General features: G+C 41.5%; 1 protein-coding gene across 3 annotated transcripts; it reads right to left on the reverse strand.

Moving 5' to 3' along the window:
- Window positions 1–10,000: 10,000 nt before the first annotated feature.
- LOC147633329 (U-box domain-containing protein 44-like) lies at window positions 10,001–31,472 on the reverse strand. 3 transcript variants are annotated; one of them, XM_086806384.1, is made up of 4 exons: window positions 31,155–31,358; window positions 29,519–30,705; window positions 29,142–29,445; window positions 10,001–12,405 (listed from the first exon to the last, which is right to left on the reverse strand). In XM_086806384.1, exons 2-4 carry the CDS (start codon window positions 30,689–30,691, stop codon window positions 10,907–10,909), a joined length of 2,976 nt encoding a protein of 991 aa, XP_086662510.1. In that variant the 5' UTR covers window positions 30,692–30,705; window positions 31,155–31,358; the 3' UTR covers window positions 10,001–10,906. The 3 variants fall into 3 exon arrangements, with proteins under 3 accessions (XP_086662510.1, XP_086662509.1, XP_086662507.1); XM_086806383.1 differs by having other exon boundaries at window positions 29,519–30,967; window positions 31,155–31,356; XM_086806381.1 differs by having other exon boundaries at window positions 29,519–31,472.
- Between the last annotated feature and the right edge of the window lie 40,617 nt (window positions 31,473–72,089).

Below are 72,089 nucleotides of genomic sequence, written 5' to 3' on the forward strand. Positions count from 1 at the left end.
TTAAATAATTGTTTGAGTTGTTTTATTATAATTACTTAGAAAACCAATGTCTTATCTCCATGAGATAATTGTTTTGCCTATTGAGTGCATCGTTGGAGTAGTTGGTGCGTTTCCATTGCTATAGATTTGAATTGAACTACATGTACTACTACTGTTACTTTGCTGGTGAAAGTGCTCGATCCTTGGATTTTGTACTCATGGATTTTATGATCTTTTTAATATAGTTCACACCTTTATAAAAAAAGAAAAGAAAGTGCTCGATCCTTGGAGATAGATTTGCTACATGCAGGCCGTGTGGATTGCCACCACCACTTTCAGAGCGAGAGGCTGGTGTGCAGATAGTTGAGGAGAAGACTACGAGCGAGGAATGATACAGAGGAGATAAACTAAAATCAAAGATGCTACAATTGTATGACAAGTTCTCTCTAAATGATGGCTGCTCTGCTAGGTGTTTGTTGCTACTAAAATATGATGTTGATGGTGGATAGTCAATAGGAGGTGTGCTCTAGAGGTGTTCTCTCTGAACCAATCCTAGGGGGCTCCGATACCAAGTTGAAATATATGCTCCCTACTCAGAGTCATATAATAAGAGAAAAACTCCATGATTAAGAAGCTAAACTAATTATGCAAGGATAAGTATAATACCTAAGCAATAATGTCACACTTAATCAAGATAATCTCATTAATCATTCTCTTAATCATTCTCTTAATGTCACACTTAATCAAGATAATCTCATTAATCATTCTCTTAAAATGAGCCAAGGATTATATAATTTTATAGCCCTCATCCATAAGATACAAGCACCCTTGCACCATGCCCATACTCCATGTGCCTCCTTGTGCTTTCCATGTGCTACCTTTTTGACCATTGAGGCTTCACCTTTTACAAGTAAGCATACAAGTTAACCTTTGAGAGTTAGGATCCTTAGTCTTTCTTCCTTTCTAATACGCAACCTCTTCCCCCTTGCTCTAGTTATTTTTTACCCTCACATATTTCTATTTCAACACCACAAACATAGCACCTAGAGGCATAGATTTGGGCAAAACCAACCCAATCCACATCTCAACCAACCCAATCCCTTGCTCTAGTTATTTTTTACCCTCACATATTTCTATTTCAACACCACAAACATAGCACCTAGGGGCATAGATTTGGGCAAAACCAACCCAATCCACATCTCAACAAGGTTGATGACCAAATTTGATAGAAATAAAGATCCCATGCAGTACCTAGAGAAGTCCAATCAGTTTGTGAGGCTATAGAGAAGGATTAATTATCACACCAGGATATGTTCATTCGGATTTTACCTTGAAGGCAAAGCAAGCAAGTGGTTTAGGTCTCTAAACCCTCTTAAAAAGGCTAGTTTTGAGGTCTTAAGACACACTTTCATTACAAGAGGCGCACTTTCATTCGGGATTCTCGCCCAATGGTGGATCAAGATGGAGCCCTAGAGGCTCATTGCAAATATCTATGACCTAAAACAAGAGGTCATAGTAGAGAGACAATGTGGGATTACATTGCTAGGACCAACAAGTATCTCCACATGAGATACAACCCTTGCCAGAGTGGATTATTTATCGTTCATTGATTGATTTATGATTGGCCTTAAGAATAAGAAGCTTCACAACCAGCTCTACAAGTCTAGACACTACATCTTTGATGAGTGTTACCAAGAGGCAATGCAATAGACCTAGTACGATCTTCAGGATATGGATGTAGAAGTCATCCAGCCCAACGAAGAGATAGGGGATGCTTCACCTTAGTCTCAGCACCTAAAGGAACCCAACCAACAACCATCAAGAGTCATAGTCAAGGATATGAGCATGGATGAGTTTGTAAAAAATCTACTTATCTAAATAGGCTAGTAGTGGGTAGGGAAAGCCCCAAGGGTAGCTTCAAGGCTAGCCCCAATATGTCATTCCTTATAGAGGCATAGATTACAAGTGTGGATTTGAACATGCCTTCAAGTTTGTCCTAACAAAGTGACAATCAACCCAGTGGTGGTTGGCCAGAGCATCAACCACTTTGACGAGTTGACTTAACCTATTAAGGAGGACTTATTCAATACAACTTATGTATACATTTCTTCCCCTTAAAACCATAATAAAGCTTCAAAACAAAACAAAGGTAGTAGCATAGGAAACATCCAAGGCAACAAAGAAGTAGAAAGCTCAAGCTTCAACCTTAACGCTAGCATCGTGAGGTGCAAGCCCCAAAAAGGATGAAATAGTCCCAAAAAAGGCTAAGGTTCCAGAGCCAAAGGTCTAAAAGAAGAAGACCTCAAAGATCACGTGAAAATGTAACACATGATCAACTGTCAAGGAAAATAGCATTGTGACTATCAAAAGTGGTTTAGATGAGAGCTCGAAGGCTGCCTCCCTTAGCAAGCGAAGATAGAAAGATAACTACCACTCAAATGAGCTCTTCCCAAAGAGAAGAAGGCCATTGACTACACAAACCTTCCGAATAAACTCAAGGAACATCCCAAAATTGTATTAGAGAAAGAGAAAATGAAACACACCCAAGAGCTTGGAGGAAGGTACATGATGAATTAGAGCTTGTCCTTGAGCAAGTGGCCTAATACAAATAATTAACCCCACTTGTGCATATCCCTAACCCCGTATACTAGAACCAATCATAAAATAACCCATTCACTGGGATGCCGCAATGCTAGGTGTAACAAAGGACGGGGAGATGAAAGTTGGCCTTCCATGGGTTATCATAGTCACCCACCACCCATAACATTTTCTCCATAGTGATTGGTGATGACTTTATTTCAACCCCGTCCAAAAAATGACACAGCTCCAAGGGAGAATTTAGTACACATCCCTTACATGTTAGTAGGTACAAGCCCACCACCTCCGAGTGAGTATAAACCAAGTAAGTGTGAATATCGATCGTGGGGCATAGCAGGCCTCAAAGCCTTCTTGTCCTTAGAAGTTTGAGTCCCGATAAGCTCTTTTACAAGGAAAATATCGGTTTTGGAGAGATTTATCCAACTTGATGACTAGGAACGTGAACCACACACCTATGCTTGAAGAGGAGGATGATGAGTCGTGCCACATTGTGTGCTCTCCTTCCATATCCAAGACATAAAGGATAGCTTGAAAGGTCCCATGAACATGTTGGGACACTACGTTGTTGAAAGCAATGAAATGAATGCCATGTTACCTGTGGTGTACAAAGGGACAATGGTCTCCATAATCTGGATAGTGGTGTACAAAGGGACAATGTTCTTAGTAATCTTGGGTAGTGGTGCTGATGTCAACGAATCATCAAGGATTGGGTGTCCTTCAAGGTGTAAAGATAAAGACCTTGTGGCAAAGCATTATGGTGCTATATTTCTAGAGAAGAGGGTTATACTCTATGATCCTTGGAGGGCCTTATATGAGAAATGCAAGGTTGGTTATGATTGATGCAAGGGTAACCAGTCCTTGCAAAATATATTAAAAACTAGGAGAGAATCATCCCATGGATTGAGGATTCTTGCCAATGAGTTTACACAACCGTTTGGATCGCTTCAATTTAATATCTATAGAGCATGTAACACAAAATCTCAAATCTCAATTTGATTGACATCTGTAGAGCTTGTAATAAGATGTTGGATGGTGAAGATGACGACCCAGAATATGAGGCCCTCAAAGAGCTATATGACTTTGAGGATTGGATTCATGTTCTCGCAAACCATGCACACTATCCACCATAGAAGCCTGAGATAAGGTTTGCATGATTGGATGGTGCCAAAATCACATCCCTATTCATGCTAGATGCATTTGAAATAGAACCAAAAGTGCAGCCTGCTCACATTGAGCTAGAGTTTCTCGAGAAAGACCACCTAGCTGCATGGTTGAGCTTGGTTGGCACTGTGCTAGTCGTAACATTTTTTATTGGGAGACATGGGCCTCACTAGACCACTCATCCATAGCTACCATCAATGGTGTAAACAATTCCCAATCCATGAATGTCGATTGTTTTGAAGCTGAATTTTACATTGGGACTAAACTTGTACTTGCAAGTTTTATGTGACCCCTCTGTAGAGAGAGCATCATTCTTGGGAGGACGAGATGATTACTACCACTTATTATCTGTAGAGTAAGTTGGTAGAAAAGAATTGTAACACTTGAGCTCCCCCCCATGAGATGGTTACTATACCCTCGGTGACGACCAAGGACACCCCAAACCTGTCAACATCCCAAGCCTCATCTTCCAAATTTAGGTCATCACCCTAGGGGTAAACCCTAGCACCCAACACTCTTCTTGCCTTGCAACATGAACCACCCCCTCAAGCCATACGGAGATCCAAAACCTCACCAGCAGAGATGAAGACCACCCATAAATGTCAACCTCAATAACCTTTTATGGCATCGCTAAGGAGTGGGTACCCAAGGATACCTTGTTAGCTAAGGAAACTATGACACCCAAGCAAAAAGACATCATTTGGCTAACCAAGGTACCCTTGACACCCAAGCAAAAAGACATCATTTGGCTAGGGTACCTTGGTTAGCCAAGGAAACTATGACACCCAAGCAAAAAGATTTGGGAGCCACCGTCATTTGGCCAAAAGCCTACCCATTAGAGGAAATTGACCAAGAGGGATTCCATAGCAAAAGAGCTTTTATCCAAACCCGAGCCACATTGGATTTGGATTCCCCTTAAAATGTTAGAAGCTCAAGGCTTCTACGATGGAAACCCCTTTGTTTGGGTCCGAAAAACCTTATGATTTGCACCCCAATATCCAAAGTCACATAGAGAGTTAGGCAATAGCCTTAAACCCCAATTTGAGTCCAACATTCCATCAGGTCCAAACCAAGTTGTTAGAAGCGCAATAAGGCTTCTACAAAGGAACCCCAATTTGAGTTCAACATTCCATTAGGCCCCAACCAAGCTGTCACAAGTGCAAGAAGGCTTCTACAAAGGAACCCCTCCATTTGGGTCTCAACCATGTTGTTTGAAGTGTAAGAAGGCTTCTATGGAGGGAAGCCATACATTTAGGTTCTTAAGTTAAGAAAATCTATGCCACAAGACTCAATGACCATTCCATCAAATGTAAACTAGAGATGGAGTGGAGACCTAAATCCATGCCCCTGATGCCAGCCCTAAAAGTTTAAGAAAGAATGGAGACCTAAATCCATGCCCCTGATGCCAGCCCTAAAAGTTTAAGAAAGAATGGAGAGGCACCACATGTAATGGGGAAGGTAGAAGACCACCAAAAAAGAATTGGGCAATGCAAACAAAGCCAAAAAAATCCCAAGAACTAACCGATAGTCCCAACATCAATCCCCTCCAACCGTCTAGGACCGTAACCCATTCATAATCCAAAACAATCAGGAAGATAAGCCATCAAACACTACCTTAGGTGAACCATTAACCGGTAATAAATAATCTATTAGAACAACTCACATCGACAATCAAGTTTGTGCGGTAAATCTCTAAACCCTCATTTTACTACTTATTTTGGCTCCGCACTGAGTGGGTAGCGCAATCCCCATGGAGGGTAGAGCTGGTATATAGTTGGGATTGTTTGTAGGTACATCGCCAAGATAGTCCAAATGCTAAACAACTTGCAAGTCCAAAAACAAATCCAAACCACTTTACCAATAGACCCTTTCAAGTTTCCCATTTGCATTGAACCCTCTTCACGCATACCATTTTGCCACCAGTGCTTATGTACATAGTCCTGAATAGTCCATCCTACCCCGTGGTCCATCCAAAGCCAATCCACGCACCCATGCCTCTCATTGGTTCCATCTAATAGTCTCATCTACACCATGATTTAGACACTGTGACACATCAGATCCATTCTTGCAAGTCACACATTAATGCCAACACTTGCATACCTTCAATCTACTTGTCTCATGATGCCAACACTTTGACATCATCGATCTGCTTTCCCCATGCCAACACTTTAACATCAGATCCCATTCTTCAAGCCACACAGTAATGCCCCATGCCAACACTTGCATACCTTCGATGTGCTTGTCTTGTTTTGTCTTGTTCATTGAGTCTTGTTCTTGCTAAGTCCAACCCTCTTTCCAACTATAAATCATAATTCTAGTGTATGTGGGCTCATTGAGTCTTGTTCTCGATAAGTCCAACCCTCTTTCCATCTATAACTCGTAATTCTAGTGTCTGTGCACTCATTGAGTCTTGTTTTTGGCTAATTCCAGCCCTCTTTCCATCTATAAATCATAATTCTAGTGTCTGCACACTTGTTGAGTCTTGTTCTTGGCTAAGTCCAGCCCTCTTTGCAGCTATAATAGTAACTCGTGTATGTGCACACTTAAGGGCTACTAGCCTTCCATCTGCACCACACGACATTATTAGAGAATCTTTCATCTTTCAGTAATTAAACGAGCATCGAAATTGCGATCTATGGAGCCTTCAAATCCATGCACCAAAATAGAGAGCTTCACACAAAGAGATTATTCAATCAACTGGGCTCCGCATCTCCCTCTAAGGCATAAAACTTACCTACAACCATGCTAGTCAAGCAAGGTGGAGATGCCCAAGAGGTCAAAGGAAAGCTGCATGCCCAAGTTCGGCATTGTCTTGCAATCCGTATTTCCATCCCCAAACTGCACAAGCTCTTCAATGCTTCACTTCTTTCTATGGACATGGGAAGATTAGCCCCACCAACACTTCAAGAAATAGGCTCAAGAATTGCCAGGATCCATTCGGCCATGTATAGTAAGCCAAGTAAGCCACCCAGAGTTGCTTGTAACCGAACCCAATTCGCCAAGAACCACTTGTTGATACAACCCATCACCTGTACTCCCATTCAAGTGCTTGTCATACAAGTTGCCCTAGATTTTTCCACCATCATCATGGATAACCAAATCTCATTCTCTCGCCACAACCACCTTATTAGCTAGCTTTGTTACACATCAACACTCAATCTCCTATCCCAAACCATGTGTAAGAGTCAAAGAAAGCAACAAAATAAAGGTCAAAGAAAGCATTATGTTGGCACTTTCACCGGAAGGAGATTCTACACAAGCACACCTTTAGCCCAATTCCCATGCACCAATGGCACTTGTAATATACACATGGACTCTGCATTTAATAGACACATCTAGTAGGAATAGACACCAAAAATCTCAAGCACTTGCACAAAGCGTCATTGTCGATAACAAATATACTTAATGCTTTACAAAGGATAATAATTTTCCTTGAAAATTGTAGATGATAGTATAGATTGTATAACACAAAAAAGGACATAAGTAAGTATGCCCATATAAGTCTTCAAGGTAATTTTAAGTAAGGACGTAAGTAAGTATGCACATATAAGCCTTCAAGGAAATTTTAATTAGTTGGCAACATTAGATATACCTAACTCTAAACTTACATCTCTAGGCTTGCTCTATTAAGTAAGGATGTAAGTAAGTATGCACATATAAGCCTTCAAGGAAATTTTAATTAGTTGGCAACATTAGATATACCTAACTCTAAACTTACATCTCTAGGCTTGCTCTATAGACTCACACCTTTAGACTCTATAGACTCATGCCTCTAGACTCACGATTCATGTCTCCACACTTATGTTTGGCTCGACTCACGTCTCCACGCTCCAAACTCACGGGTCACTAGACTCATGGTTAATGTCTCCACGCTTACATCTGGCAAGACTTACATCTCCAAACTCACAAGTGTCACACATCTAGACTCACGATATATATCTCCAAGATTACGTCTAGCTAGACTCATATCTACTTTTTGTGAGACTATGGGCTCACGTTTGCTTTTCCTGGGACTATGGGCTCACATCTCCCAACCTGAGATGGTTTGGCCTAGTTTTGAGAGTTTTTAAAGATTTTTTGGACTTGATAAGGGTGTGATAAAAGTTCCTAATCTTGTTTTAAGGTGTTTATGCAAGTGACTAAGTGTTTGTGGGTTTATTTTTGTTGATTTTGCATGCTTCTAAGCTACTAACAATGTATGAAAAAGTATAAATGCATGAATAAAAGAAAACCACTCTAATTCACACCTAATGGAGCTCAAAGTTTATGCTTTCAAAGTGGATTCCACTCATAAATACAATTGTTAAGCTAATTTAATACAATGAAATCTAAGCCTTTTGGGCTTCAAAATCATGCAAATCACCACAAAACAAGGGTTTTTCTCTTCTAAGATATAAAAATAAAATTCACGAATACAAACAAGCTTCAAAACAAATAATAAATAATAATACTAACACATCCAAAGCTCCAAAACCATACGTTTTTTGGAGTGTGACCTCCTAATAACACTAGGCAATATTGAGTGATCCTAATAGCTTGGAATGGACAAAAGAACAGAGCTAAACCCTAGGCTACTCCCCATTAACGGTGCCAAATTTACTCAAGTTAAGAGCTTACCTTAGCCTTTGCTGAATCAAATGTCATTGGGTCTTGCCTTCAAGCTACAAATGCAACTCTAAGATGTGGATGTGCTAGTTCGTCCATGCATTCTCACTCCATTATCACCACCATAATAATAATAATAATCCATGGTTATGGAGTAAAGGAAGCTCGTAAGTATTCTATTACAGGGAATGAATGTGTATTGCTTATTGTTAAAATTGACTTATATACAAGTGACTAGATTTCACAAATGGGCCGGCCAGAACTTGAAAATGCTATGGCCACTCTTACTAGTCTTAAGCAAGCATGTACATGAGGTTCTTATTATAATTTCTTTATTTGACATTTTACTTATGTTGTTTTACTAGTCTTGAATGGGCACCTTACGGTAGGACGGATGGTCAAAACGATGTTAATTAATTGAAGTGGTTGATAAAATGCAATTGGATTAAAGCATTCACAAAGCTTGGTTATGTTACCAAGAATGATGCATTCATTGAACCCCCTTCTGTTACTATTCAAAATGTGTTGGCTTGTTTCAAGAGTGCTGAATTTCATATAGCAAGCTAAGAGATGCTAAAACTGGATTAAGTAATGTGTTTTAACAATTGCTTCCATCAAGGATTGGATTTCTTTGCCAAAGGCTTTACATCTCTGATCAAACATTTACATGAATTGAACAAGATCAGTCGTTCCATCGTACTTGCCCTTACATTAACAAATACTGACAATGCTAACTTGGCTGTCAAGAAGCTCATTAGCCAAATTAGTGTCCTTGATAAACTAAGATTCATATTGCAAATTTTCACTATTCCTTCAATAGTTTAATAAGGTGCTTTCTATTACTAGCCTTCACGTTCTCCCCCTTCCCTTTTCTCAAGTAGAAGCCACTTGAATGTGGATGAATGCATTTTTTTCCCAAGTAAAAGAAAAGTTTTTGATGCATGCATTTTTTCCCAAGTACTACACGATTTCTTAATGGACTAACCTCCATAAAAGAAGCCATTTTAATTTATACCAATGACCTCCATCAAAAGATGAAAACCTTTTGCAATATCACAATCATCAATGCTTATTGGCTCATTGAGTGAATTAGTTTTACTTCTTACTTAATATTCCTAAAAGTGCTATTTCTCTTGTCACATATGATATCCCTAAAAGTGCTATGTATCTAGCCATCACCAAGGGGCGGAGAGCATCATAGAATTATTGCAAATATTGAATTTGATCTTTGATATAAATACTCTAACAAAATTTACACAATCTTTGGCATATAAGTACTTTGACAACCATGACTTTAGCAAACTCACTCTTTCTAAAAAGAGGAAAATGGATGTTCTAACCTTTCTCTACAATTGGAAAATGGATGTTCTAACCTTTCTCAACAATTGATGTTCTAACCTTTCTCAACAATTGGAAAATGGATGTTCTAACCTTTCTCTAGCAAACTCACTCTTTCTAAAAAGAGGAAAACGGATATTCTAACCTTTCTCAACAATTCCTTGACATAAACACCATCATGGAAGTTGTTACACTATAATTGGAAACACAATTAGAAAAGCAAACCAAAGAGATACCAATGGGGAGATATGCATGCTTATCTATATGGTGCAAATCTGCATTTCCTAGGATACCAAATCCAATTCATCAAAACACTAAGTAAACTCTAACCATAATGATTAACCTCGCGAGTCCAAATTATCATTTAGAGTTACTGATGATCTATGCTTTGTTAACAACTACTCTTTTTTTAGGCCAAATAGCAAAAGAGAGGAAGATAATCCACTATGGATATATCCATTGGACATTATAACACTTAGGCCCACGTGTATTGCTCATGGTAGCACTACATTTCTCACTACACACTTTACACTTCTATCATGGAGACTATATTTCTCACTACATTCCTCAATTGCATAGAAGAAGGAGAAATTGCCAATAAAGAATGCCTCATTTATTCAGTTGGATAGTAATCGTGTCCTCGCACAGATTCTCTCATTGGGGTCTCAATGGGATGTTTATTTCCTGCACATAATACAACAACAGAAGCATGTTATCATAAGGAAAGGAGAGCATACCCTTGACTGAGCTTGGCCTTCCACAAAATCAGTCCACTTCCATCTTTTCTTGCACACTCCTTGTCAAAAACTAAGCTTTAGCCACATGCTAACATCCCATACTAGATTTGCTCTTGATATATTTTGCATCGGTGCCGTAAGCATCAATCCGAACACGTGGCATGCTGTACCAAACTATAATGTACTTATGTTGCTCATGTCCAGTATTGTGAGCTTAGACATATAGACTTCACTCTGCAGGCTCTTGTAAGATTCAAGGAAAACTTTACACACCTACACCATTCTTCCTCCTGAGTGAGCATGCATGTCAAGTCCAGGAACCAGCTATCCAATTGACACTCAAGCAAAACAAGTGTATATTTTAGCTCCTCAAATTTGAACCAATAATATAAAAGAAGGTGCTAACAACAAGTCTTTGCCCCCATCCTGCATTCCTTGCTCTAAGTTGTTACATGTCCCACCCCAAGCACATCCCCTAGTTACAAGCCTCAAAAGTACGATGATTGCTCATGTAAAATGTTCAAATGAGCTAGAATCCTTGCTGCATAATGCCGAGTTGTATTCGTTCCGTCTTGCGTCAAGGATATGAGAGGCATTTGAGCTGTGTTCCCATACTTCATCCTGTATCTTTCTTTCCTGAAGAACCTTTCCAGGATCCATACAGCACACTCTTGAACTCTTGGAGTGCCGGTTGTGAGCAATCTGACTATAGGACCTATACCTCTTGCTTCTGCAATAGCATCTGCACCTCTCTCCCAAAACTCATCATAAAAAAGAGTGGCAAGGGCACCCAAAGCTGCTTCAATGGCGGACTGTTCCTGCTCTTCCAAGGTTTGGATAAGAATGGGAATGGCTTGTGCCTTCACTAGACAAAAGGATTTTTCAACAGAGCAGATGCCGCCATGGACTTTGCAAACATCCTCTACTTGTGGAACTGAACAACAAAAACGTGCCGCCTTCTTTACACGGCAAGTCTGCTTCACTGTACTCTCGGAGAGCTGCCCAAGTGATGTGGCTGCTCTGCTCTTTGTCAATGGCGTACCTGACTTCAGCAAGTGCAGAAGCATAGGAATGACACCATACTCCGCTACAAGCTGCTGAAGTGGCAAGTTGGAAGGAAGCGTAAAACGCAACAGTACACCTGTGGCATTCTCCAAAAGCTCCTTCTTTATGGGCACATTGCTGGTAGCTTTCTGAAGGATTGCCATAATGACAGGAAGCAATCCTGCTTCCACCATCATTTCTGTGGTGCTCTTGTTATCTATAGGGATATTATGAAGTATGCCCATGACGGTTACTTTGGCATCCTCTTGGGAAGACTCCATCAACAACTTGACAAGAGACACTATTGGTTTCATGCCCATCTCTCTTGCCAGTGCCTCCCCACCCCCATCTTGTGTTAGCAAGTGAAGGAGATTCAAAGCATAGAGACACACCTCATTATTGGCATTGGCCATATAGAACCCTACAAGCAGCTCAACTGCCCCGGCTTCCCTCATCGCCATCCTCAAGCCTTGCGCAGCAGGTGGGCATGAGATGCCGATGAGAGCCCTGAGAAGCTGGCTTTGGATTCCTGGTCCGGTAAGATTCAATAGCGAAAGAAGTTGGTAGATGGTCTCATTGGGTTCTGAAACCTTCCCCAGCAAGTCCATAGTGCAATCACGTGACATGGTGGTGGCCACCGCAAGGTTAGCAAATACAACTGCTGCCTGCTCTTTTATAGTCATTAGCACTGACCTAGTAGTAAAGAGGAGCTCCAATAACAGCTTAATTACCCCGGCTTTGACCATAGAATCTCTGTTCTCAGGAAGTTTTGACAGGTTTTGAAGAGCTCCAAGGGCTGCAGATTTAAACTCCAAGTTCCCTTCTGATACCATCTTTACGAGAGGGAGCAATACTCCCAGCTGAACCAATACCCCCCTGCTTTGATCTGTTAACTCCATTCGAGACAAGGCATTGGCCATAATGATCTGTGTCATATCTGAGCCTGCACCCCACATATAAAGCAGCATATAAGTAATCGATTCAAAGTTCAAATATCCTCAGAACAATGCCACATGAGGCATACAAACATTCAAGCATCAAAGAAGCGAGCATGCATCCATCATGCATCTGAAACAAAATAATTAAGGTAAGACTAATTAGCAATCTTAAAGTTGCTAAGGTCAATTAATGACCTTGGCAAGTATACTAACAAAATGCTGTGGATGCCTTCCAACACAATCAACACCGTCAGCATGCATGCAAATGAATGAGAGCAAACGCTTTATGAAGAGCTCTGTACTTCTTGTGATGGGTGGTCTGCTTTAAGAGATGAGACCTGCCATTAAACCCACCAGGGCAGCATGTCAGGACCCACTTCAACAGTTCACCTTCATGTTTGGTGGCAGCCAACAAAGCTCATGCATGCTGGTAACATGCATCAGGATGCCCATGTCGCACAGCAGAGTTAGGGTAAGGGTTAGGGTATAGCAGAGTCTTAACCTTTTGTGGCCCCTATACTGTCAAGGGAAAGAGGCATTGAGTGAAGGTGAGGTTAAAGACATACATAGGTAGATCAAAATTTAGGTACACATCAATCATGGGTTTCCAAGTTAGGGGGATTGGCCTATAAGAATAAGAGGTTGGGAACAAGAGAAACAAGATGTGCAGCAACAAGGTTAGTGAGCAGCCACTTTGAGTAGGCTTTTGCCACCCATAGGCAACCAAAAGCAGCCCCAGCCAGGATTCCAAGCCTTAGCAGGAACTGGGCATGTGAACAGCCCTTGAGTGTGGGGAAAAGGGGATCTTCTTCCATATATGCTGGCCAATCAGCAGACTGGGGGGTAAATGGGTTGTAAATAGTCCCTCCCAGTATGCTGGCCAATCAGCAGACTGGGCTGTAAATAGTCCCCCCAGTCCCCATGTGAACATTGATTCCTACAGCAGCCCACAGTAGCCCCTCTTGAGCACATTATCCATTCACTTTTTTCCTACAGCCAATCTAAATCATATTTGCCTTTGCACTCTATCAAGACGAGGGGTTTACAAGGTGGCTTACAATTACTTCATTCAAGAGTTCAAATATGTTATCCCCCGTCTTTTTGCCAAAGAGGTATGAGATTTGTGTCCATCCTGTTAGCACATTCATCCCCAGTTTCTGCCCATGTCTAGTGTCCTTTTGATCCCTTTTGCATGGCCCTTGATTGTGGGCTGGCCACCCTTATTTTATATATTTTTCTGGGATTTTTTCCCAGCCTGGATGCCTTTTTTCCAGTTGGCAAGCTTCAGATGCCCAGTCGGCCAGCTTCAGCATTTCCAGTCAGCCAGCTCTCCCCAAATAGGTGGGCTGGCCTCTCAGTTTTGTATCTTGCCTAGTCTATCTTTTGCTCCCTCACTTATGAGACTACTTCTGTCTCTTGCTTGGGACTGTATCACTTCAGTATATTCAGCATAGATGCTCCATATCTCTCTCTCTCTTGCACTCTCTACTCAGCACACTCTAGTGCTTATTTGCTTCCGCTCTGTGAACTCTTTCATGGTATCATCGCTCCCGGTTCAGCGATTCCCTATGCTGTCCCAGATTCAGCCCTATTTACAGCCCCTTCACCTCTGCGTTTTTCTCAGATTTGCAGCCCTCTGGTTGCTGCGTTTTCTGGACAGCCTCTTCTGATTGCTTTCCCTTCAGTTTGGCTTCATCACTTACAGCCAGAAGGTAATTTTCTCATCAGCATTTTACTTCTACTTGGAGTTTGGATCTAGGCGGCCTGTTTTTTTCAAGACAACAGCCCCTCTTTGGCTGCGTTTTCCTCTCCGGTGGACATTCCCTTTTGCAGAGGGGGTTTTGTAGTGGTTCGGGCTCTGGTGGCAACCTTGGTACCTATGGTGGACACTACTTCTTCTGAGATTGTGCGTTTTTTTTCTTGAGAGCCCAAGCTACAGTCCTTGTTGATGCCTTTCCCTCTTGCACCCTCTTACTGCATATTCCCAAGCCCTGTGTGGCTGCCTTTTCTCTCTATATCAAATCTGCATTTTTTGCTTCCCTCTTCTGGTGGCCTCAAGGTTGGAGGTACAGTGGACAGAAGCTTCTGCGTTTTTTGCTACAGGAGGATTTTCGGGTGCTGTCCAGCCTCTTAGGGCTGCATTTTTGGTGGGAGGAAGGGACCTACATCAGCGTTTTCTGATTTGGACAGCTTTTTCTCTTATGAGGTTTGGTCCTATTGGTTGGATCAATGATGACAGCTTCAGATTTGGCTCCCGTACCACTTTCTTGTTATTTCCTAGATGAGGCAGACAAGTTGGATGGTGGTAACTTTCAATCATGGAAGTTGCAGGTTACTTCTATTCTCAAGGAGTATGGTTTGATGGAGTTTCTCTCGTACAAGAATCGGTGCTTGCCGGACCTTGCCTCTGCAGAGGATGTGTGTTGGTGGAGAAAGACTGAAGGACAGATCTATGGCTTTCTTCTCCTAAATTGTCAGGATTCGGTTCTTCGACACTTCATCTATGCTCCTGATGATGCTTCTACTTTCTATGTGTGGCAGTTGCTTTGTGACCTGTATGGTGATGCCAATGATCGGCATATGGTTTCTACTTCTGGGTGCTATGCAACCAGTGATATTGTGGATACTTCTTTTGGGATGTTCCTGTAGCAAACGATAGTGGGCCAGTTTTGCTCACTGCATCTGAGGAGTTTTTTTCTCTTGTTGCCTTGCCTTCAGTTTCTGTGCATACTTCTCCTTGCCAAGATGATATATTTGGTAATGTTTCTGAGGAAGATAGTGGGCTATCTTTGCTCATAGCTTCTAAGGGAAATTTGTCTCCTATTGCTTCGCCTCCGATGCTTTCTTTGACAACCAGTGATGACTAGGATGTGTTGCTGGTCCCTTTGCCTTCTATGGAGGAGCCTGCTTCTACGCTGTGTGATGCTATTGAGGAGGCTACTACTACTTTAGTTACCACTACTATGAATGTTTTCCCTTACTCTGTGTGAGGATTCTGGATTGTGGTCAGGTGTGTCCGTGACCGTGCCTGGGACACAGTGGTACTTCCAAGGTTTGAAGGATTGGGATTTGGATTTGGTTGGGCTTGTGGAGTTCCAACATCAGTTTTCAAGAGGGGGCAGTTGAGTTCTTACATCTAGTGATGCCGACCTTCGAGGAGGATGCTATTGTACAGCATTTGGCTACTCTTGGTACAGAGTGGGAGCAGATGGACTCTATTTCTTTTGGGGATGTTATCTTCTTGGAGCTACAGGCTTCTAGGGATTTCTGTGGCACTGTGTTTACATTTGGATTTGGCACCGATATTTGGAGCAGCACGACGTAGCCTAAATGGTTGTTTTCTTCTAGAGGAGCAGTGTATCTGGCAGCTTGTTCTGTTGCTTTTGTAGCTGAGTTGCTATGGAGATTGCTTGTGGAGCTTTCCTGGTACCTGTTGTTGCTACATTCTTTTGTCTTTGACAAAGGATGACTTCTTCGGCTTCTCGGAGTATGTTGAGCATCTGGTGCTGAGAGGGGGTGTTAGCACATTCATCCCCAGTTTCTGCCCCGGTCTGGTGTCCTTTTGATCCCTTTTGCATGGCCCTTGATTGTGAGTTGGCCACCCTTATTTTACATATTTTTCTGGGATTTTTTCCCAGCCTGGATGCCTTTTTTCCAGTCGGCCAACTCTCCCCACCTATGAATAGGTGGGCTGGCCTCTCAGTTTTGTATCTTGCCTAGTCTATCTTTTGCTCCCTCATTTATGAGACTACTTCTGTCTCTTGCTTGGGACTGTATCACTTCAGTATGTTCAGCATAGTTGCTCCATCTCTCTCTCTCTCATAGTTGCTCCATCTCTCTCTCTTGCACTCTCTACTTAGCACACTCTAGTGCTATTTGCTTCCGCTCTGTGCACTCTTTCACATCCTAGTGGGCTTTGTATCTAAGGCTTTCTTACCCATGTCATGGGTGATGAATGAAAAACAATGCTACTCCATCTCCATGCTGCTGCAATTTTCAGAGATATCTTAAAATCGCTCGCATGTGGCACTACCCTAAGTTGTCAAATAGGTACTATGGTCCTTTCCAGGTGACAAAACAGATAAATGATGTTGCATTTATCAAACTGATCACTGATCACACTGGAAGATAGTGTGGAAAACAATGCCATGTGTCCCCTGACTTGGCCTAGGTGGGAAGAGCTGGCCGACTGGAAAAAAGGCATCCAGGCTGGGAAAAATCCCATAAAAATATATAAAATAAGGGTGGCCAGCCCACAATCAAGGGCCATGCAAAAGGGACCAAAAGGACACCAAACATGGGCAGAAACTAGGAATGAATCTACTAACACCCCCTCTCAGCACCAGATGCTCAACATACTCCAAGAAACCGAAGAAGTCATCCTCTATCAAAGCAAAAGAATGTAGCAACAACATGTACCAAGAAAGCTCCACAAGCAATCTCCACAGCAACTCAGCTACAAAAGCAACAAAACAAGCTGCCAGGTACACTGCTCCTCTAAAAGAAAACAACCATGTAGGCTGCATCATGCTGCTCCAAATATCGGTGCCAAACCCAAATGTAAACACATTGCCACAAAAATCCCTAGAAGCCTATAGCTCCAAGAAGATAATACCCTCAAAAGAATGAAGGGAGAGAGTTAGGGTTTCATGTGGGAGACATACACAGAGAAGAAGGGAGAGAGAGAGAGAGAGACATATGTGGGGATAAGTCAACTCAAGGTATGAGTGTGTGACTCCTCTATCACACATGTATATTTGCTCTAGTACACATAGTGCACTTAGTACATTAAAAGTACTAAGTGTACTATGTACTATAAAACTCATGGGCTAGTACACACTATAAGGGTGGGCATTATGCCTTTACCCCAACAACCTCCCACTTAAAGGCAAAGTGCCCTTAAATGAAGGAAAAGAAAAAATCAGCATGTACATGATAATATACAAGGCCATATCAAGGCTGAAACTGGCCTCATTCAATGCCCATCAAGTGTCTACAATGAGCAAACCGCTCTGGAGGCAAACTCTTTGTCAACAGATCAGCCGGGTTGTCATCCGTATGAATCTTGACAAGCTAAATTTGCTTGTTCTCTATCACCTCTCTAATAAAGTGATACTTCACATCCACATGCTTCGTCTTTGCATGAAAGACAGGGTTCTTTGCCATCTGGATGGCACTCTGGCTGTCACAATGCAACAATGGAATATCCCCTGTATAACCCAAATCAACCACTAACCGAGATAGCCATAATGCCTCCTTGCAAGCCTCTGTGGCTGCAATATACTCGGCCTTTGTAGTAGATAAGGCAGTGCACTTCTGCATCCTGGATATCCATGACACAGCACCTCCTGTGAATGTAAACACATAACCGGTAGTAGACTTCCGGTTATCTGGATGACCAGCATAATCCGAATCCGTGTAACCATGCACTAATGCATCCTGTTTGCCAAAGCATATGCACATATCCTGTATGCCCTTGAGGTATCTCATGACACCTTTCACTGCTTCCCAATGCTCTTGCCAGGTTTGGCCATGTATCTAGAAACCACTCCCACTGCAAATGCAATGTCCGGCCTCGTAGCAACCATGGCATACATGAGACTGCCACAAGCTGAAGCATACGGAATCTTGGCCATGTCAGCCCTGTCACTGTCCGACTGTGGGTTGTCCATAGCACTGAGTTTCACATATGGAGGCAAAGGAATACTAGTCTTCTTCCCCCCATCCATATTGAACCTCTCCAAAACTTTGCCAATGTATTCCTTCTGAGACAAATACAACACATGCTGATTTCTGTCCCGAAGTATCCGCATACCAAAAATGTGATTTGCATCACCCAAATCCTTCATATCAAAGGTTTGATGCAGCCTCTTCTTCAAGGCATCCATCTCTTTACGAGATTTCCCGGCAATCAACATATCATCAACATACAAGATGAGGATCAATAGACTGCCATCCAAAGCTTTCTTGGTGTATAAGCAGTGATCTATCTTCTCCTAAAATCCTGGGATTTCATGAATGTATCAAATTTATGATACCATTCCCTTGGTGCCTGTTTGAGCCCATAAAGACTCTTTTTCAGCTTGCATACAAGCTTCTCCTTTCCATTCACTGCATAACCCTCTGGCTATTGCATATATATCTCCTCATGGAGATCACCGTGAAGAAAAGCAGTCTTCACATCCATCTGAATCAAATCCAGATCATCATGAGCAACCAAAGCTAATACAGCTCTAAGTGTGGTCATTTTGACCACTGGAGAGAAGATCTCATCAAAGTCCACACCATATTCCTGCTTGAAGCCCTTAGCCACTAACCTGGCTTTGTATCTTGGCTTTGCATCAGCCTGTAAACCCACTTGCATGGCAAAACCTTCTTGCCTGTAGGCAAATGCACCAACTTCCATGTTCCATTTTTGTGTAGAGAATCCATCTCTGACTTCATAGCACGCTCCCAAAGAGCCTTGTCTGCCCTCTGTAAAGCCTCCTTATAACAAGAGGGCTCCCCACAGTCAGAGCATCAAGTAGTCAACCCCTGGAACAAACCTGTCAGGGGCTCTGGAGGGTCTTGTGGACCTCCGTACCCAATGACCATCATTTGCAGGTTGCTGTCCAGCCTGCATATCACCTATTGGTGGCTCCTGTTCCATGCCATAAGGTTGAAAAATCATGCCCGGTATCTCCTCTAACTGTGGGATATCCATAGGGATATCTTCTGCCATCTCTGGCTGTCCATTTGGACCATTTTCAGCACCATTTAAGGGCTGGTTTTGATGCTGTAATGGCTGATTTACAGCCCTTTGTTGTTGTCCATGATGTCCATCATCATCAAAGATGACTCTACCAGGCTCCTGTTGCCTTGCAGGCTCCTTATACATGCATGTTTCATCAAAAATGACATCATTGCTGCGTATAATCTTTCTATTCACTGGATCCCAAAGTCTATACCCCATTTCACCTCTGTCACCATATCCTAGGAATATGCATTTGTGAGACTTAGGATCAAGTTTGGTGTGCATTTCCCTGCGTATGTGCACGTACGCAACGCAACCAAACACTCTCAAGTGCTTGTAGGACGGAGGCTTCCCTGTCCATACTTCTTCGGGCACTTTCCCACCAAGCCTCGTGTTAGGTGACCTGTTTATAAGATGAACGGCTGTCATAACAGCTTCAGCCCAAAAACCATAAGGTAACGCAGCATGTGACAACATAGAACGGACCTTCTCCTGAATGGTCCTGTTCATCCTCTCTGCTGTCCCGTTTTGTGGAGGATCATAAGGAGTAGAGAGCTCCCTCTTGATGCCTTAAGCATCACAAAAGTCCTGAAACTGTTTGGACATATACTCTCCACCATTGTCGGAACGCAAAGCCTTCAGTGTTTTGCCAGTTTGATTCTCAACATGAGCAACAAACTTCTCAAACACTGAGAATGTATCACTCTTCAAACGAAGAGGATAAATCCACACCTTACGTGTGGCATCATCTATAAAAGACACAAAATATTTTGCCCCTCCCAAAGAAAGCTGAGGCATCTCACATACGTCTGTATGCACAAGCTCTAACTGAGCATCTTTCTGTCCAAGAGCTTTCTTGTGGGGGCACTGGAGTTGCCTGCCATATATACAATGCTCACAAAACTGAAAACTTGAAAACTTTAGAGAAGGCAAGTAACCAAAACGAGACAATTGCTCCATTCCTTTGACACTCATGTGTCCCAACCGGCTATGCCACATAGAAATTTCCGGCAGCTCGGTTGCATTTACATTAGCATGGTGACAAACACCAGCATGCATGAAGTAAAGAGTGTCCACCTTAGAGCCTCTGGCAACAACCAGTGAGCCCTTACTAATCTTCCACTTTCCACGACCAAATGTGGTAACATAATCAGCATCATCAAGCTGTCCAGTAGAAAGCAGGTTCTTCTTGATCTCAGGCACATGCCTGACATCATGGAGCATAAGCTGTGAGCCATCTGAAAACACAAGCCTCACATCACCTCTGCCAAGAATCTTGCATGCATGGTTGTCACCCAAATAAACTACTCCTTCATTGCCAGCAGTATACCTGACAAACAAGTCTCTGCAACCTGTGACATGAAAGGAGGCACCTGAATCAATGATCCATGAGTGCATACCATGACCATCTCCTGCAAGAAGTGAATGGGCATCAAGTGAAGACGTGAATAGGACTTCATCCTCACTGTCACCTGCATGTGACACATTGACTTCTTCAATCTTGACTCCACTTTTGCCCTTTGGCTTTGCATCTTTGGCTTCATCTTTGTCTTTGTCTTTTACTTTGCCCTTTTCCTTTTGATCATTCTTCCATTTGTAGCATTGCTTTTTGATATGTCCCTTCTTGCCACAATAATGACATTCCAAGTCCTTTTTGGAGCGGGACTTGCTCCTTCCCCGTTCTTGGCTTTTACCCCTTTGCTGGGATCTCCCATGTGCATTCATTGCATTGGACTTTCCAACAGAGTTGTTCTTCCTGTTCATCTCCTCTTGAAGGAGAGCACCCTCCACATCTGCATATGACAGCATAGCATTTGAATTGCTAGTGGCTGTCCTGAATGTGTCCCAACTCTCTGGCAAAGTGCATAAGAGAAAGGTGGCTTTGAACTCATCGTCCATTGCCAACTTTTGATTGATGACCTGGCTGACATACCATTAAACTCATTTAGATGGGCTGTCATAGACGCCCCTTCCTTCATTTGAAGACCTATGAGTTTCTTCAACCAATACACTTTGCTTGAGGCACTTTGCTGGGCATACAAGTCCTGCAATCTTTGCCACATTCCCCAAGCTGTCTTCTCTTCACGTATGCTGAAAAGTAAAGTGTCTGACACAGACAACATGATGGTGGATCTTGCTAGCTGACCATTCTTCAGCAGTAAGAGAAGCGGGCATTACACCCCTTTCTTTGATGGGCTTGTGCTGCTTCTTCTGGAGCAACACATTATAGCACTGGGTTTGCCAAATGTTATAATTATGTGAGCCTTCAAGCTTTTTGATGTGAAGCAATGAAGCGCTCTCACCTGTGGTTGCCATACCAATATGCAACCTTTGTCAATGCCTGACTCCCTGCAAGATGTGCAAACACTGCACCAAAGCACACAAAGTGCTCATAGTTGTTCTCCCAAAGTTTATCTCCTATTGCAGAAGCACAAATGCAACTCTCCTCTCACTGAATGTGATAAAATCACCAAAATCTGGTTGCTGCAGATTTAGGACAGCACCTTAGATGTGCTCTGTTCCCCTTCCAAAGTACTGTACAACAGTACTAAGTGCTCACCAATGATGTACCAAATCAGTACCGGCAAGTACAGCAGCTGAAAATGAGCCTTTTCCTCACTCAAATCAATGTATAGCCATGCCAAAACTTGTACAAAGTTGTACCAAATCTGTACCAGCAAGTACAACAGCGATAAATGCTCTCCTGGTTGTCCAAATGAGTGAAAATCAGACCTTGACAGTCCTCACTACTGCATACAACAGTCCCGGACAGAAATTGAGCAAAAGCTCCTTGATTGCAAGTGGATTTCTGAGGGTTCAAGGCATAAAAGTCTTCCCTGCTGCTTTGCCAAGCTCAACAAGCATAAAATCTTGAAAAGCCCCTTGATTCAAGATCAATTTTTGATCATACATGGTACATTAACGCACATGAAGGCATCCAGAGTCTTCACAATGCTTCCCCTGGCCACATATACATCCAATACATAAAAGCCCCTTGATTTACAGGCACATTGAGTGCTTGAAAGGCATCAACACATTGCCCAAAGCATCAAATGCCAGTGCCTGCATGCAAATCAACCCAATTGGCACAAAAGCCCTTTGATCTGCACTCCAATTTCCTGCAATTTTGCCCGAATGTGAGATTGCTCACATCATACAGCATGTATGAATGCCCAATGGCACAATTACATCAAAAGCCCCAAATTTTGACATCCAATTTCCTGCAAATTGATCCTGAATGTGACCAATGTCACCCAATGTTGCCAATTTTGCTAAAAAATTGAGCAATTTGGACCTGTACCTGCTCAATTGATGATTGTACCTGCTCAATTGCAAACCCCAAAAAAATTGAAGCAAATACCTCGTACAAATTTCTGATTTCTGTTGGGCAGCACTCAGGGAAACCGTTAGTCTGAAGCCTTGTTTCTCTCTCTGTTTGAAGCCTTGTTTCTCTCTCTGTTGGAGGGAGTGATTGTGACAAGCGATTAGCAGATGGCTATGGCCGACAGCTGATGAACACTGCTGAGATGAGATGCAAAGGAGGGCGCAGCTTAGCGGTAAAAGAGATCGATGCAGCTAGTCAAAGGCGAGGTCAGCAAGTCGACTAGGTGTTGACGGGCAGATTTGGATGCCTTTGTAAGGTCTCGGGAGCAAAGCCGACAGCTGAGCAAAATTGTCGACTACAGAGTTTGAGGTGGCGAAAGAGAGTGCGAAGGCTAAGCTTTGAAGCACAGTCTTTCCGTTGTCACAGTCATCTACGGGCTGTAACCAGGTGCACGTGGGTGAGCAATCAATTCGTTGGATAGTCGGCTGCTGTTGCAGAAGGAGACGGAGATTGGCCTTAAGCAGGTAGGCGAAGGCTTGCTACCCTCATGGCAGAGTAGCAGCATCTGCAATCGATTCGTTGGAGACAGTGCGCAAGGAAGCGTAGCAGCACGTCATCAAATCAGAAGTAGTCACAGGCGTGCTGAATCAGCAGTAGCACTAGTCTCAGTGAACAGTGATTTCCAAGCTCTGCACCCTTGAGAACAAAACCCTAAAACCAGAGCTCTGATACCAGTTGTTGAAGGGAGAGAGTTAGGGTTTCATGTGGGAGACATACACAGAGAAGAAGGGAGAGAGAGAGAGAGACATATGTGGGGATAAGTCAACTCAAGGTATGAGTGTGTGACTCCCCTATCACACATGTATATTTGCTCTAGTACACATAGTGCACTTAGTACATTAAAAGTACTTAGTGTACTATGTACTATAAAACTCATGGGCTAGTACACACTATAAGGGTGGGCATAATGCCTTTACCCCAACAAAGAAAAGAGTCCATCTGCTCTAGCTATGTACCAAGAGTAGCCAAATGCTGTACAATAGCATCCTCCTCGAAGGTCGGCATCGCCAGATGTAGGAACTCAACTACCCCCTCTGAAAACTGATATCGGGACTCCACAGGCCCAACCAAATCCAAGTCCCAATCCTTCAAGTCCTGGAAGTACCACTGTGCCTCAGGCATGGTCTCACGGACACACCTGACCACAATCCCGAATCCTCACATAGAGTAAGGAAAATAGGAACATTCACAGTAGTGGTAACTGAAGTAGTAGTAGCCTCCTCAATAGCATCACACAGCGTAGAAGCAGGCTCCTCCATAGAAGGCAAAGGGACCAACAACACATCCTGGTTACTGGTTGACGAAGAAAGAGTCAGAGGCGAAGCAATATGAGACAAATCCCCCTCAAAAGTAGAAGCTATGAGCAAAGATAGTCCACTGTCTTCCTCAAAAACATTACCAGAGAAATCATCCTGGCAAGGAGAAGTATGCACAAAAACTGAAGGCACAAAAACTGGAGAAACAAACTCCTCAGATGCACTGAGCAAAACTGGCCCACTATCCTTCGCTGCAAGAACATCTCCAAAAGAAGTATCCATAAGATCACTGGCTGCATAGCACCCAGAAGTAGAAACAATATGCCGATCACTGGCATTACCATACATGTCACAAAGCAACTGCCACACAAAGAAAGTAGAAGCATCATCAGGAGCATAGATGAAGTGTTGAAGAACCGAATCCTGACGATTCAGGAGAAGAAAGCCATAGATCTGTCCGTCAGTCTTCCTCCACCGACACACATTCTCCGCAGAGGCAAGGTCCGGCAAGCACTGATTCTTGTATGAGATAAACTCCATCAAACCATACTTCCTGAGAATAGAAGTAACCTGCAACTTCCATGACTGAAAGTTACCACCATCCAACTTGTCTACCTCATCTAGGAAATAACAAGAAAGTGGTACGGGAGCCAAATCTGAAGCTGTCATCATTGATCCAATCAATAGGACCAAACCTCATAAGATAAAAAACTGTCCAAATCAGAAAACGCTGATGTAGGTCCCTTCCTCCCATCAAAACCGCAGTCCTAAGAGGCTAGACAGCACCCGAAAAATCCTGTTGTAGAAGCAAAAAACGCGTCTTCTTCTTTCAGCCCTAAACACCTCTTAGAACATGCTGATGCAAAAACGCAAACAGAAGAGAGAGTAGAGAGAGAGAGATAGCTGGAAATTCTGTATTTCATATGGTACAAAAAGGTACATAGATTCTTGCAGCCATGGGCTGCCTTCCATGAAAAGGTGGAAACACCCAAAACAGTTCCAAATCCTAGACCCACTCCATAAGCGAGTGAATGAATCTAACTATGAGCATTGCGACCTGTTCTCCATGCAGCTGACAGCAGCTTCTTGCACTTCTATGCAGACGACAAGTCTTCCTTGTCCTTCTCCTAGTCCAACACTTGCAAAATCTGCACTTCATGCTCCAAAATCCCTGGTTCTAATCTCTTTTTCTGGCTGCCCCTTCAGGACTAGCTTCAGGACATGTCCATGGGCAAAACCTTTGCACATGACACATCCAGTTGAGTCCTTTCGGTGGATCCCTAGAGGCACCTCGGTCAGATACCTCGGGTGTCAGGTAGGAATTGTCATCTCAGCTGAGCAGCAGCTAGCCCCCCTTCTTCCAAGCATTCGGAAGAAGCTTTTATATTGGAGCACAACCCACCTCTCCCTCGTCCGCCGCATGATCGTGGCCAACCATGTGCTCCTGGCCACCATGTGGTACACCGTACATCACTTCTTGTTGGGCATTCTCTAGAGGTTGCATGGGTCAGGTACAATGGCTGATCTATAATTTTTTGTGGGCCGGCTGACCGGCTCGACCCAAGGTGGCCTGAAGAGAGTGATTAGTCAGCTGCGGACATGTGGAGGATTGGGCATCATAGACCTAGTGGTGCAAAGCCAGGCCCTGCTAGGTAAGTTGATCGTCAGAGGCCTGGTACCTAGTAGGTAGCAATGGAAGGCTTTTCTGATGGATCAAATCTCGGCCCGGACCCCCTCACTTGGCGGCCCCCTGGACTCCCAGTGTATGATGGATCTTCATGGAGGCCGGACGCCCAATCCTAAGGACTGAGCACCGCCTTCGAAGACAGATTTGTAGTTTGATGAGAGCTTGGGATCACCTCTAGCCCTCTAGCAGCTCCCCCTAGCCTTGGACAAGGAGAGACTCCACCAGCCGAAACCTCTTCTTCAGGATGCCCAGCGGTCACCCTCTTCTTCACTTTGTTGGCGGCTCACTTCAGAGGGTCCTGATCATTGGATTCCATGAGCACTGTTGGCACATTGACCCTCGCCCAACACAGGTAGTTCGCGACATGTCCTGGAGACTCTCTAGGAGGGCCGACCCTTGATGCAGATTGATTGGTATTATTAACCATAAGCCTTAGCCGCCTATTATCAGCCTGCTTCCTCTAATCTCAGGGCTCCCCTACCTTGCTAGATTAGACCACTAATCCTGAAGATTAGTACTAGGTACGTAACAATGTGCATGTGGCTCACATAGTTGATGCACGTGACATCTCCGCCTACTAAACTTGAAGCAAAGGGGAACATGATTCACCTTTGCTCCACATTAAATATGAGCCAACTATAGGCTCAAGTTGCTCTCTTTCAGCGGAAATCACTGCATAACTCGTCTTATTCCCCACTAAAGTGACCTCGGAGAATGAAAACTGATGAACCTGGACTATTAATGTTGCCAATAATTGTGGGGTCTGCTCGATCTCGAAAACTCATTCCTGAATTTGCGGTGACTCTGCAGAAACTGACAACAATATCTCTAATCCAAACTCTCGGACAATTTTAGGTCCTTGAAGCTCTCCAACTTGTAAGTAAACCCCTTCATCGACAGCTTCCAGTTCGACTGCTGGGAAAACTCACTTCTATTGAGTTTCAAGCATTGGTGCACTAACCACTGCTAAACCCCTTCTTCGACAACTTCCAGTCTGACTGCTGTGGGGGAAACTCACTCCTATTGAGTTTCAACCATTAGTGCATTTACCACTACTGTGCTTTTGTTGACTGTGTCTTCTTTTGCTAACACTATTGTGTGGTCTCTAAAAAGCTGCTCACATGTTCTCCCATCTTCTCGTCGGTATTGAGCTTTACAATCTTCATCTTCCTATCTGTATCGGCTTCATGTTCTTCGCATTCCCAATGGTTATGGGCTGCACGTTCTGCTCGGGCAGCTTTTAGTGTTTCCTGTGCTTCACGAGGGGCCTCCCAGCTTCTTTGCCTAGACAGTACTACTACTTGGGCCTCCTAGCGGGCCACAAAACCTACCCAAAATCCTACTGACCATGTTCACGTGGCACTCACATGGGTGATGCACATGACAATGGGTTGTTGTGGGTCTGTGAGATGTCCTCAGACAAGTCCACGTCGGGCAGCTTTCTTTGCCCGGGTTGTGATAGGATGTCTTGTGGCAGAGGTCTGTCAAGGTATCCTCAAGTTAAGTGTCCTCTTCTCCTCATTATCTGACTCTTTAACTCAGCTTTTCCCAACATTTTGTGTTGTATGTGATTGCCACTAAGACAAAGCTTGAATACAGATGGTTTGATCCACTTGATTTTATGGATATGCACTCCCATGCTTCATGGTATTCCTCATCCTTATACTGTCCCTCCGGTACACTTCCCACTTGGGTTTGAAGGGACACTCACTCACTTCATCTCCCTTCCCCAGCTTCATATTGTGACTTCAGTATTAGTTTGCAAACTCTTTTCCTCTTCCTTGATCTTGGTTACAATCTACTCCACCTAGTGGGTCTCAGTCTCCATGCTTGGGTTAGAATATATTGCTGCAAAATGGTCTCTTTGATGTGAAGCCATCCTTGAGTGACACATTCTCCTGTTGGAGCGTGTCATGCATAAATAATGCCACATACACTTGATTTTCATACTCTATGACTCGATGAAGAAGAGCAATACCCGTCTCAATAGGCAGTGAAAGGGCCCTCTTACACCCAAGGATATATCGAGTGCAGTAGCATGCTGTCTTCAGATAACAACTGCTTGTCTGTTTGTGAGTAGGAATCTGGTTCTGAGTTTGAGGCGTCTTGTCTCAATCAAAAAGATAGCAGCCTCAATCCTGACTCCAACAGATGGTTGTGGAGCTTCCATATGAAGGGTCGCAAGTGGACAGACCTGGATAGAAACATGAAATTTTCTGGAGACTCGACCTGATCCTATTGTCAGTAAAGTGCATTTCTCTCTAGTCCACTTCCAACTATCCTCAATAACCTGGAAGAAGGAATACACGAGTCTCTGCAACTCGTTAGAGGTCTTGTTTGCACTAAAGATCACACCTCTGAGCCGTCTCATCTCAAGGAGGACGTTTTTGGTCAGGATGACAAAGGCCGTAGTGGTATTGGCCTTGAACCTCATAATAGATAGGACATTTGAAAAGGTAGTTCTCCTCTATCTCTAGCTCCCCAATCTCACAAAACTGGCAGATGCTGCAGGCAACCCATGAATGTGGGTCTCAGCATAGCTCTGTCTCTCTAACCTGGCATATGGCAACCCTCATTGCATGAGACATGTGTCTCCTTAAGTACTCTGGCTGCTGAACGAAACCATTAGCGAAAATGTGCAAGAAATGATCCCTGTAGAATTACATCTTCGTTAGAAAATGCACTGGCTCAATCCAAGTCCAGAACATTTGTAGCTGCAGGATGTCCATCCATATAACCTAATCAAGATGGAGAGATGGATAGCATGGTCATCAAGGCTATACTGAAAAGGGGGTTAATTTTTTTATCTGGATCTTTTGAGATAGAACATCTTGCTGTCCTGTGATATTATTCTCGTCTGTGCTACGTGCATGAAAAATGCGAGTGCAATACAGGGAAGGTGATCTGCAGCTAGGGACCAAATGCAATAGAGGCATGTGATTGTCTGAAAGACCGCATCAACCTTGGGGTACCAAGGGAAAACCCATGAAATGTGATCCCTAAGTGCTCGATAAAAAGTGTGTGTATCTTTGGAGGATAAAATCTCCTCTACACATCTTCTAGCGTGAGATGATGCATTTTGAGCCTCTAGTAGCTTAGAAACTAAGAACTAACAGACTATCTTAATGAAACAAAATGGCTGGACTTCTATCTATTCTACCAGCCCTCTTCCTCTGAGCTGTGGGGTGGTAACTCATCTTTACGATTGTCTCCTAGGCTAGGCTGAACTATTCTTGGTGTCTAGCAGTTTAGCAAAACAGTCACCAAGGGCTATCAACCTCTAGACAAGGCACACAACTTCTGGAGGTCCACCTGAGAAAGAAAAGAAAGAAAGAATTAATGTATCCGGGGAGCGTGAAACAGCCCACTACACCAACAATGACATGATACGTGAGTACTTTGATGGAAGATACATAGGGCATCCCCTATAACACCTAAAGAAAGAATAATGTAGACGAAAAATGAGTGTATAGAGAGAAGAAGAAGAAGAAGAAGAGAGAGAGAGAGAGAGAGAGAGAGAGAGAGAGAGAGAGAGAGAGAGAGAATGTTGACATTGAAGATGTAGCCTGCCATACCATCCAATAGAGAGCTAACACTGAACATGTGGTGACACAAGTCCAGATTATATGCAACAAGAAATTCTTGTGGTTGTTCCAGAATGTGAAAATACACAAGACTACCTTCATTCAAGTGTTGGACTAGAGGCTTGAAATAATTGGCTTCTGCCATGAGAACCACATTCTGCTCCTTGCTCTTTGAGAGATTTTCCAGGACCAATCGTGCATCTTCGGCAACCTGTTGGATCTCACTGTTTGTCATGGTTACCAGGAGCAATATACAGCCTTGGACTTTGCTTAACAGCTTGCATAGTTTCCGCTCTTTGGAAAGCTCAAGAAGAAGGGCTACAGCTTGTCTCGACTCTGACGCTTCACGAGCTAGTGAGCGCACGGCAAGCGTAGCCACACCAGCTTCACAAATCCTTCCCTGCATGCAAACAATCCCCTACATTAGCTAAGGATCTGAATTTGAGCCCTCTATGCAAAAATTAGGTAGTCACCTTATTGTCAAGGTTGTCTTTCACTAGCATAGTCAAGGTTGCCAGTGTCTTCTTCCTGATACTGCTTTTGCTTGATTTCAAAAGCTTTATCAAGATAGGTACCAAGCCCTCAGCTGCAATCCAATGCCGATGGATTGATTTCGCTTCACACAGCCCATAAAGCTCCTCTAAGGTGGCAAACACAACCTCTTCATTTTCACTGTTGAGTTTAGGTCCCATGGTTGTCAGCTGAATCACTATGTTTCTCTCCTTCCATTCATTTATAGAGCGCTTGAGAATCACATTGGGTTTTAGGTCCAAGTTTTCCATCTCCACAAAGCTCACTGGACATACTGTGTGCCCCTCTGCAAACCACTTCTGGATGGCCGCCCTTTCAAAAGTGTGTCCGGACACCACTTCCACTGGATCTTCCATCACCTCTTGTGTTATTGGACAAAAGAAGGATTGTAAAGGAGGAAAAGGATGTGTTCCTAAAGAGACTCTCTTATCCTGATACCGTTTCTCCCGTTCTTTGAGGGAGCTTGCAGCATCCGCCCAGCTGAGAAGTGCCGCAATTTGCTCTAACTGAAGGGCCTCCGCCTGATTCTTCTGAAGCTCTGCAGCCTCTTTCTCTTTCTTGAGCTGCTCAAGCTCCTTTTTAAGTGATAAAGGACTCAAATCAACTGCAAGAGCTTTGGCAATTTGCATCAGTAGATCATTTGAGAAGTTACTGCTCTCCCTGCGATCCCTGACGCCCGACTCGATCTTGTCAGCGATCTCTTCAACTATAAGGGCCGTCTTAAACTCGGCATCCTGCATCTCCCGCAGAAGAAGCATGGTTTTCTCTTTACAGTCACTGGAGAGGTCCAGATGGGCTAGAGGCATAAGGCTGAGTGCCCTGCCAATGTCACTAGTGATCTGCTGCATTTTCTTCATCAAGGACCGACAATTGATAAGAAGGTAAAATTTGCTTTTAGTTCTACATGAGTCTACAAGATCCTTGGCATTTTTGAGCTCCCGTTCAAGGGATTCTAAGGCATTCCTGACTGTGGGGGTATCCTCGACTCCTTTAAGCTGGAAATCAGTGAGGACAGGGTTCATCTTTTCAAGGTAGGAGGAAAGCTGTGCAAAGCTTTCCTTCTCAATCAGCACATCTCGGGCGGCATGGCCAGTCTCAGCAATTTGAACCACCATCCGCGACAGAAGCTCTGATATGGGGACAAGAACAACATTACCAAGTGCTACAGGGGGCATGCTGTTACCATACCAATCAGAATAACATGTAATTATAGACCACAAGCAAGACTAACTGAGCATGGAGGGTGTGAATTTCGACTCCAATCTACTCTAATCTTTTTACATTTCCTTGAAGCCAGCCCAAGAATTCCATGTAATCTTGATGCAGCATAAGCTTACATATTCCATATGCTCTCTTCAATCTCAGAGCAGAATTATGTGTCTCTTCATTCTCTGCACAAGATAACCCTCTTTTCCTTCAATAGTGCACAATTGGCTTTCAAATCCATGAACTCAAAACACGATGAGCCACATTTTCTTCCATGGAAACCCTAATATCCCATTAACACTCTTAATTTCAACTTTATGTGCCTCTTGGGAAGGTAATTTCTCACTTCAACAGGGAAGGAGCAACACTAACCTTGAGATGAGCAACAGCACAAGTTCTCAAACTTCCAATTGGGTGAGTGTGTTGGGCTAATTCGTGATCAAATTAAGTCTCTAAAGTTTGCTTGAATCTAAGCTTCCGCAGTGGGCAGAAATTGCATACAAAATTCAGTAGTATTGCATGTGGGCTTGATGGTGCTGCAAGCTAAACAAAGACATGCTGGGCGGTCACCTTTGATATTTTTGTGGGTTGTGGACGACTTAAATTTATTGTGGGACGTTGAACGGTGTCGACTTTTCAAGCATGAAAGCTCCAAAAGCGAGCGTGATGCAGAAACCCACAAAGTTACACATGGCTCGAGCGGAGAAGAGAACCCATAAAGGTACGGCGTTGAAAAGACGAATATTATTTAATATATTTAGTCCCCCAAAATTATTTTTCCGGGCCAATTTTCGTCCATTAAATTTTTTTACCCGGGATTTTCTCTCTCTTCTATTGAACATCTCTCATGTCTCCCTCACAAGGTCTCTCTCTCTCTCTCTCTCTCTCTCTCTCTCTCTCTCTCTCTCTCTCTCTCCCCGGATCATCTTCTGTTTTCTTTGCCCTAGTGGTGCGGCTAATTTACATTAATTGATTCTACCAATTCTACACCCCCACGCTGCTGCGGCATTGCCCCGACCCTTACGTTTTTGTCTTGTGGCTAGAGAAAGGAGATACAATTTTCTAGCCACATAGCTACAGCTCTCGAAATAGTGTGTGTTATAGTGTAGAGATTACACAATGAGGTGAATAATATGCAATGTATTCATAGTGAGCATATATTGTTTATTCACATTAAGCACACATATCTCTTTTTTCTTATTTTGATATAAGCGCTAAGAGAGTCACGTTATAAGGGGGCATCTATGCCGTCAAAATCACTTGCGACTTGCACCAGGCTCAACCACTGGGCATCTATGCCATCAAAATCACTTGCGACTTGCACCAGGCTCAACCACGGGGCATTCACTTCACTACAATGGACGCCCAGACCATCTATTGGTCTCACATGGAGGGCTTGAACCCAAGTTCTTTTTCAGAGACTTCAAGGCCCTGTTCACTCCTCCAATGACCCAAGGACAGAGCACACATCTCACTCAAGCTACATTTTCATTACACATTCACTCTCATCATCTTCAGTTGTACCATGATATGCCTCTCATCCTCACCCCAAAGTCCCAAGGCCAATCTTTTCTCCAACTCCTTTTCTATCTAGCCAACACAGGCCAACACCTTGGTCATGCTTGTCGCTAGTCACTTGAGCCCCCCATTTTGGCCTTGTCATACATGTGCATAGATTCGTGAATGGCACGCGTGTTAACAAAACAACATATTTAATTCCATATAAGAAAAAAACCATCAAAATGAAATACCTTAAAATAACCATTAAAACTTTATAAGTTTCATTTAATGCCACCATAAAACCAGGCTCTTGTGAGTTATGACTTTAACTTAAAGTCTTTAAGGTACAATTATTAGAAAAGGCCTTGAACTATGTCAATTTATCAAATAATGTTATATTTCATAGAATTCCAAGTAAATCTCAATCTTAAAAATCCAAGTCAATAGTATAATTTATTGATCTTACTAAGATCAAGACCATGGTGAGAGAGGTATGCAAAAGATCGCGTCAAAACTACCCTTTGAATAGCTATTGTTTCAGAACAAAAGTCTTCTTCTTCCTCTTGGGTAAAGGAAGTTTCTATGTGATCATTTGTTTCTATGTGATTATGGCTTATGGGTTGTAAATATAAATAAATAGCTATTTTTAAAGCCTTCTAGGACATCCCAAAAAAATCTCACTTAAAAAAAGTATATAAAAGATTTAGGTATTTGAGAGCCAACTTGGGGAAAAAAACTCACTTAAATCATTTTTAAATGCAAGATTAAAGGTTTTTTTTAATAAAGAAAACGGAGCGAAAAAAGGTATGCAAAAATGGAAATGGCTACGCTTTTATATGGCGGGCCAGCTTCCTCGGTTCAAAACTTCATTTTTTTTGTTTTGCTTTTTGAATCGATATGGATAATTCCATTCTTTTTTCTTCATTTTTGAATCGATATCGATAATTCCATTCTTTTTCTTCATTTTATAGTATTTGCCTTTGAAACGTAAACTATTTTGTTTATTTTCTCGTGTTTTCATTGGACCATATGCTGCACCAAGCGGAAAAACGTGCATCCTTTTATTTAAAAAATTCGTCTACCCATGTAATCAACCTAATGCACTGTGCACACTTTAGGTTTATTTTTCTCTCATGTAAATAAATTTGAAGTAAAATCCCCCCAAAAAAAGAGAGTAAAATCTGCTCTCCAAGTTTCTTTTTTAAAAGTTGGACGATTTTTATTACATGAGGGTCCCGCATACCCTTCTTACAAACACACACACACCTACGGGTTTAGGAGGTACAAGGTAGCACCATGCAATGTAGGCAGCCGTGGATCGAACCTATTACCTTGGGTTACAAGCCATCCACTTTAACCAACTGACCTACCAATTGCTGGTTTCACAAGAGAAAGAAGATTTTGGCTTCGTTCCTAAACAAAGCTTGCAAGAGTTGTCAACAAAGACCACTTAGATCACTCTATGGGACACACACCTAAGTGAAATCTTTAAGGAAGGATTAAGCAAACAATATACAAGATTTTAATAACCAAGCATAAGAAAGATTAAGTACAAGAGTTTGTCCACAAAAAACACTTACATCACTCAAGTCAACTCAAAATCCACAAAGCAAGTGCATCAATATATAGGCTCACAAAATAGCAGTTTGTGGATTGCCGAGAGGAGTCATGCCGAGAGGAGTCTCGGTAGTTTGTGAATTGTCGAGTGTAGTCATGGCAATGGTCAAATTGGGCACGCAAAGTTTAATTTTGCCTAAAAGGAATTCCATTGAAAATTAATTACTTACCAAAAATAGAAATTACTAAAAATAAGAAGCATGCAAAGTGGGTTCTAGTAGAGCCAAGAATACAAGAAGGGTGTTATGTGCAAGATTTAAAGCTATGGCAAGAGGGTTTAAGCATGCAAACTGGGTGTTATCTGTTTAAGCATGCAACAATATGGGTGTTGTCTGCAAGAGGGTTTAAGCATGCAACAATATGGGTGTTGTCTGCAAGAGGGTTTAAGCATGCAAAGTGGGTGTTGTCTGCAAGAGGGTTTAAGCATGCAAAGTGGGTGTTATCTGTTTAAGCATGCAAAGTGGGTGCTAGCAGAGCCAAGACTATAAGGAGCAACAATCTAGGTGTTATGTGCAAGATATAAAGCTATGGCAAGAGGGTTTAAGCACATGGACATCATCCAATTCATGATCGAACACCTGAGACGAATGCACACTACTATAGATTAATGTCATGGACAAGGCCAAGGATAGTAACTGCAATGAAGGGAACCTAAGGGTTGCACTCATTAGCATAGAGTACACACGTCCCACTCATCAGAGGGAGTAGCACCTATTGCACTCATAATGGACTACTACACACATAGCTTCTCAAGAGGAAGAAGTTCACCATGGAAGCTTAGAGCTCCAATGAGTAAGAGTACTCATGAAAGTATAATGATAAAAAAGGGTACAATGATAGTCCATAAGCCCCCTTTTATACTTGAGCTTTCTGTCCAACACCTTTGGCTTACTTGTTGAGCCCCACAAGGCTATCATGCTTTGCTCTTTTGCATTCCAATGGTATTGCAAACCACTATCTGAGAGCTGTTGTAGCCCAATGAAAAGACTGTACAAGCTTGCTGTTGTCGTCAAGAACTGCTTGGTTATTTGATGATGTTAGGCTTTGTTGATGTAGATAATAACTTTTCACTGTCCTCTCAAATGATAGTAGTAAAAACCAGAAATGGTATGCCAACAAACACTAAAGCAATGTTCTTGCTGAGCCTGTAACCAAGGGCAATGATGCTTCTGAAGAAGTCTTGAATACCATTTCTGTATGGGTTACACCACATGTTTGTGAATTTTCAGATCTTCTTGCTTGCTTCAAGCCTTGAATGCATTAAACATCCCAATCTGATGTGCATTTTGTCATTCATTGTCTTGCATTTGACACAACTTTACCAAATTCACCAAGATTAACTACTTATCATAAGATAAGTACCAACCTTGCACTATTTGCTCAATTCTTGACCAAGAAACTGTTCAAGTTGCTCTCCTTGCTTGTGCTTGATTGCTAGTCAGTGAATGGCAACAACTGTTGCTCTTCAAGACAACAAGCAAGCAAAGTAAGAGTAGACCTTCCATTGCTTGTTAGTTGTAAAGAATTTCAGCAGGCTGAAATCCCCATGTGATCATAATACATTAGAGTCTAGATATGAAGAAACCACTCTTTCATATCAGCAGGTTGAAACTCCCATGTGCACTCTTTCTTAAAGAGCTTCATACTCAAGAAACCTTGTATGCAAGTTAGGAGAACCGTGTGTTGTATGGGGGACACTTGCTCACACTAGTGGACTGGGTTCAATTCCCAACAGGGCCATACTTGCAAACACAGTATTAACCAACAAATTTTTTGAATTTCTATACTCAAAATTGTAAAGCTTGTACACTTTTGTATCAACTATTCATTAACATGCTCTCTTCATAATATGGATACTCAGATCTGTAATAGAACAACATGCTATACATTTTGTGATAAAAATGTGTTAAAATGTTGTATTCCAATGTCTTCTCAACACTTATCTTGTTGTCTTAACTTGAAATATATCAAGATTTATACTAATCTATGTAGATTTGTATTGCTACAATAGGTTTATAATCTTTGTCCAAGCTCTTTTTGCAAGAAAGTGACAAGATTTGAAAGATTTGATCAAGAATTACTTACTGTTTTGTTTTGCATCAAGATTTGATTTCAACACAATAAACTTTGCATAATCTATAAACTGTTGTGTTCTGCACTGTAGATCTGCACAACAGAATTATACTCTGCACTTTAATCTTCAACACGGTTCTTGAATCTACGCAATAAACTGTATTATGTACACTTCTTGAAACTGCACCAAGCTTATGTACACTTTCTTGAAACTACATCAAATTTTCTGCACACTTTCTTGAAAATGCACCAAATTTTTGCACAGCAATCTAAAATCTGTACAATAATATGAAAACTCTACACAACAATCCAAAAACTCTACACAACAATCCGAAAACTCTGCATAGCAACCTTGATTTTCTGCACCACCACAATCTTCTTCTTGCAATCTTTCTCCAAGAACTCAAAGATTTGGCAATCTAAGGTTTGATCTTGAAGTAATAAGGGCTTTAAGGATTGATATTTAAAACTGTAGGCTCTCTAATTGAGATAATGCAAGAAAATCATTTAAAATTGGTTGTTAAAATCTCTGCAAACCCTGATTTCAAAAATCAAGAAAATCAAGATCAAGAAGTTCAAGAAATCAAATAGTAAAGTAGATTAGGGTTTTAAAACTAATGTTTAATACAAATTCAAAAAATATTAACATAAATTTCATTGCTAATCTTGTCAAAACAAGAAATTAGCAAATTTAAAAATTGTTTAAAAATCAATTTCAAAAATGATTATCACTAATCACTCCCTAAGCAAGGATCTAAGCCAAGAGCTCTAATACCAATGCAATGAAGGGAACCTAAGGGTTGCACTCATTAGAATGGGGTACATACATGTCCCACTCATGATAGGGAGTAGCACCTATTGCACTCATAATGTAGTACACACATAGCTTCTCAAGAGGGAGAAGTTCACCATAGAAGCTTAGAGCTCCAATGAGTAAGAGTACTCATGAAAGTATAATGATAAAAAAGGGTACAATGATAGTCCATGAGCCCCCTTTTAAACTTGAGCCCATGACCAAGGTCCTAGACCTAAACTAAAGGTATTGCTTCATTATAGTAACTCAAGGTGGAATTAAAGAGAATACATCAATTGGAGACATGTTCTTAGCACCAAAGAGCTAAACTTGGACAATACATCAATTGGAGACATGTTCTTATAGCACCAAAAGAGCTAAACTTGATTGCATATATTTGGGCTTGGATGGATCTTCAAATGCAACAGATAATGCCATTATTAAAGCACGTGATGGCACCAGGGTATACCCAATGGTGTGCCTACATGGAACATCCATAACTTGACTTATGAGCATGTATATACATCAATTTCCCTACAGTAGTCTAATGGACCTTGCATGCTTATCCTTAACATGTGAGCTCTACTTCTACACTCTCCATGCTTATCCTTAATCTATGAGCTCTACTTCTATGAATATGTATATACAACACCAATTTCTCTACACTCTGATGGACCCTACATGCTTATCCTTAATCTATGAGATCTACTTCTATGATCATGTATATACGTCATCAATTTCTCTACACTTAGAAATCTTATTTATATACAACGGTTTCCCTTCCCTAGGTCTTCCTAAAAGTCACCAAGACCTTAAAGTCTCCTAATCTTTTCCGGGATCACCATCTTATGGGCAAGGAGTTGTCTAAGCTGGGAAATTTCTTTACAAAAGTCATCATTCTTGAAGGCATTATCTAAATTAACAACCCAATAATAGTCTATAAGCCCAACTTCTTCTAACTCATAACATATGGTGATATTTTGGACTAACATCTCTATAACCCCAATGGGGATTCTCACAATACAGAGTCTATATTGATCGTCCCAAATTTGGGTCCATCCAGCCCATCCACTATCCCCAAGTATTTTTGCTTCATGTTTCAGAACTTGTTAAATGGTATGAATGCGCTCTCTCGCTCGTAAAAAATTTACCCATTTATTGTACAGGCCCTCAAGGAAAACATCGTTTTGCCTTCTAGCCATAACTTATAACAATCAATATTCTTAGTTTTTTTTTCCAATTTATCACTATGTCCATGGGTTTGTTCTTATACTAAAAAGGTGTAGGGGGGAAGAGATCTTGAGCTCTTGCAAGCACACACACACACTCACACAAACCCTAGAAGAGAACACACAAGGTGAGAGACTGAAAGTTCTTCTTCTTCTTCACACAACAAAAGAGGTCTACAAAGAAGATAAAGTGACTAACACACATAATAGAGAGTATATACAAGCCGTCCATAATGTGGACACGCTAAGAGGAGTGGGTAGATGTGGACTAGTCAATGTAGTCTAGCTGTAGAATCTCTAGTGAAGATATGTCGGTGCCAACTACCAAACCCGCCAGTGATGTAAATGTCGAACGATCATGCAGGCGCCTCATGAGTGTCAGCTCATGTTGAGCTTGACATCTCAACATATACCACCAATCAGGCCCTACCCACCCACCCTTGGTTTCACAACCACTTGTTGGACGACATGCATTGGTTGCCTCAACTTGGGTCTCAGAATTCCGTTACCGAACCAAAGTGGGTAATCATGAAGCAAAATTACCGTCATGGCACAAAATTCAAAACACAAACAACCTTGATTTCCATTCAATATAGACATAAAAGAGAATACATCACGTAGGTAAAATCAAATAACGATGCAAGTATGCTATGAATTCTATAGTATGCCCATGCAAGGTTCTTCTTCCTAGAGCTTCTTTTTCATAAATCTAGCAAAAAGGGAAGCACCAAACTCTTCCAGCCCACCCATCCTAGGCCAGTACATCAACCACCATGCTCTCCTTTTCTCCTTTTTACTTCATGTCACTTGCCTATGGGGCTGACTGAGCTAGGGAGCATCATCACCAAGGGTCACTTCACGTGTTTTTCAACCATCCCCTACACCCAAGGTCACTAATCCTGACCTCACCCATGCCTAGCCAAAGGAACCAAGTCAGCGTTGGTCAGCCCTAAGCTGGCCATTCTCCCACCCACGACAACAAGTGAACTCTCTCGATACCCTCGTCCACCTTTTCAACTTGTTTTGAGTTTCCAATCTCTCTTATTAGTAATTACATCCTTTATTTAGGATTAAATGGAGTACAAAAGGGTGGTGTCCAATAAGGAGGTCTAATAAGGAGATGGCGTGTGGTCGGAGAAGAAGAGGGTGGATATTGTGAGGTGTTAATATGAACTATGCTTGTGTGGAAGGTTGGGCTTGAGACTCGATTGGATAAAAAGATATTGAATTAAAGTAGGTAAAGGGATAAGGTGCAAGCGATGAGGGTAAGGGTATCCAAAAGGGACAGACTATTGATTGATAAGGTGTCAAGATCGGTTGCCCACCATGAGAGAAGCATATCTTACTTCTTTTCGTTGCATGCCACTCTAAGGGGGTATCATCCAAGAAAATGATTTTGAGCTTATGGATTTCATTGTGTATGGGTGATAAGGTTTCCTTTACTTTGGAGGAGCTTTTGGTAGGCCACTTCTCTAGCTATCCAACCACTATACTTATCATGGAATTTGGTTGCCTCTTTGGTTTCTATGAGGGAGCTTCTGCACACTCTTTTACAAAATGGCTAGTCGCACAAATGGGTTGGGCTTCTTTGGCTTTAGATTTGGCTTTAGCTTGCTTGAGCTCTTCTAGAAGTTGGTCCTTATGGGATTCATGTGCCTACCACAATATTGGTTACTTCTAGTTCTTGGGATTATAGTGAGAGGGCATGCATGTTCTACTTGTGAGAGTTGGTGAGCTTTTGTTAGGTGGTCATCTTCTTATTTATGGCCTGCAAACAAGGTAAGGATCGGCCTAGGTACCTTCATGTCTGTGTATTTCCAGGAAAAAACATCCTGGTTTTTTTAAAGGAGAAAGGCTATTAATTCTCCTTCTTGCTAAGAGGTGAAGTCTTTAGAAATAAATATTAGCTTAGGTTTTTCACCAAGGATAGCGAGATTTAATTTTTTGGCCTCAGAGATACATGAAGCTCTGTGCCCATGCTTCTTTGAGCCTTCCTATCCCCAATGTTCTAGGACGACTCAAGTTCTTGCCTCATATCTTCCTCTCGAGGCTCGATGGAGCTCTTTGAGTTCTAGGTATAAGGCTCTCTGTCCATGCTTCTTTGAGCCTTCTCACTATCCCTAATGTTCTAGGACTTAAAGTACTCGGGTTCTTTCATATCTTCCTCTGTGTTCTTTGAGCTTATCTTCCTTCTTTGCCTTAACCTTTTCTTTGTTGAGCACGTGGGTGGCGTGACAAATCTTAGCTTACTGGAAGCTTGTGCAGTCCTCATCACCTTTATTAGTCACTATCTCAGCTTAAAGGGTGGTCTTGGTTAGGTCAACTTCCCAAGTTAAATTACCAACCTTCAAAGGTATCATCTCACTGAAGATGCGGAAGACCATGTGCAACGGTTTCTCACTATGTGTGACTCAAGAGGGCAACCGAGATGATGCATGCTTGGTCTTATTCCGACAATGCTGGAAGAAAGTGCCAACCGGTGGTACAATCAAATCCCTGTCAACCACTTCCCGAATTGGGCCACCCTCAGGCTACAGTTCTTGGCCACCTTTCGGCCTAGGAACTACTTTGACCTTATTACTCAAGAGCTCAACCAACTCTCCATGAAGGTGGGGGAGTCAGTGGCCCAACTTGTCACAAGAGCTAAAGTTTTGGTCGCTCAGCTACCCCAAGATCCTGGAAACTACATGCTGCATTCGAGCACTCCCTACTCAAACGGCGATGAAGATGAGAGAGACCTTTTCACCCCAAGGCACCCTACAAGACTTCCAAGATAGAGCTACACAACTAGAGAATGCTCGCCTCATGGCGGAGCACAGTACCTCTTGGTCTCCACTTATCCCTGGCATGTCTTCGGCTCCTCCAACTGTTCCTCTAGCCTCAACGGTAGCTTCTACATCTGCTTCCATGGACGAGCTAGCCAAGCTTCAGAATGAGCTTGAAGATTTCAAAAGGTCACAAGAAGAGGACGTGGCCATGGCAGTGCTCAGGAAGGAGATCAAGTAGCTTAAGGTCAAAGATCCCAAGACAAGTCCATGGTGCCTGGTATGTAGCTCTCAAGGCCATCTTCCAAATGATTGTCCCACCAAGAAATATTGCTCATTTTGCTTAAAGGCGGGCCATGAGGACAAGGAGTGTTACTACCTCAAGGGACTTTGCCTTATGCAACAACAACTTAAGCAAGGTGCCACCCACTTAATCCCTTCGTCGAAGACTACTTGGTGACCCCAACCAGTAGTGCTTCAACTTTTGCCTAGGCCCCTAACCACCAACCAATCCCAACACCCTTCTTGAACCCTCAATCATCTAGAGTAGCTACCCCCAATCCCAAGCATATATTAACCATGTCACCACTGGTCCCTCCTACTTAGCTGCCCCCACATACCCTTCCCTCCTCCATGGCTACTTTTGTACAAACCCCTCCACTGCCCCAAGCTACATCATCTCAGCAAGGAGCTCAAGTAGCCACAGTAGCATACACCAATACCCCTCATCCCAGAGAAACCCTAACATACAACCCCCTGCCTATGCAAATCCCACATCAAGCAAGCACTCTCCCAGCCTATCAGCCGTACCTCCCACCCATGCTGGTCCCACAAACACCCCAAGTCTATCAAAACCCACCCCCGGTGGTCTATGCGGCAACTCCTCTAGTACCTCCGGCTACTAAAAACACATATGGGGGCCAGCCTAACCAAAGGTTTGCCAATTTTCGTCCTCCCAACAACCCCACCGGGCCTCTTATATGCTATCATTATGGGGGGAACGGTCACATGCAAGCTTAATGCATTGTACCAGAGGGCTCGCCCCCATGCCACCATTGCCCGAAGAGCCAAGACCACTACACCCAAAATTGTCTTAGAACCCCACTAGTTAGCATGGTGGAAGTAGTGGTGCCATCTCCCAAGGCTGAAAATCCAATAGTGGCAGTGGTGCACCTCCCCACTACTGCTAGCACTCCAATAGTGGCAGCCGTCACCTAGTCCCAAGGAACCCCAAAGACACCAACTCCTCCTCTTGATGGTGCAGTTTACCCATCCATTGTGGAACAAGCTTATAAGGAGGCTGTGGAAGAATTGAGTCAAACACACCCATGGAAATTGAAGTGGCACCTATCTTGGTCATTCCCCCAACCACCACACCTTCAACAACTGATGCTCAACCCAAGGTTAGTAATTTACATTGGGAGGAAGTGTGGTCAGGAGGAAAGGTGGAAATCACCCTTCCTCAATTATGTGGTTTGAGCTAGGAAATAGGAGAACAACTGATAGGCTTGGTCCAGCATTGGATGGATTCAAAGGCAACTAGGGGTGAAGCCACATCTAGTAGTAGTGGGTGATGGCCTAGGCAGCAAGTGGCTAATCACCAAAGCCCGAGGGTGATAGTCTCTATGAGAGGAACTCAAATTGTAGGGGCCATTGTGGATGGTGGTTCTGGTGTTAACATCATGCCTAAAGCTACTAGGCAAGTCTTGGGTCTCCGAATTACCGAGCCAGATCCCTTTGCCATCCAAGTGGCAGACTAGCGAGACGAGAAGTGATGCCCTTGGGACTAGCGAGACGAGAAGTGATGCCCTTGGGACTAGTCATGCAAGTTCCGATCACTTTTGAGGGATTAGTATTTGAAATGAATTTTGTGGTATTAGACCTCCCACTAGCTAGAGGGGCCTATAGCTTTCTCATTGGAAGGCCTTGGTTGAGGGCAGCTTGGGTGATCCATGATTGGGGCCAAGACAACTTGCATATCCCTAACTCAGAGGGGACAGTGACCTTGCCCTTGGAAAAAGGCCCCAATGGGAGTGCAAGGGGCACTGGCCTACATGACATGATTCCATGGTTGTAAACTTAGTATTTATGAAATGAATATGGTGCTTGTGAAATGGATATGTTCCCCATGAAAAGACATATTAAATAATTAATATGGCTTGTTTGTTTACACCTTAGTGTGTCTTAAAGGTCTAAGCCTTACGAAGTGTTTATTTCTGAAAATTTTTGAGCTCACATTATTTATTTAGCAATAAATTAGCCTCTTCTAGTAGCACCTCTCTCACACCTATGCATGAGATCGACTTTCTCAAGAAGATATGCCTCTGGGGTCTCTCTTTCTCTTGCTTCTGTGTCTCTACAAGGCAAGGGAACGGTAGTACGTTTGTGTCCACTTAGCTCTCTCTCTCTCTCTCTCTCTCTCTCTCTCTCTCTCTCTCTCTCTCTCTCTCTAATGCTTGTGTGTATCTACAAGGCAAGGGAATGGTAGTACATTTGCATCCACTCAGCTCTCTCTCTCTCTCTCTCTCTCTCTCTCTCTCTCTCTCTCTCTCATGAAGGGTAGGCAAGATCTCTTCCTCTTGTTGTTACACAGGGATAATAGGGTAGAGGGTGAGGATGCATGGATAGGGTCAATGCTACTAGATCAAGGGGAAGTTAGTAACCTTAGCTCATGGACTCTCACTCGAAGAGTGTGTTTTTTGAGGGATCTTGGTGAAGGGAGATTTTACTGGCAAATCTTCTCTCTTAAAAATGTGGGCATTCTCTCTCCAATCCCTCCACCACTACCTCCAACCTAGCCCACTACTATCTCCTATAACCTCCACCACCACCTCCCAGCCCACTTTCTCCCCTCTAGCCCAACTTAGCTCCTCCCTTCTCCTCTCTCTCCCTCTCCCACCCTCTTCCCCCTCTCACTCTTTCTCCCTTATCCACCCTCCCTCTCACTCTCTCTTCTTCCCTCTATATCTCTCTCTTTGTTTTTCCCAACCTCTTCCTTCTCTCTCTCTCTCTCTCTCTCTCTCTCTCTCTCTCTCTCTCTCTCTCTCTCCTCCTCCCACCCTTTCTCCTTTTTTGCTCCCTCCCTCCCTCTCTCTCTCTCTCTCTCTCTCTCTCTCTCTCTCTCTCTCTCTCTCTCTCTCTCTCTCTCTCTCTCTCTCTCTCTCTCTCATGAAAATGTGTATGTATTATGTACAACTATCTACAAGACCCACATGGCTACCATCTCAAAGTCCAAAGTAACATGCAAGAAAGGAAGGAGGCTAAGAAGCCCCTACCATTAAGAATCTAGAATCTTAGAAAGGAGTAGCCCGTAATGCTCAAATCCATGGATCAGCTTAAGCTAATCAATCACATGTCCCTTGACCATGGAAGAAATCTGCCAGGAGTAGAAGACTCCGAATGTAGTCAAGGTGACCATGAATGCCCATCCGTAGCATCAAAAAAGAAAGCATTCCTGGTCAACCATATCTGCCATGCCCCAGTCCATCAGAAGAAGTCAAAAATCACATAATGCTCTGGCTTGAGCAATCCACTTGGGGCCTGCTGATGAAGACCCACATAGGTGCGATCACCTCAACATGCAGAACAAAATACCAGATCCAAGACAGATAATCCAGACACATCTAGCCACCATGCATTGAATGAAGAGGTGACTATATGTATCCATACAGGTGGTGCAGAAGAAGCAATATCCCCTTACAATTTTCCTTTTTTTCAAGTGGCTTCCCACCACCAACCCACCGATTTACCATTCTCCATAGAAACACCTTCCCTTGTAATCGTAGCTTAGAGTGCCATCCCCTATCCAGGACTATCCTCCACCATGTCTTGGATTCCCTCTTATGCCATTCCTTGTTAACTTTATTAGTGACCCACGTTTTACCTTCCACCATCCTATGATAGACACCATTTGCTATGACAAGCATGAGATCACCAAGCTTCACGAACACTCAATCGATCCAAGGGACATGTATATCCAGAGGCGGGATATCTCCCATGGGAGCCAAAGTATCTTGTATGGTGGACCACAAGCTTGTGTAATTCTTGGCACCCCAAAGTACTGTCGTATCTAGCGGAAGGAAAACAATCTCTCCCCAGAAGGGACCACCCCATCTCGAACTCTCACAAGGCCCAAAATAGCCATACGATTTAACCGTCTGTGCTTGAAGCTTTTATTCTCCTAGTGCACACAGGCAAACAATTCTCCTTGTAGAAAATTCACCCTCAATCTATTTTTCGGTGGGCTCCATTTAGTACGGGCCAATACCTCTTGCCAAGAAGCCACCAAATGAATCAAGAGGAAGGAGGAAGGAACCTTACATACATCGGTAGCATTTATCACATGCCACCATGATGCGTCAATATGTGTGCGGCCATAATGCAAGCCCACCTATTGCAACATATGCCTAGACATGAGCACCCATGGCTGATTCGGTTGGAGGCATAGATCTCGAAGCAAAGTCCACCTGCGAGCTACCATATGCAGCTTGATGCCTAGAATAGCTGCTCCCCCATATGCTTGGGAGTGGTGATATGCTCCCATGAAATCCATGTTTGTCCTGGGAGATTCCCCCATCTTTTCCACGACATAAACCCAATGGGCTGCATGATATTTCCCAATGATTTCTTAGACCAAGGCAACAAGGGTAGAAAGTATGAGACAATGCCAGTCATGATAACTTGATCGACTTTAAGATGAACATGTAGCAACCAACCTTGACATTTCCAGTACAAAAACTTATCGTGGATTTTTCTAGACATCCATGCTAGCATCTCAATGTGAGGAACATCCACCCCAACGGGGTATCCAAGGTGACGAGTGATACTCCCTCGATGTAGCACAGTCCCTTCCCACCCAAGATTGTGCAACCTTTGTTCTATGCAACTCATCAAGGCTGATTTGCCAACATTGATATGTAGCCCCGAGGCTTGTGCAAATAGTGACCACGCTTCCATATCCCTTTTAACATTGGCCCTATCAGCCCTAAGGAACATGAAAGAATCATCCACCAATGCCTGGCCAATGAGCTAAGGACCATTGGGCAGATGCAGCCCCACCACTTCCCCTTTCAAAGAAAACTATCCACCAGTAATGAAAGAATGGGATGTGTCACAATTGCAAAAAGCAGCGGACTAAGGGGACAACCCTACCTCAATGCTCAAGACATTGCAATACATTCATCATAACTCTTGCTTTTTCTCCTGTACTGAACAATGTTAGACATACAAGATCCAAACCCCATAGCTTTCATAAGCTTCGACACAAAATACCAACTAACGTGGTCATAGGCTTTCTCGAGATCCAACTATATCATCACCACCTCTTGCTTAGAGGGCTTAGCATAGTCTATCCCAATTTGCACATTCAAAATATTATGTAGTATGTTGCGGCCTGAAACAAACCCATATTGATGCGGATGAATTAACCTCAGAAACACTCTTTGTATTCTATCTTCCAAGACCTTTGTAAAGATTTTATACATTGATCCCATTACAGAAATAGGTCACCACTGCTTCCAAGCGATGGACATGGGACCTTAGGCAACAAACGTAGAATCCCAACTTTCCATTCGTCAAGCATTTTTCATGTCTACCAAATTGCCTGGCAAATCTGAGTGATTGGCCCTTTTAAATCCTTTGCATACTTCTTAAAAAGCTCATTAGGAAACTCATCCCATCCAGGACTCTTGACTTTAGGCAAATGTTGGAGCACCATTTCCACTTCCCCTTCAGTGATATCTGCCTCTAGATCTTCTGCAAACTCAATCGAGAGTTGGTCCTTGACCAAATCAAACAATACACGTCTTGCCTCATCCCTATTCCAGGAAGACTGCTCACATGCAGAGAACAAACCAACAAAGTAGCGAACACAAGACTGAATCACCAAAGGGGGATCATAGATCATTGTCCCATCATCAGCCAACACTCTAACCAAATTCTCCCTTGCATATTTTTTATGCAATTTAGCATAAAAATCATGGCCCTGACAATTATTGTCAAAAAGAAGGCCTCGTCTAGCCAAAATCTTGTATCGAACATATTCTTTGTCCTCAAGGGAGTTGAAGTATATTGCCAACCAAATAGAAAGAGCTTCCATTTCAGGAGCTTGTATGCCACCCATTATACAAGATTACACCCACTCATACAACCCTTGCACTTCCTGCAAATGCTCACGCTGAGCCGATGCACAACTCTTCCCATATTGACGAGCCAGGGACTGTATATTTCTAGCACAAATAGCCCCATGCAATTGAGTTCGGTGAGTAAAGTGTCAAATCAATTGCATCATATATTCATCAAACAAGTCATGGCCCAAAAAATACAGATTGAAACAAAGTGGAAACCTTCCCAACAAACTTGTATACGCATCCACTGAATGAAATTATAGTTCCAACAGTAATGGAAAGTGATCTGACAAAGCAAACCTCCGTAACACTTCCATGCGCATAATCTCTAGTAGGAAAAGATCATGTTGCAACACATAGATCCTATCAAACCTCACACTTATACCCGTAAACTGAATGAAATTATAGTTCCAATAGTAATGGAAAGTGATCTGACAAAGAAAACATCCGTAACACTTCCATGCGCATAATCTCTTGCACATTCAAAATATTATGTAGTATGTTGCGGCCTGAAACAAACCCATATTGATGCGGATGAATCAACCTCAGAAACACTCTTTGTATTCTATCTTCCAAGACCTTTGTAAAGATTTTATACATTGATCCCATTACAGAAATAGGTCACCACTGCTTCCAAGTGATGGACATGGGACCTTAGGCAACAAACGTAGAATCCCAACTTTCCATTCGTTAAGCATTTTTCATGTCTACCAAATTGCCTGGCAAACCTGAGTGATTGGCCCTTTTAAATCCTTTGCATACTTCTTAAAAAGCTCATTAGGAAACTCATCCTATCCAGGACTCTTGCATTTAGGCAAATGCTGGAGCACCATTTCCACTTCCCCTTCAGTGGATATCTACCTCTAGATCTTCTGCAAACTCAACCGAGAGTTGGTCCTTGACCAAATCAAACAATACACGTCTTGCCTCATTCCTATTCCAGGAAGACTGCTCACATGCAGAGAACAAACCAGCAAAGTAGCGAACACAAGACTGAATCACCAAAGGGGGATCATAGATCATTGTCCCATCAACATCCAACACTCTAACCAAATTCTCCCTTGCATATTTTTTTATGCAATTTAGCATAAAAATCATGGCCCTGACAATTATTGTCAAAGAAGGCCTCGTCTAGCCAAAATCTTGTATCGAACATATTCTTTGTCCTCAAGGGAGTTGAAGTATATTGCCAACCAAATAGAAAGAGCTTCCATTTCAAGAGCTTGTATGCCACCCATTATACAAGATTACACCCACTCATACAACCCTTGCACTTCCTGCAAATGCTCGCGCTGAGCCGATGCACAACTCTTCCCATATTAACGAGCCAGGGATTGTATATTTCTAGCACAAATAGCCCCATGCAATTGAGTTCTGTGAGTAAAGTGTCAAATCAATTGCATCATATATTCATCAAACAAGTCATGGCCCAAAAAATACAGATTGAAACAAAGTGGAAACCTTCCCAACAAACTTGTATACGCATCCACTGAATGAAATTATAGTTCCAACAGTAATGGAAAGTGATCTGACAAAGCAAACCTCCGTAACACTTCCATGCGCATAATCTTTGGTAGGAAAAGATCATGTTGCAACACATAGATCCTATCCAAACTCACACATATAGCTGTAAACTGAATGAAATTATAGTTCCAACAGTAAGGAAAAGTGATCTGACAAAGCAAACATCCGTAACACTTCCATGCGCATAAGCTCTGGCAGGAAAAAATCATGTTGCAACACATAGATCCTATCCAACCTCACACTTATACCCGTAAACTGCTGAGAGTTATAAGTAAGTCCCCTATCATCAGGCCGCAACCACTCCCACATATCCTGCTTCAATACTTGAGTAGCAAAAGCATCCCAATACGCCCTCTCCGGGGCATCCATCACTCACTGAATGCGGTGTAGAGGCATGGGTGAAGTGAGTACACATATTGAAATTACACACATACCCGTAAACTGCTGAGAGTTATAAGTAAGTCCCCTATCATCAGGCCGCAACCACTCCCACATATCCTCTTCAATACTTGAGTAGCAAAAGCATCCCAATACGCCCTCTCCGGGGCATCCACTGAATGCGGTGTAGAGGCATGGGTGAAGTGAGTACACATATTGAAATTACCCAATCAAAATCCTAGCTTAGTCACACATAACATTCGAAGATCCTCCCATAAAATGTGCCTCTCTCTAGAGGTATTAGGAGCATAAACACCCAATAACCACAATGGATCCCCCTCAAACAAGATCTCAACTACCATGAATCTACCTTGTGAATCTTGTAAAACCATCGATGGCTACATCCTAGAATGGACCAAGAACATAACTCTTAAGAGACCACTTGTTTACCACTATAGGACACATGAGAATCTTCATATACATATGACTGGCTAGCAAGGCGATGTAACTTGTGTTCCACTACACAGAGTACATCCCATTATCCTTCAAACAAACATCTCCACAAACAATACATTTTCTTCTCTGAAGAGACCCTTTTGACATTCCATTGTACAATCTTCATACAAGTAGTCACTAAGCAACAACACAAAATACCAACTAACGTGGTCATAGGCTTTCTCGAAATCCAACTATATCATCACCACCTCTTGCTTAGAGGGCTTAGCATAGTCTATCCCAATTTGCACATTCAAAATATTATGTAGTATGTTGCGGCCTGAAACAAACCCATATTGATGCGGATGAATTAACCTCAAAAACACTCTTTGTATTCTATCTTCCAAGACCTTTGTAAAGATTTTATACATTGATCCCATTATAGAAATAGGTCACCACTGCTTCCAAGCGATGGACATGGGACCTTAGGCAACAAACGTAGAATCCCAACTTTCCATTCGTCAGGCATTTTTCATGTCTACCAAATTGCCTGGCAAATCTGAGTGATTGGCCCTTTTAAATCCTTTGCATACTTCTTAAAAAGCTCATTAGGAAACTCATCCCATCCAGGACTCTTGACTTTAGGCAAATGTTGGAGCACCATTTCCACTTCCCCTTCAGTGATATCTACCTCTAGATCTTCTGCAAACTCAATCGAGAGTTGGTCCTTGACCAAATCAAACAATACACGTCTTGCCTCATCCCTATTCCAGAAAGACTACTCACATGCAGAGAACAAACTAGCAAAGTAGTGAACACAAGACTGAATCACCAAAGGGGGATCATAGATCATTGTCCCATGATCAGCCAACACTCTAACAAAATTCTCCCTTGCATATTTTTTTATGCAATTTAGCATAAAAATCATGGCCCTGACAATTATTGTCAAAGAAGGCCTCGTCTAGCCAAAATCTTGTACACCCACTCATACAACCCTTGCACTTCCTGCAAATGCTCGCGCTGAGCCGATGCACAACTCTTCCCATATTGACGAGCCAGGGACTGTATATTTCTAGCACAAATAGCCCCATGCAATTGAGTTCGGTGAGTAAAGTGTCAAATCAATTGCATCATATATTCATCAAACAAGTCATGGCCCAAAAAATACAGATTGAAACAAAGTGGAAACCTTCCCAACAAACTTGTATACACATCCACTGAATGAAATTATAGTTCCAACAGTAATGGAAAGTGATTTGACAAAGCAAACCTCCGTAACACTTCCATGCGCATAATCTCTGGTAGGAAAAGATCATGTTGCAACACATAGATCCTATCCAACCTCACACTTATACCCGTAAACTAAATGAAATTATAGTTCCAACAGTAATGGAAAGTGATCTGACAAAGCAAACATCCGTAACTGTAATTTTTTTTAAAAATACAATAAATAAATCCCCTCTGTAAATATATTTCTGTAAGTTTTAAATATTTAAAATGTCCTTCTGTTGAACCCACGTGATACTTACATATTTATACGAGTGACCCCCCGAGTGTGAGGCCTAGTATAAGAGTTTGATTTTCCTTATTAGACCTTAAATTTAGATGCAACTATCCTCTAATTATAAGGTCTCTCTAAGTGAGGTGTGTCCTCTCTCTCTCTCTCTCTCTCTCTCTCTCTCTCTCTCTCTCTCTCTCCCCCCCTTCTCCTCCCTTCTCCTCTCATTTTCCCTTGTCCTCTCTCACTAAATCAATATCTATCTCTCTTTCTCTCCTTGTAATTTTATTTTTAACAATTCAAAATGAAACAAAAAACCTTTTAAAAAAACTAATTCTACTCTTTCAAAAAAAATAAAAACCCTATTTTAATTTAACACAAAACAAAAAAAATAAAAAAACAAACTAGTTTTTATTAAAAACAAAACACCCCCCTTCACTAAGGGCGACGTCGCCCTTAGTGCGGGGGTGTCCCTTCTCACCAAGAAAGGCAACGTCGTCCTTAATAAGGGGACCCATATTTGCACTAGTTGAGCTCAATACCTCAACAATTATGATAGAAGTGGAAGAAGCCATGTGGCATCATCCCTTTAACTTGGCGATGTCACCCTTAGTGAGGATGACTGTCATGGCTTGTATGTCCATCTTCTGTGGTTAATTGAGGATGCCTAATTCCCATGTGTAGGACATATGAAATTAGGGATGGCTAGAACTAAGTGTTGGATTTAATACTTATGTGTTGTTATGTACTTTTAGCATGTGTTTCTAATTTGTAATGTGTTTGAATGGACAACATTGTGTAGGTTGGTGAGATTGACGGGCTTTGTGCTCATCATAAGCCGGAATGATTAGGACGTGATGGCGGTTATATGGCGTGAGCTATTACTGGGACAGTTCTCACCTTGGTATTTTTGTTGTGTGGTATCTACTACAAGATTTCGTATCATTGTTGGCCGCCCAATTTTGATGTACTCAGGCATGGACCTATTGAACCACCCATTTTTGTTATACTTGGGCGTGGACTTATTTATTTTTGTTGCACATAAATTAGCCCTTGGGGTTCTTTATGTAATTCTCCTTTAGTGGTTAGATTGGAATACTTTATCTAAGCTTGTGTTAAAAGCAACCCCCATTTTTGTAAAGGGCAAGCCCATGCATAGGCGTGCATCTATTTTTGGCTTATGCATCTATTTTTGGCTTATGGGTTATTTTTATTAATAAAGCATAAATACTCAAGAAGTGGGAGAAGGCCGACACTTCTTGAGGGGGGATAGATTGCACCCAATACTCTCTCATGTGTTTATTTTTATTTATGTTTTTATGCTATCTTACTCATGGTAATAATTGAAGTTTATATTTTAATCCATTCGAATAGCAAGTGATTGTTTCTGATAGAGATTCTGAGTTTTGCAGTGATTTCTAGACTACATTGTTTAATAATCTAGGCACTAAATTGGATTTTTCCACTGCATTTCATCCTAAATCTAATGGTCAAGCTGAAGTGACAAATAACACAATATCGGATTTACTTCGTGCATATGTTTCATCACAACCTAAACAATGGAATAAGTATATCCATATTACAACAACACACCGCATCCATCCCACTGGAAAGCACCTTTTGCAATTGTGTATGGCAAAGTTTTAACTACTCCTATCGCTCATTTGTCACACACTACATATCAATTCACCATTGATTTTACTTCCATTCATGATCATGTTCGTAAGGCTATTTCTAAAGCACAAGACCAATACACTAAACAAGCTAATAAGAAAAGAAAGCATATGGTTTTTCAAGTAGGTCAATATGTTTTGCTTCATATTGAAAAGAGACATCTTAAAAGTGTTGAGACTAACCCTCCCAGGCAGGAGGGATGTCACAACTTGTCCGTCCATCCTTCTATGGTTAATTGGAGATACCTAGTTACTTATCACTATATTCGCAGCATGGCTCTTAGGTGATTCCGAATATCCCATGTGTATAGGACATATGAAATTAGGGATGGCTCAAGCTAAGTGTTGGATTTAATACTTATGTGTTGTTGTGTACTTTTAGCATACATTGCTAATTTGTAATGTGTTTGAATGGACACCCTTGTGTAGGTTAGTGAGATTGATGGGCTTTGTGCTCGTAAGCCATAATGGATGGGACGTGATGGCAGTGATATAGCATGAGCTATTACCGGGACGGTTCTCACCTTGGTATTTTTGTCGTAGTATCTACTATGAGATTTTGTATTGTTGTTGGCGGCCCAATTTTGATGTACTCAAGCGTGGACCTATTGAGCTGCCCACTTTTGTTATACTTGGGCGTGGCCTTATTTATTGTTGTTGCAAGTGAATTAGCCCTTGGGGTTTTTTATGTAATGCCCCTTTAGTGGCTAGATAGGAATACTTTATCTAAGCTTGTGTTAAAAAGCAACCCCCATTTTTGTAAAGGGTAAGCCCATGCATAGGCGTGCATCTATTCTTTGCTTATGGGCTAATTTTATTAATAAAGCATAAATACTCAAGAAGTGGGAGAAGGCCGACACTTGAGGGAGCACCCAATACTCTCTCATGTGTATTTTTATTTATGTTTTTTATGCTATCTTGCTCATGGTAATAATTGAAGTTTATATTTTAACCCGTTTGAATAGCAAGTGATGTGTCTTCCCAAGATTTTATTTTCTATCAAACAACCCATATTCACACTAGCTCAATACCTCAAAAATTATGATAGAAGTGGAAGAAGCCATGTGGTATCATCCCTTTTACTTTAACTTGGCGTTGTATCGCATTAGTGTGATTGTTTATGCAAAGCAATGTATCACGTGAGTGTGATTGTTTAGGAAGTGATATGTAAAGTGACTTTGTGGCAATGAGAATGTGACTATGCTCAAACCCAATGAGAAACAATGTATCACATGAGTGTGATTGTTTGTGAAGTGATGTGTAAAGTGATTTTGTGGCAATGAGATTGTTTATGAAGTGATCTATAAAGTGATTTTGTGGCAATGAGAATGTGACTATACACAAACCCAATGAAAGCACCTCTCTGATACCATGAGAAGAATGTGGGGGAGAGGGTGAGCTTAAGCTCCTTCCATGCAAACACACACATGCACACAAGTAGACAAGCACACAATAGATGTATGGATAAAGTACTCTCCTACTATAACATACAAAGGCCATCCCATAATGTGAACCCAACTACATGAGCTGGTGTTTTAACTATGCCAGAACACTTGGCAACATATAACCCATAATCTCACAAACCATGCTAGTGGATGTGAGCATAGAGTTATCATCCTGGCGTGTCACCCATATCCACACTAGTTGAGCTCGATATCTCAACAATTATGATAAAAAATGGTAGCTTCAACTTCTACTATTTTAATTCTTTGAAAACCATAGTCTACCACTCTTATAAGGTTTTATGATTTAAACCTTAAGAATAGTATCACCCTAGATATCCTTGATAATTTACTATTTTTATCTCAAGCCCAAAAATACTTGGTTAAACTTTAGAAAAATAGGATTACTTAGTTTGTGCTATAATAAGAATTGTATTTTAATACTTTGATGCTGCCAAGTTTAGGTTATGTAAGATTTAATTAGGATTATTAGATTATTGATGACCCGTTCACTTATATGTCACAATGTAAAAATTGACTATGTACATCATGTAATTACCTTCTAACATAATGAGAAGACTTTTTGTGTGGTGGCATTGATTTTCCAAATGGTATCTCATGATATCCGTCTTGTGATGATAGTCTAAAAACCATTAATATAAATGTGATGTGCTTTATTGTGTTCTCACCAATGATAATTTTTGTGCACCTTTGTTTAAGAACAAGTATGAAGTGTTTTCATCACTAGTTGTTTTCCATAATGTGATGTCAATATTAGCTATTGGAGCCATGAGTTTGTTGGCTTTGGGTAAGGGAAAAATTGGTGATCCAATTCTTCCTTAGAGATTTATTGCTAGGAATCAAAAACCTATTCCCATGCCATGGATATGGCAACATCAACCTTTGGGGTGTGGATTCTCGTGTAGGGAAACTCTTTTGAGATATTATGTATAAAATATTATACGTGTTTCCATGTATATGGCAACATCAACCTTCAAAGTGTAGATTCTTGTGTCTAGAAACTCCTTTGAGAGATTATGTCTAAAATTTTAGAAATATCCATTACCAAGGATGGTGGATGACCTTATTGATCAGCTTTGTGGAGCATGATACTTCACAAATATATATATAAGGATATGCTATCTCATCAAATTAGGATATTTGTTGAGGGTGATGTATTTAAGACTGATTTTACAACCATATACCATTTGGACTCATTAATATGCCAACAACTTTCAAATGATCAATGATAGCTTTCATTAAATCCTAGTGCCCCCATAAGAACATGTTCATTATCTAAACATTATGTTAGATATTCTCAAAAGAGAAGTCTTGCACAACATGCTTATGTAAGGTTCTTACAAGAACTTTCAAACATCATATAATTTGGAAAAGGAAAGCATCGACTCATTTGGCCCACCCAACTCATAGGCTAGTACATCAACTACCACCATGCTCTCCTCCTTGTTCATGTTTTACTCCACACTATGGGATTGATCTAGCTAAGAAGCATCATCACTAGGGGGCTGCTTCGCTTGAGGGTCTCTCACTAGTGAGCTTATTACCCAAGTAGCAGCCTAGCCTTAGTAGGAAATTAATAAGAGTATATCTTATTCGCACAATTTCACTTCTCTAAGCATGATTGTTAATCTTAATTAATTAAATTACCTTAACTAAATTTAAGAGAAAGAGGTGAGAAGCATCCCACCCTTTCTAGAAGGAGGTATGGGGGACACATGGATGGAATGAGCAAGCAAGACCCTCGAGTAATCTCGCCAAGGAGGCCCCTTATTGATGAGGTCTATTTAACTAAATTCACAACCCCTAGGTGTTTGAATGGTCACTTACACTGGCCCAAAAGTTCCTAATTTTAAAAATAATTTGCTATTTTTCTTTGATTTCTTGCTAATGCGGTGAGCAATAACCACATGGCATTAAACCGACCTTTGAGGTACCTTCATAGGCCACCACTATAACTAATAAAAAATAATACTTTACAAACAAGACTTTTGTACATAACAGTGAAGCATGCACCAAGAATCAAAACAAAACAATTCAAGTTGGCATGTAAACCATTGCAAAGAGGAGATCCTTCTCTCATCTAATGGAAAAACCACTCTTTGCCAGCAAAAAACACATCTATACTATCTAGTTGCATAACCAAAAAACAAAGATAAGGTGAGCTAACATTGGACTACAACACGTATTCTGAATGCTCACTCGTCGGCACCAGTGGGATACATAATCTCTTGATAAGGGAAGTATCAATGAAATTGAAATTGTGAGCACTTCCGTCATCAAGAGATTCCACCCAATACATGAAGGATTAAATCATGTGGTCCAAGTACTCCCATGTTAAGATGACAATCAATCCTCTTGGATATCCTTTTAGGATAGCTACCACAGTATCATTATAGATCTGTGAAAATTGCGGGGCATCCTCAAAGGACTTGATTATATTTAACTGTACTTTATTTTGATAACCATGGGGAAGTGTTTTTAAGAGAAGAGATAGACATAACAATTCAAGAAATCAAAGAACTCAGACATAAGCTCTCTCTAAAGGTCTCCCACCCAACTGAATCTAAAGATGGTGGAAGTCCATAGTCTCATCATGCTCTCCCACAAATGCCTCAATGAATGTTTCCTTAAAGGTTGTCTAGTTCTTAGAGCATGGGTTTAATGTTAAGGTCTTGTCACCAATTGTGCTCCTCCAGATAGTGCACACAATGGAGAAATGAGATGGCAAAATGAGAGTCCCACACCTGCTCAACCAGGCTCTCAAAAAATATGCATCTCTCTCTTTCTTCTCCCCATAGAATACAATTTTGAAGTGAAGAGGGATAGGCTACTAAAGAACTAGGTGGAATTGCCTATGTACAATCTCTACCATTACTCACACCACAAGCAACTTTGTCATGGGGATCATTATATACTTGTTGATAAAGAGCGCTCATAGCTTACTCAGACCAATAATAACCATCTATGGTTGTTGCAAAGGTACACTCCCCCAAATCCACTAGAGCTTAAGAAACATTAAGGATAGGACCACCCTAAGAGTAGGTGACATTATGTAATGAAGTGATTTTAGGTACACATGCACATGGGAGGATGGGCCTAGGCACACGGGGGCTTAGGATCATTTATACATGTGGGCACATAGGCCTCGAGACTATTAAAGGTATATGTCTTGTGTGTATTTTTTATATTTGGTACATTGGGATCTATTATATATTGTTGTCTTTCTTGGAGCTATTAGCTTCTTAACCAAGCTTTCATGGCTTTTTCATGAACCTATGGCTACTCTAGGCATTGAGGAGCAACCTATGTGGGGGACTTCAGCCACTGAGTCTAGTTGTTAAGTCTAGTTGTTAAGTCTAGTTCTAAGGACTCCAACCGATGGGTTCTATTCTCTCACTATTTTCCTTTCTTCCATTGGTATTAGAGATTTGCTTAGATCCTTATTTAGGGAGTGATTAGGACTTAATCATTTTTGGATTAGGTTTTACACATTTCAGATTTGCTTTGATCTTTGTTGAGAGTGAATTAGCAATGGGATTAATGTTTAAAAATTTTGATATATGCTAATCGTACTTTCTAAAAACTCTAATATGTATCTTGATTGTCTTCGTGATTAGAGTCCCTTTTATCATAATCCATGGTTAAACCTTAATTTTATCACTTCATAAATCCCAATTTTTGTATAGTCCTTGATTTAGTGAGGGATTAAGATATTTGGTCTTGTATAAATCTTGATATATTTCAAAAAGATTATGGATTTGAGACATTTAAGATAGTTTTCTTGATACCAATAATCTTCACAATTCTACCACTTCCCACTTGAACTTCCTTGACTAGCTTTGCATACCGCAATTTCTCCTCATGAAAATGCCCAATGTTAGCAAAGGACCACATACAAAAGGCTACTTAAGTTCTGCACAACACTAATAGCATGATGCACTATTGGGAGTTGGGGTAGGGAGCATTCCATCACACAACTCTTAAGCTCTTAGCAAATGTCATCTCATCTCACTCATAGAAAAGTGGACGCCATCATGGACAGAGCCTTGATTGTTGCTACACAATTGTCTAGCCATTATATCACATCGTGTTTTCAACAAACATCTACCATGAGCATGGGGTGAGAGAATAAGAAGAAGAAGAAAAACTTTTATAGCCCTTAATCTTTAGAGAACCATTCACTTTTCACACTTCACTTCTCTAAATGCCATTATTATTGGGTCTTCTTCACACCTAAGTTGGCCACACCTCCTCAGCCTATACTCCTCCACAATATCCTTATACACCTCTCTCGCCCATTTCCACATACCTACTCTATTAAAACCCTAAAGATCTCTCTAGCTATCACTATGCATAAACACACATAATCCATGCATATACTCATCCACCCAACCACCCCCGAGCCCAAGGGTGCACACATCAAAGTAATGAAGAACCACATACCTAACCTTGGTGTCCCATACCACCAAGAGGTATGTCTTCAATCTATCAGCACACATAGCTCTAGTATGAAATGGCAAGAGAGTAGATACTATGCTCTACACAAGAGAGCATCCCTTGAGAGTGCCCCATGCTCCTATTATATAGGAGAGCTCTCAAGTGACTCTTGACTCTCCATTTCCATGTGTGACCCTTAGTTTCTTGACCCTAACACCAACCCAAGGTTAGGTCTAACCCTTGTTCCACTAGAGCATGTTCCCATGCTCCCATGCTCACATGCCTAGGGTGGGTAAGCCTCCTAGTATATGCTCATAATATGATCTGCGCATAACATACTTCCCCTCTCTCAAAACATTGCACTCTTGCAAATTAAAAGAAGGAAATAATTTTTGTGAAAGAAATTCCCATTAACGACCTAACTCTCGCAGGGAATTAACTAAAGTTAGCCTAATCGTACAATTTCACTTCTCTAGTTTCTCTAATCATTAAACCTAATTGCTAATCTCTCACGAGTAAAAGAGAGAGAAAAGAGTAGAAAACTCCAAGAAAAGGCCTCCGAGGGCACTATACGACACTCCATAACACAACAATAGCATAATTAAGCTTTAGGGAAATATTAAGTAAGATTAATTACTAAACATTCATAGAAAAGTCAGAATATTACTTTCAATACACTTGGCTTGACTTTGGGAGAGCAGAAACTAGCCTTCTAGGTCCAGAAATTGCTTCAATATTACCCGAGAGTAGAAGGGGTACTTACAATACACTTGGCTTGACTTTGGAAAGGTGGAAATTAGATTTTTAGCTCTAGGAACTGCTTCAATATCACCCAAGAGTAGAGGGGGTAGTAGTAGGCACTAGGTAGCAAGAGAGAGAGTTAATTATGACAAAAGCAAATCACAAAGGCTTGGGAAGTAGGCATATTATTTAGCTTGGAGGTAGGGAGAAGAAGTCTCCAGAGAGCCCAAATATAGTAATAATAAGGTGGGTGTGGTCACACAAGGAAAGGAAATGGTAAGAGGTAAGGTGAGAAGCATCCAGTCCTTTTCGGAAGGAGCTATGGTGGACACATGGTTGAGGGATGGGCAAGCAAGCCCCTTGAGAAGTTTTTCAAGCTGGCACCTTAACTAAGGTCTAATATTATCGAAGGTTACAATCTACACACACCTAGGTGTTCAAATGGTTACTTACATGGGACTAAAATTTCATCTTTTACAACAATCACTAAAAAATTTTATTTCAAATATTATCTAAGGTTACAATCTACACACACCTAGGTGTTCAAATATTTCAAGCTTGCACCTTAACTAAGGTCTAATATTATCTAAGGTTACAATCTACACACACCTAGGTGCTCAAATGGTTACAATCTACACACACCTAGGTGCTCAAATGGTTACTTACATGGGACTAAAATTTCATCTTTTACAACAATCACTAAAAAATTTTATTTCAAATATTTGATATTTTTCTTTGATTTCTTGCTAATGTACCATGCCTAGCTTGAAATCAATCATCATACTCCCAATTATGGCCAGCTTAAGAATTACCTAGTAAAAATTCTCGTCTAATATTTATCACATCGTTGCCTTGTAAAATTTATATAATATCTATTATTCGCTATCTCTAAGTCTCAAATCATTTTATATCACATTATAATGGGCAGCTTAAGAATTTTCATAGCCAGCTATTGAGGAAAATTTTACAAGTTTAATTTTATAGCATAAGAGCATAGTAAAACAAAATGACTAGATACGGAGAGGGAGGAACCTTACCTCCCAATAATGGCTAGCTTAATAATTTTTCTAGCCCTTGACCTAGTAAAAATTCTCTTGTCTAATATTTACCACACCATTGCCTTGTAAAATTTATATAAGATCTATTCTCTAAGTCTTAAAATCAAAAAGTAATTTTATATCTCATTATAATGGGCAGCTTAAGAATTTTCCTAGCCAGCTATCGAGATAAATTTTAGAAGTATAATTTTTATAGCACAGGAGCATAGTAAAACAAAATGACTGAGGTTACTAGATACAGAGAGAGGAACGTTACATCCTTCCTCCCTAAAAAGAATGAGTTTCCTCAACTCGAAAAATGGAGATAAGTGTGATGTATATCATTAGCCTTTTCCCAAGTAGCATCCAATAGTGGCAAGTGTTTCTACTTTACCAAAATCTTTTTGAGAAGTCTATTCCGAAGAGGCTTCTCTTAGAAGTCTAATATCTATTATGTCTCTACTTCAAATTCCCCTTACTTAGGGATGATCACTTGGGCATCATCTAATATATGAGGGGTCTGCCACATACCTCTTGAGGAGACTTACATGAAAGATGTTGTGAATCCAAAGATGAGGAGGTAGAAGTAACACATAGGCTTGGCAACCAATGTGCCTTGTGATCACATATGGACCACAATACCTAGGAGAGAGTTTCTAGAACTTTCCCAAGGATATGGAACTCTTCTTTTGTTTGACTCGAAAAAACACCATGTCTCCTTCTTTGAATAGTTGCTCTAATCTCTTTATGTCTACATAACTCTTCTATTGATCCTCGATGGATTTAAAATCTTCTCAAATTAACTTGATTTGATGGTCCATTTCAGCATCTACTTTGTGGCCTCAACTCTAATAAACCAAGTTAACAATGTAATACATTCTTGTCCATATAAGGCCTTAAAGGGAGTCGAGCGGGAGACATTCCCGAGCTTCTCTAAACAAGAGGCATTATAAGAAAATTCTAGCACATGTAAAAATTTAATCCCATTTGTTAGGTTTTTTAATGCAGTAAGCCATAAGTATATCTTTAGTAACCTGATCAACCCTCTTGGTTGGTCCATTTATCTCTAGGTAATAAACCGTACTCATACCTAAGTGAGTACTGAATGGCCCCAAATAACGTAGTCCATAACTTATTGTCCATGTCACTAATGATAAAGTGAGGCAATCCATGAGGTCTTATTATTTCTCTTATAAAAATATGGGTAGACTCAGCCACACTGAAAAGGTGTTCTTGACTGCTGGTAGAAAATGGTCTGCCTTAGTCAATCTGCCTAGCACAACCATGTAGGAATCATGTCCACCTTGTACAACTGGGAGCCTAGTGATGAAATCCATAATGATACATTCTCATTTCATCTATGGAATCTCTAAAGGGCTTCCCTGGAAGCTTAACTCTTTCTACTTTAATCTTTTGACAAGAAAGGCATTACTTTACATCATTCAATACACTCTTTAAACCTACTTAAAAGAAACTCCTTTTAACTGAAGCTTAGGTCTTAGCATAACTTGGGTGACCTGCTAAAGGAATATTATGAGTTTCAGATAGGATCTTGTTTCTAATCTCCTTCACTGAGGGGAATGCACAACCTTTCATTCTGAGTCTCAGAGAGGATCGTGTTCCTAATCTCCCTCACTAAGGGGAACACACAGCCTTTTATGATAAAATAGTTGTCCATCCTCCAAGGTAAAACCTTCAAGATTTGGATCCCTATGATTTGAATTGAGAGTTTGTGGAAACAAGGATCTTGATTGAGAAGACCCTTAACTTGCTTCAAAAGAGGCTTAAAGCCATAAATATGTCAATACTAAAACTTTGACAACTAAGAGCATTAGCCAACACATTGTTGGAAACATGGATCATCCCACTTCCCGGGAGGTCACCCCCCATCCCAGTTGTGTTCCTGCACAAGCGTGCTTAACTGAGGTGTTCCACAAATTGGTCTAGCCATCCAGACCCCAAAACCTTAAGGTGTTAGATGACCTCCGGTAATCCACGAGTTTATGGGGAAACAAGGATCTTGATTGAGAAGACCCTTAACTTGCTTCAAAAGAGGCTTAAAGCCATAAATATGTCAATACTAAAACTTTGACGACTAAGAGCATTAGCCAACACATTGTTGGAAACACATATCCTCCCACTTCCCGAGAGATCACCCATCCCAGTTGTGTTCTTGCACAAGCGTGCTTAACTGAGGTGTTCCACAAATTGGTCTAGCCATCTAGACCCCAAAACCTTAAGGTGTTAGGTGACCTCCGGTAATCCAATTTGTAGAAACCTCAGGATTGGAGGAAGGAATTCTTACCAATTCTAGAATACAGCCATGTTTATATGTGTGCGCCACTAACTCAACGATTGACCCATTGTACATGCCACTAAAGAGAAGATGGACTCCACTGGAGTTTTAGGAGGCCAAGAAGCGCGACTCACATGTCTGTTACAACTTCCCAATCTTCATGCCAGCAACATTTACAGACATATGGGAGCAAAGAAAATAGATGCTCACTTGGATATAGGCATGGCGCCGTATTCCGGACCTAGCAATCGTGGCCAGTGTTAGATTCTTAAAATTCCTCATGGCCCTAATTGATCAACCCAAAGATCCATATGATTGATATGAAGTTGAACAACTTCAATTCGACATAAATCAAGGCCCATCTGAAAGGGGTATGACATTGTACTATCATCGTCTGTGGTGTCTTCCTGTATACATGCATATCACATTTGAGGACATGGTGGACACAGGGTTCTGGTGTTCACACTCAGCATTCCGAAGAACTCTCAAAAAGCTTCAATCACGTCAAAAATTCTACCGTCACGAGTTCGGTGACCAAGTCTTTCGACCTCGGTAACAAGTTATGAGGACAGAACCTACATCAAGTAGGGGGGATGTTAATCCCATTTTAAATTAACAAGTATGCTCCTCCAATTGAGGATATTAATAAGTGTCTTAATAGGCACTATAAGAGTTGTACATTATGAGATATTGGCCACCCAAGGCCTTAGTTAAGTAAGTTTTGGGCACCCAAGTGTGAATAAGGACCAAATGTAAGGCATTTTCTCATAATGAAAAGACACAATCCCCCGTTGTGCTATTGAGAGCTCTTCTTGTGTCTTGAGAGAGATTGAGAGAGAGCATTCTAGCATTTGTGCCTCTTCTATGCTTGTATGTTCATGCTTGTGTGGGAGAGTGAGAGAGAGTGATTACCTTATGCGACGGCGGGAGCGACCCTACGGTGACAGCGTGGAGGTGGAGCTTGGAGGTTTGGAGCTTAACAAGTGAGCTTGGAGGCCTCAAGGGACTCAAGTTTGAGCATTGGTAAGTGCCCTATGATGACAGTTGTGTTCTATTTCTCTTCCCTTAGGTGAATGCATTGAGTTCCCTCTTGGAGGTGTGGTAGCCCATAACAGGTTCTAAAGGAAATAGCCAAGGGAGTCAAGGAAGGTAAGAAGCCACCAAAACCAAAAAAGATGAGAGGCAGCATACATCAAATGGAAGTGGAAAACAAGTGCTTGGAAGAGGAGGTTGCCAAGGATATTGCATCATATCAAGCAACGTTGGCAGAATAGCAAGCACCATTAAAGGTAACCACCACCCTTGACCCAGAATTGGGAATTGAGAGCATAAGTTTCATAGGAAAGTTACACTCGAAAACAACAGTTCCAGAATTAGTACTCCAGAATTAGTACTCCAAACACCCCCTTTCAGTCCAGCCACTTTGGTTTTCAAAAATCTATCACCTCTACATGATTTAATACTCTCGAACCTCCCCACTTCAGCTGAAATAGGTGCGCCCCAAGAATAGAAGGAGCAGCAATTGTCACAAGCGAATGTAGGAAAGGAGGACATAGAAGCCACATTAATACATCCACGTGAGGAACAAGAACAGGAAGTTGACAAGCATAAAAGGAACGAAGAAAGTCCCAGCCCCAACAAGAGAAGAAAGGAGGACATAGAAGCCACATCAATACATCCACGCGAGGAACAAGAACAGGAAGTTGACAAGCATAAAAGAACGAAGAAAGTCCCAGCCCCAACAAGAGAAGAAAAATGGACTCTGAAAACATCCATGGCACAAGGGTCCTTCTTAGACTATGTGGATATGCCCAAGGATGCAGGTACATTCCTCGAAGAGGGCATGAAAGGTATTGACAAGCTGCTACAGCTCTCCAGATATGCCCAAGGATGTAGGTACATTCCTCAAAGAGAGCATGGAAGGTATTCACAAGCTGCTATAGCTCCAGTTTCATGAAGAAGAAAACAACTCAGCCTCTACCAGCTCATCTATATGGTCACAAGAACAAAGAGTGTGGCATTGTCACCTCGTGACCACTCATTTACTACATGATAGACACATAGAATTATGGAAGTAGATCAAAGACAAAACAGATCAAGTGCAAGCTCTCAAAGACAGATTAATTGTAGAGCCAACGCCGCACACAAGGAAGTCATTAAAAGTTTAAAGACTGTCGAAGAACAGCAAGCAAGGATGACAACCATGGAAGGGCACAATTAGCTATTTTGTAAGACAATAGTCAAAACAACCAAAGACAATGAGGAGCTCAAAGCTTAATTAGATTAAGCAAATGAACAGCTTCAAAAGGAGGTGGTGCACACCAAAGAGAGAGAAGTGCAGCACACACAACAACTACGGGATGCACACACCACATTCCAAGTCAAAGAAGAGGGTAACACTGGCCAAATCAATGAGCTCAAGGAAGAAATTACTGCCTTGGAACAAAAGGTGACCAGCCTCCAAATAGAACGAGAACAACTGAACAAAGCCCATGTAGAAAAGCTAAGAGACCTCAATCAGGCTATAAGTGCCAAGACAAAGAAAATGGATCAAATGCTGGTAAGCCACTAACAAGTTCTTGAGCATGTCAACCAACAACTCCACAATAGCCAAGCATGTCAACCAACAACTCCACAATAGCCAAACCTTGGCACATGAGTGCCTACATCAAGTAGAGGAGGCTCAAGGTCAAGCCACCGCCCATAGGAGTGCCAAAGAAGAAGTCAAAAGAAGATACACAGAGCTAGCAGCTGCTCGGGATGCACGTGAGGCATCAACCTCCACACTCCTCAACAACAAGGACTCAAGAATCCAGGAACTAGGATGAAGGCTCGCCATCCAAGAACGCCCTCAAAGGAGTGACCAAACGGACGAGCTATGTCAACTCATCAAGCATGCTTCAGAGATAGACTCTTTGCCGGTGACTCCTCAGGCCCCTCCTCAAACTCTCACTTTGTTTTTATTTACACTAACACTCTCCTTCAATATGAAATTAATCTAATAGTAGACCTCAATTTAGGAGATCTAACCGTTATATGTCAGAATACAAAGCAAGACGCTAACCCTACACTGGTAATGGAAATATTAAGGGGTGATGTAATTCTTACTAACTCAACTGACATCTTCTTTTTCCAATTACACCCCATAGTGCAACCTTCTTAGTTGGTGTGGGGTGTTATAACATTATGTCATTTTGGATGATAGTGTCCACAAACTTGACCTGTTCATGCCAGATGACATGCCATCCACACCAGCCAACTATGAGGTTGTTGGTCGCAATTACCAATGGATCACTAACCATGGGTGGGTTGAGGTTTATGATATGCACCAATATCTAAATCTATCTAAATCAACCTTATATTATCCCTATTATAAAACTATATAAAAAGATACATAAACATCTGGAGGCAATGCTCACTAATGTTATTTATGATTTTGATCACCCGTGAACATATTGAATATCCCACTATAGCCCCAGAAGAGATCAAAGACCTCCACGAGTTTATGAAAAAATGTGAAACCAACCCAACCTCCACCCAATTCAGGGGAAGGTCAAGAGGATAACTCAGGATTCTCCACCTTTGTAACTTACCCCGTGATTACTTCCCTTTCAAGTAAACTAATAAATCCCTATCCGAGTGTATACGAGCATGGCATAGAATACCAGATCCAGACATAGTGCTGCCGTAAGATTTTTAAAGTTGATCATAGTTCTCATCAATCAACCAAAGGAAAGGTATGATGGAAATGATGTAGGCAGTTGTGCTTCAATATGAACAAAGGCCCGCATGAACGAGGAATGATGCTTTATTATCATCGCCTCAGTTGTCTACCAAGATACATGCGTGTCACATTCAAAGATATGGTAAACACCGAGTTTTGGACATCACACTCAGCATTCAAAAGAACCCTCAAAAAGCTTTAATCACACCAAAACATCTACATACATGAGTTCAGCACGAGACTAGGTCTTTCGACCTAGGTAAGAGGTTCTGGGGACAGGACCTACGTTAGGTAGGGGGGATGTTAATCCCATTCTAGATTAGCAAAGATGCTCCTTCATTTGAGAATATTAATAAGTGTTATGTAAAGGCACTATAAAGGTTGTACATTATGCGATACTTGCCAGCCAAGGCTGTAGTTAGTAAGTTTTGGGTGCCCGTGTGAATAAGGGCCAGTATAAGGCAATTTCTCATAATGGAAAGACACAATTCCCCTTTATGTTAAGAGAGCTCTTATCTTGTCTTCTGTATGTGTGTGTGTGAGAGAGTGTACTTTAGTGCATGTGCCTCTTCCATGCTTGTGTGAGAGAGTGAGAGGACGATAGCCTTACATTGTGGTGTGAGCGACTCCATGGGTGATAGAGTGGAGGTGGAGATTGGAGGATTGGATCTTCTACGAGTGAGCTTGGAGAGCCTAAAGGGATGCGAGCTCAGAACATTGGTAAGTACCCTACGACGATTGTTGTCTATTGCTTCTTCCATTTGTGAATGTGTGGAGTTATCTTGGGAGATGTAGTAGGCCATAACAACAAGAAGAGCAATCTAGGCAAAACAAATCTAGCATGCATATAGAAGATCAGGCTTTTGTTGCCAGTAGTCAACAACAAGGCAAAGGTAAATCCTTTTCTTAGGGTAGTTACAAGCCAAAATCAAAGTCATCATGCAAGCCTGTAGACAAGGAAGGCGACAAAGAAAAAGAGACAATGCAACTATTGTAGGAAACCTGGTCACTACAATAATGAGTGCAGGAAGTGGTTGGAGAAATAGAAAAAGAAAGACTCAAGTATGGTTGTAGTAGCTGATAATGCAGAAAACAACGAATCTGCAAACTATGCACATGAGATGATTGGGCTTTATTGTGCAATGCAGTCTTTGCATAAGGATGTATGCATGCCTCACATGTACGTGTCTGGTATTTTAATAATGGTGCTAATACACACATTACTTCTCATCGTAGTTTGTTCTCATCACTTGAATCTACTCCACGGGGAAACACTGTTACATGTGCAAACAACTCCTCGTATCATGTAAAAGGAGTTGGTGAAATTATTCTCACTGCTGTAAATGGTGGAACAATCATGCTCTCACATGTATTATAATTACCAAGGATCAAGAAGTACCTATTATCTGTGTCTGCCCATTAAGAAGGTTGGCTTAGTGGTTCAATTTGTGGATGACAGATGTATTGTTCATGATCACAGTGATGGCAATGTAATTGTTGCTTCTGGTACTTTGTCTCATGTCCTTTATAGGCTAGATGCATATGAAAGACAAAAGCACGATGTATGTACAAAGGCATGTATGCTTTGGTCACTTGAAGTTTGGCAGTTTGTTGCATTTGTATAAGGATGAACTGGTGTCTAAGGTACCACATCTTGAAGCCCCTATCAAACATGTTTGTGAGGGTTGTGTTCTTGGAAAAATGCAGTGGGCATCATTTCCCAAAGATGGTTCAGTTAGAGCTGTCCAAAAATTGCAACTTATACACAATGATGTATATGGTCCTATGAGGACATTATCTATTGGGAGATACCTCTATTTTCTCACATTCTTTGATGATTATTTGAGACATACCTGGGTATATCCGTTGAAACAAAAAACAGAGGTTTTAATGTGCTTTAAGCACTTTGTTGCTATGGTTGAAAATTTTTCTACATGTAAGATTGGTACCTTGCATACTGATTCGCTGGGGGGGGGGGGGGGATATATGTCTAAGGAGTTTCATGCATACATGGCAGATCATGGGATAAAACACCAATGTGTTGTGCCATATACACCTCAACAAAACGGTGTAGCTAAACTCAAAAATATGTCTTTCATGGAGATGGCACGTTGTATGGTCAAAAGTCAAGAGTTACCTCATAATTTCTAGCTAAAAGCAATCATGTGTGCAACATATGTTTTGAAAAGGTGTCCTACAAAGGCTTTGCATACAATTACATCTTTTGAACCTTGGAATGGTAGAAAGCCTTGTATGGCTCAATTAGGCATTTTTGGTTTCCTTGCTTGTGTAGTTGTGCCTGAGCAAAGTTGCAAAGCAAACTTGATGATAAGGCTGTTAAATGTATTTTTGTGGGGTGAAGATTGAAAAGTAAAGGTTACCATCTCTATCATCCTGCTATCATCCTGCTACACCAAGCAGATTCTTATGAGTAGAGATTTTGTATTTGTGAAAGATGCAAATCAGCCCTTGCTTTCGTGTAAAAAACAGAAAAAGGTATGTTCGTAGGACATATTCGACACCCTCCTTCCACTGTTCAATGTAGGACACATTGATGTAGAGCATTTGGGTACTTGAAGAAATGTTGAAAATCAGCCCACATGTTAAAAATTAGCATGTTTTTCAGTGCATAGATCAGCCTATTGATGAGGCAAATGTGGATAATGCAATTGATGAGGAAAGAAGGGAAACCGAGGAGTCAAAATGTATGCCAAAGTGGCTGGTGTAAATACTACGTGACAACAAATTGACCACTCCTTTGTGCCTAGATTGCATGCAGGTTCTTATCACGCATCTCATGTTAACACATGTCATGCTCTTATTGGCAGTTTATGTAATGATGAAGAGGAACCTGTCTCCTTTGATGAAGCAAAGGAATCATAACAATGGATGAGTGCTATGCAATTTAAATATGATGCTTTACTCAAAAATGGTACTTGGGAGTTGTTTGATTTTCCTCCTCATGGTGGTGGGTAAGAAGGCCATTGGCACGAAATGGGTTTACAAGCTTAAATGTAAAACCATTTCGTGCCATTGGGTAAGAAGGCCATTGGCACGAAATGGGTTTACAAGCTTAAATGTAAAGCTGACGATAGTGTCGAGTGATAAAAAGCAATGCTTGTTGCAAAGGATTATGCACAAGAAAAAGGTATTGACTATAGTGAGACCTTTGCAACCACACGTTATCATGCAGAGTATCATTGCATTAGAAGTACATAAAGATTGGAATGTACGTCAATTGGACATCAAAATTGACAATAGTGTTAAGCAATAAAAAGCAAGGCTTGTTGCAAAGGGTTATGCATAAGAAAAAGGTATTGACTATGGTGAGACCTTTTCCAACCACATGTCATACCATGTGAAGTATCATTACATTAGTAGCACATAAAGATTGGAATGTATGTCAATTATTGGCCATCAAAACTGCTTTTCTGAATGGAGATTTTCATGAGGAGGTCTATGTATCTCAACCTCGTAGTTTGTTCATAAAGATCAAGAATCAAAAGTATGCAGATTGAAAAAAGCTTTCTATGGTCTTAAGCAGGTTCCCAAAGCATGGTATGAGAAGATACATGCATACTTGGTTGCATAAAGTTTTTGTGACAGTTCTACTAACAGTACCCTCTACATTAAGAAGACTAAAGATGAATTTTTAATCATCATGCTATACGTTAATGACATGGTGCTTATAGGCCCTGATGATGATCATATTTCAACTTTTATAAGTGATTTACAGAGGTCTTTTGAAATGTCATATCTTGGTCCGTTGCACTATTATTTAAGCATTAAGTTTTGGCAATGTAATGATGGCATTGTTATGCTGCAAGCACAATACATAGAGGCATTGTTGAAGAGGTTCAATCTTGGAGACTACAGACCTGTTGCTAGACCTATGGAACCTAGTTTGTGACTTAGTCTTGAAGATGCAGGTGAACCTTTTGATGCTAACCTATATCAAGAAGATATTGGATGCCTTATCTTCTTATGTATCACCAGACTTGACATTCAGTATGGACTTGACATTCAGTATGGGGTCTTGGTATTGAGCAGATTTATGCATAGCGCAAGCACAAACCATTGACAATCTATCAAATGGGTGTTCTATTACCTAAAGGGAAGCAAGCACTTTGGGTTGTTTTATTCCAAGGGGAGTAAATCACAGATACATGCATTTATAGACTTACACTAGGCTAGATGTTACCACACATGAGTGGTTTTTGCGTTCACCTTGGTGATTTATGTAAGAAACCCACTGTGGTCACTTCTACTCACATGAAGCTGAGTACATGGCAGCATTTACAACTACAATTGAGTGTGTTTAGCTTAGATGCCTTATTGCTCTCACACAAAATGTGGTGCATTATCATTATATTAGGGAGAGATGCTCCACATGGGAAATCAGCGAGAGAATTTTGAAACTTTTCGCAAAACTTTGAACTTACTTCCCTTTGGAAATTAGTATGGGCTCCCTCTCATAATCCAAAGAGCCTGGCACATCTCTCTACTCTCCAAGACAAGGCTTCATCATCATCAGGCTCCTAGAGTGTTGGCTGAGTTGGTCCATCTAGCCATGCAAAGGCCACCTTAAGAATTTATGGATCCGTGATAGGATTATCTACATGTAGTGTGAATGTGTATTGGTAACGTCCCTCTTAAAAATGAATGTGTGTCCCTCTTAAAAATGAACTTCAAACCTAGATTGAAAAGGAAGTCCTACACATGAAAGCCACATCTATCTTGGATATTCTATGGGAGCTAGTCCTAGAAAACCAACAAATTCTAAAATGACTGGAAAGATTGAAAGCCATATCTCGGAACACCAATAGTGAGGAAGGGTGGGTGAAAAATGGGAAATCTAAGAGAAGGAGTGGGCTTAACTGAAATAATGTAACATTTGGGGAGCATAAGGTAGAAACCACCAAGGAGAAGTCCACAATGCCCTCTCCCATTTATTCCATGAATACCTTTGATGTTCTAAAAGATATGACTCCAATAAGATTGGATTGGAATATTGATAAACCCTAGGTACAACTCCAACAAGACATGATGGTGGATATACAATAAGGAGGTGTAAAACTCTCAAGGGGAGAAGGTGGACATAGTTCCTTGTATAGCTATGTAATGACTAGAAAGGTGGATGGGGTCTCTTGGAATGTTAAGGGGCTCAAGGATAATAGAAAGACAAGAGCCTATTGGGGCCACGACCCACATAGTTGAGAAGAAATGTTCTATATAGGCCATTCAAGAACATAATTTGTTTGAAAAAAGGGGCTAAAGGGAGAATAAGCTTTAAGAATTCATTTGTTTTCTAGGACCAACTCTCATGGGTTATGAATATATATGGCAGAAATGGTTGGCATACAGCCAACCAAAGAAGGAGTTATGGGCCTAGCTTATAAAGTTGAATGGAACTCATCCATGGATACTCATGGGAGACTTTAATATGGCAGAGAAGCATGTCGATAGACAAGGGGGAAATTTTGTAGTAGTGATGGGATCTGAGAAGACTCCATGGGAGGACTTGGTCATCAAAAGTGGATTAGCAGATGGGTGGGGTGGTCTGAGAGTCTGGAGCTCTGAATAAGGGCACGCATACTTTAATATGCAACATGTGAGAAGAATGCAAGGGAGAGGGCAAGCTTGGGCTACTTTTGAGAAAACACACACACACACACACACGAGTAAACAAGGACACAAGCGAGATGGCTGACTTTTCTTTTGTTTTCTTCTCTTCTCTACAACCATAACATAAAGATAAGAGTGTATACTATAAGGGAAAGTACTCTCCTACTATAATATATCTTTAGTTTAAACCCGACTACATGAGCTGGCGCTATAACTATGCCATAACTCTGCTCTAATAGAGCCAAGCGCATCTGCAAGCCTTTTCATTTTTAGTGAGTAGTTACAAATATTTATCTTATTTCTCTGCACATTTATGCAGCTCTTGCTTCAGTTGCATCTTTCTTGCCTTAGTAGTTGTGCTATATAACCAAGGT

This window comes from Cibotium barometz, chromosome 12, assembly GCF_041138505.1.
Source record: "Cibotium barometz isolate CiBa-2024 chromosome 12, ASM4113850v1, whole genome shotgun sequence".
Taxonomy (NCBI): domain Eukaryota; kingdom Viridiplantae; phylum Streptophyta; class Polypodiopsida; order Cyatheales; family Cibotiaceae; genus Cibotium; species Cibotium barometz.

Bases quoted from the DNA above. Each gene is read 5' to 3' on its own strand.
- LOC147633329 (XM_086806381.1), bottom strand. From the start codon at position 30,751: ATGCCCCCTGTAGCACTTGGTAATGTTGTTCTTGTCCCCATATCAGAG. The intron at 29,446-29,518 runs GTGACTACCTAA...GTTTGCATGCAG, and splicing joins AAGACAACCTTGACAATAAG to GGAAGGATTTGTGAAGCTGG. The intron at 12,406-29,141 runs GTAGTCTTGTGT...TGTGGGGTGCAG, and splicing joins AGTCCAACACTTGAATGAAG to GCTCAGATATGACACAGATC.